The 60,948-nt window shown below is 48.0% G+C and overlaps 1 protein-coding gene across 1 annotated transcript; it reads right to left on the bottom strand.

The window, feature by feature from the left end:
* Nucleotides 1–29,800: 29,800 nt before the first annotated feature.
* On the bottom strand, nucleotides 29,801–37,713 carry PRDM13 (PR/SET domain 13). Its single transcript, XM_074988840.1, has 4 exons — nucleotides 37,573–37,713; nucleotides 35,484–35,615; nucleotides 35,235–35,355; nucleotides 29,801–31,248 (listed from the first exon to the last, which is right to left on the bottom strand). The coding sequence occupies exons 1-4, from the start codon at nucleotides 37,711–37,713 to the stop codon at nucleotides 29,801–29,803; spliced, it is 1,842 nt and encodes a 613-aa protein (XP_074844941.1).
* Between the last annotated feature and the right edge of the window lie 23,235 nt (nucleotides 37,714–60,948).

Here is a 60,948-nt window from a genome sequence, read left to right on the forward strand (position 1 = left end):
GAAGACCGTTCTTCTGGACTCCAAAATGCCGTGTAGAAGCGTGACCCCGGGGAAGCTTCTGGAAGGAAGTCCTTCTTCCAGAGGCCCTTTCTTCCCAAAAATTTTTGGGAAGAAGGGGCCTCCAGAAGAAGGACTTCCTTCTGGAAGACCCCCGCAGGGGCTGCGCTTCTAAATGGCATTTTGGAGTCCAGAAGAGCGGTCTTCCACACTCCAAATCATGTGACCGTATGCTAATGAGGCACAGGAAATTTGCATCCGCACCTTATTAGCATATTTCAGGCCGTGTATTACCATGCCACTTTCAAAGAAAGTGGCCTGTGTAGAGACGGCCATGGTGACAGGACCTTCCGAAAGGACCTCCCCCAGTTTTTGAAAGCCCTTTTTCCTAACACCAGATTGGAAGAAGGGTTTTTGAAAACTGGGGGGTCCTTTCAGAAGGTCCTGTCTCCATGGGCGGCACGCGATTCAAAAAGCCGCACTTTCAATCACTGTGGCTGCCATTATGCTAATGAGGCACTGCATATTCATTGCAGCGCCTCATTAACATATTTTGAACACACTCATTAACATGCCCCTTTCAAAAGGAAGGGGCACATGTAAACCCAGCCCATGTTGTTTCCCTACCAAAACATGAAGATCGTATCAGACACAACATTCCATGATTTCCACAATGTTCTTATAAATCAGCTAAAATCCTTCTAGTTTGGAAAAGAAGTGCATGCTTCAGTGGGCTAGAGCACTGTCCCCCCACCCCAGAAATCTAAATCAGCCTCATCCAAAGTAATTGTAAAAGGAAAAAAAGAGGGGATTGAGATTAGCAGCTATGAAAGGATCTCCATGAAATGAATAAAGGTCTTTGATCAATTCATAGAGTTAAAACATCACAATGACACAACACATCTGGCTCTACTTAGCAAAGACAGTTGGTAACATCTCTTGAAAGAGCCTGAGACACATAGGCCATGTCTACACTAGCCAAAAACTTCGAAATTGCCATGCAAATGGCCATTTTGAAGTTTACTAATGAAATGCTGAAATACATATTCAGCTCCTCATTAGCATGTGGGCGGCCACGGCACTTTGAAATTGATGCGGCTCACTGCTGCGGGGCTCGTCCAGACGGGGCTGCTTTTCGAAAGGACCTGGCTTCTTCGAAGACCCCTTATTCCCATTTGCTCATAGGAATAAGGGGACTTTGAAGTAGGCGGGGTCCTTTCGAAAAGGAGCCCCGTCTGGATGAGCAGCGCGGTGGCAAGCCACGTCAATTTCGAAGTGCCGCGGCCGCCCACATGATAATGAGGCAGTGAAAACATATTTCAGTGCTTTATTAGTAAACTTCGAAATGGCCATTTGCATGGCCATTTTGAAGTTTTTGGCTAGTGTAGACGTAGCCTCTGAGTCTGAATCCAGTACAATGTGATTGCTGCAACATAGTCTTCTAAAGCATCACTGTTTCTTAACAATAAAGGGCTAGACACATACGGTTTACAGTGAATTTTGTAATAAAGTTAATGCATGTTTAAGTAGCTTGGTGATTTTGCTCTTACAGGTTCAGTTACCCCAAATATTTGATTGCACATCATTTATTGAGGTAATAAATATGATTCTTTTGGAAGAGGACAAAATCCTATTTAACCAAAGTCTACTTTTTTTAAAAAATTCTATGTTATTATTGTTAGGGAAAATTGCCAATCCTGTAAAAGTGGCTGATCACTTAGTGGCTTATTTTCTCACAATTCAGTAACTGAATAAAATATGCTACCATTATAAAGCCAACAGAGATTCTTAAACAGAGCTAAATTATGACTGGTAAAGATTTATTATTTGTTTCCTATTGTAGTATCTGATATACCAGGACAGCTTACTCTTAAAATTCTCCGGAACTGTATCTGAAAAATAATGATTTTTGTTTTAAATGCTGGTTTGTGAGAGGCAAAGTTTAATGAAAAAGCAGTCCATTAGTGGTTAAGCAGGTCATCCATTGCTAGTAACTGAGCATTTCTATACTCCATTTACCACTGAATACATGGGATGCCCATTTTACTCTAATAAATCAGATCACTACATTCCCATTGTCCAGCTTTTCTTACAAGATCCACCTCAGCCCTACAAGAAATTGTTCAGATAATAATTGGCAGATGGGGAATTGATTGAAAACAATATTCACAGCAAAGGAGAACTGAACATCTGAAAGTACCTATGTATTATTCATTGTCCTTACTACTCTGGTTGTCCAGTACATTCACTCTTCCTTAAATTTTGTCCTTTTTTTTTCCTTTTTTCAGGCTGTGGTTCAGGACAAGGTCTGTGTCACCTTATCTGTTTGGAAAATACCGAAAACACATTGAGCAAATGAATAAATGCATACATAAAACTGTAAATAAAACGTGCAAAGAACTGCATTAAAAATGTTAAGGGTGCAAAGTCATGCCCTCAAAATGCCAGAATTAAGTTTATCTATATACCTTAATTTACCCACCTTTGTAGCAACTCATCATAAGTTTGACTACCACAACAGCAGAAGTCTACAGCTAAGTGAAGAATAGCAGATATAGTGCATCCAAACTAATACAGCTACCCCTCTGAGATTTAGTGCCTTAACCACAGAAGATTATCCTTGTTCGTGTTGGCCTCATTCACAGACCATCCTGTGCAGTAAATGAAGCAGAGATACTGCATACAATAAGGCATAATGTATTTAAAGGTTATCCTAACGCATGGACAGGAGGAGGTTGAATTAAGTTTACACAGGATGAGTTAAAACTAGAAACAGCAATCCTCTCCTGGCTCCTTGTTCAATACTCTGCCTGGCCAAAGGCGTGCTGCTACTGTGTCCTACCTGGAGTTCAAGTTCTATGGAGTTTGGAGCATGATCACTGCAGCTGGAATGTCCAGAGACTTTATCAAAAAGTCTCCATAGACTCCTACTACGTGTGTTCAAATGGAGATTTTCCTGGCTTATCTGAAGACAAACCTAAGAGCTTCATGCAAACAGCAAAAGGAACTACCAACCCCCAAGACTACCTCCATCGCAAGTTTTTAGTTTCTGATCCAAAGTATGGAAGGACTAAAATTCTTCTCAAATGTAAAAATTTTTAAAAAACTGTAAAAAAAGTAAAAAAATTAAATTAGCAAAATTACCTGTTTTCCTCTACCATCATTCTTACAAATGACTAAATTGGTTTTGCTAAAGACCCAACTCTGGAAAATTTCAGCCCAGACAGTGCTTAAATTGTGTACATCTAATTCTCTGCCAGGTTCCTTTCCAGACTGAGGGAGTCAAAAGTTCCCTTCTAACACAGTATCGTAAACCTGTAACACACAGCTTCATATTACTTTAGCATTGTCATATAATCTCTTGTGACATGAAGGGATCCGTACCCATTGATGCCAGTAGCTATTCTTATATCTGTTATTCAGGGTCATTATCTTTCAGGCTAATGGTGTGTCCACATGGCAATAAAAACCTGTTGCACAGCCATTGCTGGCTCAGGTCTACTGATTCAGTCTTGTGGGGCTTGCGCTGAGGGACTAAAAATTGCAGTGGAAGATGGTCAAGTGCAGGATGGAGTGCAGCCTCTGAAGTCCCTTCAGGAGGGAGAACCTCAGAGCCCAGAATCCAGCTGACTCCTAAATGCTTATATTGCAATTTTTAGTCTAAAAGTCCAAGTCCTGCAAATCAGGTCAACTGACTCAGGCTCCAAAACTCGTTGCCACTAGAATTTTATTGCAGTGTAGACAAACCTTTTGAGACTCTTGTCCGCTGTCTCTATATATCCAGACTATCGTCAAGTTTTGCTCCTTCTTCCTCCACTCATATATAAAGCCAAACCATTTTTTCTCCCCACACGCTAAAACCTTTGTGCATGCTGAGATGGGTGTTTACCCCCACACTTTCCTGGAAAGGTTAATACAGGCACAGAAAGGGTCTAATTAATGCAATAACCCACAGCTCAGGCCAATCTGTAGGCTAAGTAATCCCTAGCCTCAGTGAGGGGATCCAGCAGAGAAGGAATGAGCTGGGTTAGGGAAAGAAAGAAGGGGAAATGGCAGCAGAAGGGGGCTGCTGACAAAGTTTGCAGTCACTTCCAGGAGAAGGGAGGTGCATTTGATTGGGCAAAACCAGAGTGGGAGAGAGAGATAGGACAAAGCTCAGAGAAAGGCAGTAAGGTCTAGATGGAAGTAAATGTGACTGCTGGCTAGAAGGTCACAGAATTCCAGTGGGTGGGTGTAAGAAGTGGGCCCAGACTCTCCCATTAGCAACTGAGGGAGTGGCACTATGAGGCAGTGAATGGGAATACAGCCTAGGACTGCTGGTGAAGAAGAAATTTGATACCCAGGAAGGGGGCAATGCACATAGAGATCTGGTTGGGTGGCTGAGTCATGAAGAGACAACAGCATCTTATGGAATGGGGGGGGGCACTGACCCACAAAGAGAGAGAGGCAGAAGATGGAGTGCAGCCATGGGAAGGTACATCACCTCATGATCTATTCCTCCCAACAACCAGAAAGAATTGCCATCCTAGTGGTGTGGGGGCACCTAGAACCTCATTTGCCATAGTCATCTCCTCTATAATGTCACCATTCCTAGCACATCTCCCACCAGTCCAGCCAAAACGCATCTGCATTTCTTCGCCTGTCAGTGCTCTGACATATTTGCATCAGAAAGATGACATCAAACTGTAGAATTCAGGCAGAAGGTGCAAACTTTATCTTTCCGTTCAAAGGACAAAAAAGAAATCATTCTTATTATACCTTATCTTGTAGCATTGAGACAATCGTATAAGCCACCTGAGCCCATGAGAGAGCAGAAATATATATTTTTTTTCTTTCAGAATTCCTTGTGTGGTCACAAAAAGAACAGTCCCTACAGCAGGAAATTGCCAATAAAGCCAAATATAATGGGAAAAATATAATGTGTTCTTGTTTATATGTTTTCTATTGTATTATTCTTAATAGATCTTACAGAAGTTGCAGGTAATTAAAAATTTCCATTTACTGCTAAAAGACATTTTTAATGATCAAGGACCACTTTTTTTAATATTGGCAGGTTTCCACTGGCTTGCCCAGAATTCTTGTTTCTATGGACTGGGTTTGACAGACTAAGAATACACCCAGCTGGTTTTCAAACTCATATGTTCAATAGTCTGGAGAAGGGCTGTGAGACATGTCATAAAAACAGCTGCCTCTATCTCCCCAACCAGCCAGAAATAAGCTGAAGAGAACAAAACCTTGAATGAAAACACCTCGACTTTTCATGCAAGGACAAAAGGTGGTCATTATGCATACCAGGAAGGTTCTTTTATAGTTAGTAATTACATATAAATTGGAGAGTTACAATCAAAAAAATCATTTCTCTCTTCATTGCTTAAAATGTGATTTCTGCAGCCATTATATAATTACTGGTATTTTTCAGTAACATTATTAAAAGCAAATGAGTTACTGTGTCTGAAATTATCATAAAGATGAAAATACCGAAAATTCCTTATTAGAACTAGTTGTTCAATGTGAAACAAGAAGGGGAAATTCATTATTTCTTGAAAACTGAGAACTGAACTTTTTTCAATGGCAAAAAAAGATCAATCTCTGTCTTTTTACTTCTAAAAAAAGAAATTAGTCCTATTCTCTCCAACACGTTTATTTCAAGCTCTCCCTTTTCTTCAGGTTCCCTCCCACCTCTGCTGAAAACTTCCGCTGATGCCTGACTTCTAGCAGTGTGCAACCAGCACAGGAATAAAATCCTGAAATAACAGGAACAATTGCCAGCTACTGCTGTTGCTCTTTCCCAGAACTTGACATCATCAGCACATCACTAAGATAAATGTAATGTTTTCCTGGCAGCTAGTAAAGTCTGAATCTGAATTTGCAACACTGACATATTGATAGATCCGACACTATATATGACTCTCACAAGGAAAGATGGGAAGGGAAAAAAATCCTTTTCTTTAAAACGATGATTGAAGATTCCCTGTGAAACAAACATCTAGAATGCAGAGCTAAAGGGACCTTCACAGCCTCCTCTCCTTCCATGTGTTTGACTATAATTCATCCTGAGGACACAGGGACATTGCTGGTTCAGGGAGGTTACCCCTCTGTCTAGCAACTTGTGTGAATCTGGTGCATTATCTTTATGCTGTCCCATGCACTGAGTGGAAGTTGGGGGGAGATTCCTCACCTTTGGTGGGGCCTAGAGGTACTAATTGCCAGCAGATCTCGCCCCAGTACTGGAAAATCCTACTTTCTCATCTTCTTCTCAGCTCCACTTAGTGTGGAATATCACTACCCCATCACAGCCAGCTGGGCCAAGACAGTAGGTAAGTATAATCAGAAATAAAAGAAGCTTTAATAACCAGTCTCCACTCAGCTCTGCTCTCCATAAAAATGTCATATCAATCTACCTTGTTCCTTATTACCCATTCATCTAATGAGCCTCTTCTCCACTGATTAAGAGCTCTTACCTCCAGAAGATGATTGTAGACATATCCCTAACCCCACCTTTGAAATCAACAACACACAGCCCCCCACTCACTCAGACCTTCTTCCTTCCCCTCCACCAAACATCCAAATGTGTATAAGCCACAACCTCCCTCCTGCTGGCACAGGGATCTACTCCTCCTGCCCCACTTCTTTGCACTGCCTTGCCCTTTTGCCCACAGTATTGCCCAGCATAGGGGAAAGTGATGTGTTTCAGAGATGTATGGGGGGCGCCACTGTCAGAGAAGGGTTTCCTCTTGAAGGTGAGCAGAGGATTTCACGCTTTTGCTTCTGATGCCTGATGAAACTTGCCCTCTAGCTCAGGGGCGGGCAATCATTTCTGTTGTGGTGGAGCCAGTCCAAGATTTTGGTACGTGGTCAAGGGCCGCACTTCTCTACGGAGAGGGAGTGCGGTCTGGGATGGAGGTTGGGTGCAGACGGGGGCTTTGGGTAGGGAACTGAGGTGTAGGATAGGGTGTGTGATCTGAGGGTGTTTTGGTGAAGAAGGGGGTTGTGATCTGGGGCAGGACTCTGGGGTGCAGGGCCCAGGAGAGGGCATGGGTGCAGGAAGGATTCTGACAGGGTAGGATGTAGGAATGGGTGCAGAGTGTGACAGGGAGTTCTGACCTGAGGCAGTGGGGAAGGAGGGTGCAGAGGGTTTGGGTGGTGACCCGAGGCAGGTGATTGGGGTGCAGGTTTCAGGAAGCAGTAAGGGTGCAGAAGAGATCTGGTCTAGGGGAGAGGTGTAGGAATGGTTGCAGGCTCTAGAAGGCAGTTGGGGTATGGTGCCAGAGGTAGGCTTTGGTTGAGAGGTGCTTATCTAATCAGCTCCTGTCCAGCAGCACTCTCAGGCAGGCTTCCTTGCCTGCCAGCAGCTCCAGCCCACTGGCTGCTCCATGTAGTTCTCCACACTGAGGGGGTGGCTTTCTGTGCTTACACCGCCTTTAGCAAAATCTCTCAGCTCCCATTAGCCAATTTCCAGCCAACAGGAGCTGAAAGATTTTGTGATGACATATGTAGCACAAGAAACTCTGCCCCCTCTGCATCCTGATGGCCACAGAGTCCCAGGCCATAGCTTGCCAAACTCTGCTCTAGGTTTTTATCTGACTACCCAACTTCAAGTGCTGTAGTCCTGCAATAGCCACCTTATGTTGTCTGAAGGGACTGAAAATGCTGCCAAATGCTGAGGATGAAGCCAGGGGACTTGGCTGAACCTGTGGTGAAAGTAGGAGGACCGGGAGCTAAGTTGATGCATACCTTCTCACTGAGCTATGACTGTCTAGTCCACTAAAAAGCGAGTGCTGCCTCAGGACTCATATGCTTTTTCCCTGCCTTTGGGAACACAGGCCTTGCAGGAGTGTCTCCTGAACAACAGGAAATAGCCTGGCAACATGGCTCAGTTTTTGCCAGCTGCCCCAGAGCTAGAGGTGGGTTTGGGAAAGAGCAGCTGGAGCTAGCCACTGGCGCATACAATACTTTGCTGTCCCCGGTGTCGCATTTTCAACGAGAGTTCCGGAAATAGATATGCAAAGATTTATTCCACTTTCTTCTCCCCCCCTGAATAGAGCCAAACATGTAGGATCCTCATTGGCTTCAGGACACCTGAGCCTGTCAGTTATTCTCACCTCAAACCCCTCTTCTTTGCTGTCCCCCGGCCCTGCCCACAGTTTCTGACATTATGACTCTACAGGATCCATGCTACCAGGGACTGCCCCTGGACTCAGTAACCACAAAAGTCGCTGCGTGAAAGATAATGGAGCACCACATAAACTGCAGCAATTAAAAAAGAAGATGGAAGTGAATCCCATGATTCATTTCCCAGCCTGCCCATTCTCAGACTCAGCCTGTGTCCTTCCAGCACAGATTCTAGCCCCACAAAATATCCTTAATGGGATCCACAATGCTGCCAAGATGGAGGAGGAACAAGAGCCTGTGTGTTAGTTTTAACTGCTCTATCAGGCTTGGGTTATAAAGTGAGTGCATCTCAGTCACCTACAGCACTTCAGAAATATTCAAATACTATTGTGTTATGACCATGAAAACTGCTGGTAACTGTTTAGTTAACTAAATCCCTTAATTTACTCAAATTAAATGGAAGCGTAGTTGTCCTTTTAAATATTCTCCACTGTTTGTCTGTGGTGAGAAGTGCGTTTTGCCCTGTCCACTTTCACTCTTTGGGTCTGAATCAAAAACATCACCACACAAAAAATCCTGGAATCTCGACCGAAGCAAAAAACATACTGGGGATGTTATAAACATTTGCTGATCCAAAAGATGTGTTTATAATCGCCTCTGGATCTCAGAGTCCTTCAAGAGGACACTTTCCTTTGTGTTCACATCAAACACAAAATCCATTTGCAAGTGAATATCATTTCCTCTTTATTTGATTGCAGAGCCCACCTTATTTGCATGTCTTTGTTTTCCTGTTGGAGTGCTTACCAGTCTTCTACAGCTGGTAGGGGCTATACTCAGTACCTGCTATTTGCCATAAGACACTTGATGCAACTAGTTACAGCCTTGAACAAGATTCCCAGAGACAGTTTTTCATAAGTAGTACTTAAGTAAATGAAATTCACAGGGAAAATAATACTTGAAAACTGAAGGAAGGCATGGTAGGAAATCATTTATTTAAAACAAAAAATCTGTGTGTTAATGGGAGCTATAGGCTCATAGTCAAGCTAAAAGTTAGGTGCCATCTGTTTTTCAGCAGAATAAAACCAAGACTCATGTCCTGATCACATCCACATCTGAAGTGATCCCCTCTATATATTTTCTCCTTCCTCCTATAGAAGTGGGCATGTTGAGATACCATTTACAGCATCTACAAGCTCTGTAATAGTTATCCAGGGGCAAGAAGGAGGGTCAAGGAGTTGGCAGACTCGAATGAGGATTCAGGATGCTCTTTACACCACATCAATATTCAGCAGAGACCAGACAGAAAAAGTCCTCTAACTTTCCAGCCAAGTTTCTCGTAGTGTGATTCCAACAGAGCTGCCTTGCACGAATCCAGGAGCAGAGACACAGAGCCAATCTAGACACAGGTCCAAATTACCCACTTGGCATCTAGAAAAGCCCAGATCCCATCCACAGTTACATATGGCTCAGACCTCTAAGAAAGGCACAATGCTCAGTCTCCAAAACTTGACAGCAGTCAGGTCAAAAGTTTGCAGTTCAGGCCCATTTGTGCTCCAAACATTTCCTTTTCCAGCCTTTATGCATAGTCAGAAAAAATCTCCCCTCTCTTTCCCATCTCACAGGCCTTGTCTTCACTACAAGAAAAAAAAAACACTTTTTTATTTGCTATCCTGAGATAAACACCGAGTGAGAACAAGGCAGTGTGTAATTTTCACAAGTTAGCATAGAATCACAATCAACTCTTGAGCCATGTCTACGATACAGTAGACTGGATTAGTACAACAGCACAAATCTATCAGTTAGTGCAGCTCTTGTACACACATGTATTTGTTTACTTGCATCAGCGTGAAGGCCAACATTACTCATGCTGATTTAAAACCAGATCAGCTAGAGCAGCATGCAAAAGACTGAACAGGCTGGTGTACTCTCGTACGCCACACGTATGACAACTTTGAAGAACAGCGACATGTACACCTCATTGATGCTCATGAGAGGAAGAAAGCAACAGCAGCAGCTGCACCAACAGAGCCAGGACAATTCCATTGCTCCCACTGAGAACGCCCATGCCATTCAGAGCTTGGACTCCTCAGCCACATGCGAGTCCACAACCGATGAGCCTGTGCAAGCTCAAGACATCATCATCAGACATGATGGATTACTTACTACTTGCATCAGTATAGCACATATTCACCAGAAGTGTTTGTGTAGCGCACCATGGGTAGGTTCCCCATATGCAACTCACTATCATCCGTGCCATAACATTTGAATGGCTGAGGCCGGTCATGTAACTTTCTCCATACCATAATCTATCGACATTCTTTATATTTTTAAAAAATCCCACCAACCTGCCTAACACTTTTCATCGTCTGTCATCTCTGATAGAGGTGCAGAGCCCACACAGCTGTGCATGGCTGTCAGAAAGAACTACAAGCCGAGGAGGAATGATTCTCCAGTGTTTTCAAAGCCAGTAGAAGAGCCACAGCAAAAACCTGGGTGGTTTTGTGGAGGACAGATTACTATGGGACATAGCAATAAATAGTTCAAGGTTGTTGGCATTTGCAGACAAGCTGTGTTTGGTGAAGAGTCACTTCTGGGGCTGAGAAACAAGCACGGATTTGTAGGATCACATTGTAATGCAGGTTTGTCATTACAAGCAGTGGCTGATGGCCTTTTGGAAGCAAAAGTCCATACTCCTGGATCTCTGTGCTGATCACTTCCCAGCTCTCCAAGGTGGGGACTCCAGAATGGAACTCGCATTCCAAAAGATGCAAGCAGGAACATGCTTTCCGAACCAGCTGATTACCACTGGTGAAATGATGACAGTAATCCTGAAGGATCCAACCGAGCTCTTTTCCCCTAGCTCTGTGCTGGCCCCCTCAACAGTACTAAGGAAAAATTCAGCTACCATCTCAGAAGGTACAAAATGGCAGGTGAATGTGTTTTTGGCAGATTGAAAAGGTTCTGGCATTGTTTACGAGGGATATTAGAAATTTGTGAGAAAAGTTAACTTTGAAGTTAAACACTACATGGAAGTAGCCAGCAGAGAGTCTACACACATTTTCCCTTACTTCAAAGTTAACTTCGAAGTAGGGAGCCCAACTTCAAAGTCCTTCCTCCATTCCCAGGAATGGAGTAGTGCCCTACTTCAAAGTTTAACTTCGAAGTAGGGTGTGTGTAGATGCTTTACTTCGAAGCTGTTTACTTCAAAGTAAGCAACTTCAAGGCTATTTTTGTAGTGTAAACACAGCCAGAGAGTAACACACTACTCTTTGTACTCCTATCCCCTTAGAGTATATGCAACAAGCCTCAAGTGGCACATGACCAGGATGCATCACCAAATTTGGTTTCCTGGCTGGATCCCTAGTTTCCCCAGCCTAGGCCGTGGACTATCAGGGAGGGCAATGTGAACACCACTCCATGACCCCATTTTCTCAAGTATTCTGCTGCATTTGTAACAAATCCAGAGCCATATCACCTTGTGATGTCATGGTGACAGAATTCAGATGCTCCTGCTTCACAAGCCCAAACCCCCAACAATGGAACTGAAAGAATAGCCCTTATGTATTACTGTAAATTCTTTCATATCTGCCGGCCCTGAGACCGGGAAGTTGCCAGATATTCAAATATTCTGGATAATAGAGAGGTATGCCTAGCAATGCATAACAGTAAAGAAAGATAAAGATTAGATAGTACTTTATTTGCCAACAACAGTAGTACTGTACACACTGTAAACTTATACTGTATTTGCTGTATTTATTTGTATTTGCTTTCCCTTTATTGTACTTATGGAAAATGTAACTAAAATTTACTTATGGTTAAAATGCCTGTTATTTGAGAGTTCCAGATGATAGAATGCCAGATATGAAAGAGTTTACTGTAGCAATATGGGGCATACTCAGAAATATATGCCTAAGCTTGCTCTACCAATGAAAGATCATTTTACCTATATTAGCTAGTTCCTTATAATATCAACTCTTCTACAGTCCAATACGACTTCATACCTAGGACATAAAACATGCATGTATTATTGGTCTGGGGTACTTCTCTCACTTCTGTTTTTATAGCAGAATAATTCTATTGATTTCAAAGTAGAACTCCTCAGCGCCAGAGGAGAATCAGGCCCCATAAGTCTTTTTCATCAACGATTTGCATCTTACAACATAAAACAGGATTCACACAGAAGAAAAACGCTACCGAAATAAAATGGTCCACTGAACTTTGGTTCTTCCCCGGAGGAGAGGGTGAGAGAACACATATTAGATGTTACTTATGTCGCTTTGCCCTTGGTTATAATGGTGGTAAGGTATAAGAATCTGAATAAAGCAGAAAAGGGAAGCAGGAAAAGGAGGAGAGTGAGAGAACAGAAGACAGGCTGGCCAGAGCAAAGAAACAAAGTGGAAGACATGAAAAGAAATGAGACAATTTGTTGTTGGCCTTGAAGAGAAAAAAGATGAACTTGAATTTCTGTGGAAGGCTAAAATAACACAGGTTTCTCTGTAACCATTTGTTTGGATGGAATAATATGTAATTGCCTTCGTATAAAGTGAATTTAGGTGACATTTTCATTGTCTTGTTGACAGGATGATTTAGGTGGTCTAAACCTTGGGAGTATTTTCATATTGTTTTCTAGAAAATGGAGTCATTGAACAGTTATGCTGTTACAGTGACTGAAGCCTCGCTTCTGAGCAATTCAATCAAGAAACACCTGGAAAGGCTGAAAGTGACTGTGCCTTGTGATTAAATATTCTTCAGCTGCTTTACAAAATGGTTCTCTTTTATCATTTGAAAAACCTATCCCAACCTCTCTACAGTAGAAACTTGCTAATTTTTACTACATTAAGCCACAATAATAATAATTTTCTCTCCCACAGACACAAAAATTGTATCAACCAGTAGCCTTGATCAACTGTCTTCTGAGAAAGAGTCTGCTGAGTTGAAAACTCTGAGGATAACCTTGCCAACATTTTCTAGACTTTTTCCCAGTGGAATGTCTAATAAACAGATGAACCCAGAATCCTTGTTATGTTTCCTCAGCACAGAGATAACCATGGAATGGCACTGTTTTCTGTACTAACAGTGCCATTTTTTCTGCAGGACTTGGGCAAGGAGGAAGAATCGCATCAATTCTGACCTCTTCCTGATCCTAACCCCTCACAGATCTCGCTACAGAATCCACCTTTGTTGATCCTGATGAAAACTGAGAGTCAAGATCTGCAATCAAGCAACAGATGAACCTACTTTTCAAACCACTGCAGCTGGGATTTTAAAATGAGCCCAAGGGAATTTCATCATTTCATTTAGTTTAAGGCCACAAGGGACCATTAGATCATTAGTCTGGCCTTCTGTGTGACATAGGAAATCAGACTTCACCCAGACAGTCTCCACTAAGTCAACAATTTCAGCTAGAGCAAAGCATATTAGTCCTCAGAAAACCAAACAGTTGTATACTATGAGCAGAGTTAGGGCTGGACACGCAACTCCCATTGTATATCAATAGGAGTTGAGCATCTGACTCCTTTGGGCTCCAGAGCCTACAACTCCAATAGTCAGAGCACAAATGTATCAGAGGCGTCGGCAGCCGAGTTAGTCTGTTTCTTCAAAAACAACAAGTAGTCCTGTGGCACCTTATAGACTAACAGATATTTTGCAGCATAATTTTTCATGGGCAAAGACCCGCTTCGTCAGATGCCTGTATGCAAACACTAGAGATCTCTAAAGTCTAACTTCTTTTTATTCTCCTGTGAAAACAAGACAGTGATAGGACAATCTTAGAGAATTGGGTATGAAAATGTGGAGAATCTCTGTACAAATTATAAAATCTGGTTGATGATGTGAAGTTGTTCCTATGAAAACTACCATGTCATGGGGCATCCCTGCATCTACTTCTGTCCACCATTGCTGACCAGCCTGGAACCATATGTGATGGAATGTCTGCCCACAGAAGGCACAGTAGGTTAAATTAGTCTAATTAGCCTCATAGACTAGACCTGGGTGGAGATGTAGGCTTGAATGACAAGCACTGATTGATGGTGAATCCCAGCTGGGCAGAGGCAGGGTGAACTTGTATAAAACCAGCAAGCTGAAGCCAGAAGGGGGCTTCAGAGGAAATAGTCTGCAGTCAATCTATGGGGAAAGTGACAGGGGAGCTACAAAGTCTGACAGGAACTCAAAGAGGGAAGCGGAAAGAAGTCCATAGAAATAGCAGTAGGGTCTGGGAGCAAACAGACCTGAGCTGCTAGACATAGGCCCCTGGACTGGAACCCAGAATAGTGGGAAAGCCCAGGTCCCCCTACCAGTGACTGGAGTAGTAGCATAAGATCTGGCATCAGAGCAGAAGTCTGTCTGGAATGACATGCCGACAGCTGTTCTATGTCGCCATGTTATAACATCACCCCCTCCCCAAAGTGGACAACTATGGCCACTGTCTGGGAGATCACGCCACAAAGAAGTTCCCCTGAGTCACAAAGAGGGAGTTCGGCATGTCCTGGAGAGCAAGGAGGGACACACTTTAAGCAATCGTCGAAGGGGGAGCATCTGATCTGATTGTAGCTGATCCCCAAATGTGGCCAGGAGGAGGCATCCAATAGTGAGTAAATCCTATGACTGCATGTCTCTCCCAGACTAACTAAAATGGAGGACAGTTAACCTTAACAACTCTACTCTGATATGGTAATGGGGCAGGCTGGAACTGGAAGAAGCTACATGCTCCACTTTGTCTGTCAGAAGCTGAGGTTTGAAAAAGAGAAACAAACCTGTAGCAGGACAAAAAAAACAGATGGTGGTGGGACATCTGAATGCAAACTCACAGACCTATAATCAGCAGGGCTGACAGCCACCATGAGCCCCAGAAGGGGAGTGACCAAGGGCAGAAGGGGCATGCCCTAGGACAATCAGCCCTTAGCACCATCCAGACCATGGCTCGAGGTCCTCCCTTCCTCCATCACAGCCAGGTAGAGCAGCAGAGCAGTGCTGCCACAGCACTTCAAAGGGACCCAGTGCTCTGGCCATAGCACTGCCAAAGTAGTGGCAACAGCCGGAGCTCTGGGTCCCTTTGAAACACCAGGTCCCAGGGCAATTGCCCCCTTCGTTCTCCTACCTGCCTTCAGTGGTCCTACCCACAAAGGAAGTTTTGGGTCAATACAAGCCAACCAAAGAAGGAGGCTCCATGACTCAGAAGACAAGCAATGTGCGACAACAGAAGGACCCTGGATGACCTGGATGGAATTTGACCCCAGCACAAAAACTGTTCTGCAGCAGCAAGGATACAAAGACAAGGTTTATTATACCCAATGGCTACACCTACACAGGCAGCTTCTGTTGATAGAACTTGCCGAGCATCCACACAGCTAAAGCACTCTGTCGAGAGCTACTTGACAAAATTCAGCTGTTCAGTCGGCAGCATTATACCTCTCCCTTTTCAGGTATAATGCCCCTGTTAACAGTGTTTTATCAACAGAATGCCCATGTAAACAGTTCTGCTGACAGAATAGGTCCTCCATGGCAGCCAGCAGCTGGAGCCAGGAGACTCCCTCTCCACAGCCAGTGGGGCTCTATGGTTACTGCTTCCAGGCACACACAAAGCAACAGGGCTCCAAGAAGCCCCATGTGGGAAGCTGGGGGCATAGCCACATGCTGGCAGCGTATGCTCAGTCCCACACCCCAGGAGTTACTCCCCAGACAGTACAAACATGGCACATGCTGCCCAGGACCGCCCTGGCCCCTCCCAGGAAACCTGCGAGCCATCCCAGAAGTCCACTCGTGGGAGCTGCAAGTGTGCAGCATCGAGGTCCAGCACCAAGGTCTGGGACCTGCTGACTCTCTGGGCTGATGAGCCACTCATCCTGTACCCCAGTGCCAAGTGCCAGAATATCCCTGGGTATGGCCACATAGCAGGAGCCTTTTTGCAGTGTGTCCCCCAGCACACACCCTTCAACAGGTACATGAAAAAATCAAGGAGTTATGCCAGGGCTACATGTGGGAAAGGCACTGATCAGGAGCAGGGGTGCTCTCCTGCCCACCACTACAATGTCCTGCATCAGACGCTGGGCAATGATGGGATGCCAGGCTGGGAGATGGTGGACACCAGCAAGGAGGTCTCCACCAGCAAGGCCATCACCTCAGACCCAGGTTCATCTCCACAGCCACAGAACAACCTGCCCTCTGACCCTGATTCCAGCCAGGGCATGCTGACCATCACCTTGTCCTCCAGCACCACAGCATCATCATGGGCATCACCAGGCCTGTTCCCAGCACCCCCCATAGGGAGCATGCACCCATTCGGGGGAGAAGATACAGGGCATCCCAAGGACCCTGATGGGACAGAGCCACCAGAAACCCACAACCCAGGCTTGGCACCTGTGCCATATACCTACCAAGGTGTCCAACCTGCACCCGGCAGGTGGCCCCTGCACATGGCTGCCAGGCAACTCACAGCCCTACTACAAGCTGCCCAACCCCTAGGTCCTTGGGGGAGGCAGCCACCTGCCCCTGTCATGCCTGGGAACACACCAGCCACCCAGGCAAAGGGTCCACCCCACACATCCCACCTCAGGGAGCAGCTCCCCGCTATCAGGCACGGCTGCAGGGGACAGCCAGCACCCACCCCTTTGGGCAGTGCTACATGCTGCATGCGTGTGGGGGGAGACCTCAGCTGCACCCAACACACCCACTGCCCACAGGTGGAGACTGCTTCATGGCCATCCCCCTCCCCTCCAGGGCACCAGCCCATGGGGCTGGCCCGACAGGGGGCTGTAGTTAGGCCAGTGCCCATGACGCCACAGTGTCCCCATCCAGCATGGCCCTCATTTTTGTCACAGATAAGGGACTGTCAACAAGGAGGGTTTGGTCAATAGAACCCATCTACACAGCTAGTTTTGTGGTTACAGAAGGCTCTGCCAGGACAGCAATCACGTGAGATTATACAAATGAGACAGGTGATTTGTCGATTAGCACCTCATTTGCATTGTTGAGTGCCCTCATTTGCATGATCCTGCCAGCAGCAGCACACCATGTAGATGTGGCCAATGTGTATTTCTGGTACATTTAAGTAAAGAGCAATGGTGCTCTAAAATACTGTTCAAAGTCTGCGTGCCAGCAGTATGTGTTGTATCTGTTGCATTCCCCTGAAGAGTTAACGTGTAAACCCTGAGCACCTGACAGCTGTAGTTCAGAGAGCAGGCTGGTCTAAAATATGTGGAAGTTGGAGGGGTCACCAGTGATAACTGACGCGAGGCAGTTGGACTGCAAGGTCTCCACTGTCAGGACTGGGTGCTAGATGAATGGTTTGCTCCCGGAGAGTGCACTTTGGGACCCCAAATCAGGGCAGTTCCTGGATTCATTACAGATTCTGGAGATTTAAAGCACATTGGGCCCAGTGAGGTGGATTCAGTGTAGCCATCTAGATCTGTGACACCATATATTAAATGGCCTAAGCTACGTCAGACAATCATACATGGCTGGACTTCTGAATTCTTTGGAAGGAGTCAATCGAGGATGCAGAAAAAATACCAAAAAAGGATTCATGCAATGTAAAAATGTACCAGAATAGAGGAGTTTTTAAAGACTACTTTGCTATTTAGTGTATATATGTTGAACATGCCATCTATCAGATCACATTCTTTAGCTCATAAATAGAACAAAATTGAGATGTATTCACAACCTAGCACCATCGGCTGCATAAAACTGGAAGGCATTTTAAAGGTAAAATAAAAAAGCTCTGATCATTCCTTTTTCACATATTGTGACTCTTAATCAGTAAGACTCATTTCTATTTTAAAAAATCAGTGTTTAAACTTTCAAATTACTTAAATTTTAAAACATCACTTTTAACTGAGCTACCTTTAAAGCAACCACTATTTCATGAAATCCTGCAATTTAAGGACTATAATCTATTGTCTGCATTTACTACCATTTTAAAAAAATAAGGGATGGGACAAATTAAAGCACTTGAAATTGTGATAAATCAAACATTTATTTATGGAAGAGTTACATAGTTTCAGAGTTATTGTTTAATGTTTATTAATTCTGCTAATACAGATGTTACTAACCTATTCAAAATACGTTTGCCTGATCCATTCTGTATTTGTGGAGAAATTTTATTTTGCTAATGACATCTTCAACCTACATGTAACCTCCCAGCAGAAGATCCATTTTTCCATAAACTTGGGCAGAAATGTGAAGGATTATTATTATTTCCAACATTCTTCACTCAGCAAGGAAAGACAGGTACATTTTTCTTTTATTCATAAAATATCATGTCCATTAAAATAAAGTTTGTTTTGTTGTTCTAAACATCATCTGTGCCTTGGAAATTTAGAACTACTTCAATATGTATCTTCAAGTCAGCAGCATTGCTAAGGGTACCCTCATGGCCCCACCCGTATGCCAACATTTTTATGGCTAACTTAGAATAATGCTTCCTCAGTTCTCGTTCCGGAGTGACCCTCCTTTACTTGCATTACACCTATAACATCTTCATCATCTGGACCCAGTGAATAAGGCCTTTGAACAATTCTACCAGGATTTCAGCGATCCATCCTACCATCAACCTCAGCCTGGACCAGCCCACACAAGAGATTGATTTCCTGGACACTACCATGCAAACAAATGATGGTCACATAAACACCATCCTATAACTGAAATCCACTGACCACTATATTTACCTGCTCACCTCCAGATTTCATTGTGAACACATCACGTGATCCATTGTCTATGGGCAATCCTTACAATACAACTGAACTTGCTCCAACCCATCACACAGAGGCCTACAGGATCTCTAGCAAGCATTTTTAAAACTACAGTACCCATCTGGGGAAGTGAAGAAACAGAGTGACAGAGCCAGGTGAGTACCCAGAAGTCACCTACTATAGGACAGACTCAACAAGAAAAGCAAAAAAATGCCACTGCTCTGATTACCTACAGCACTCAGCTAAAACCTCTCCAGAATATCATCAAGGTTCTACAACCTAGCTTAGTGGTGATCCCTGACTCTCATAAACCTTGGGAGGCAGGCCAGTCCTTGGTTACAGAAAGTTACAACAACAACTATGAGAAAGTATTTGTCATTGTTTCTTCTGACTGTAAAAACATTGTTAAAACAAGCTGAAAATTAGTTAATGTTGGTTTCTGATCCTCCTTATGTCCAAATGGCTTTGATTTCCAGCAAGATGGCTGCCTCTGGCATGATGCTAAGAAGTGCCAATTTCAATTTTATTTTTTACGTAATTGAAATGCATTCATATTGCGACTGGGGGGATGGGGGTGCTGAGCAAGGCTAGTATAATTTACCCAAAGAGCTGTTGGTTGGAAGGAAGTTATTGTTATGAGCCATATACTTCCCTCAGTCCAAAAGCCAACTCCAAACATTGTCACATCAAAGACTGGGTGTGACCTTAAGAGTCCTCTGGATTGATCAACACTGCCTGTTCTTTCTTTTTTTTTTTTTTTTGGTCAGTTGTTACATATTGATGGAGACTCTCAACAGAGTAAGAGGCTGAAAGAGGCATAATTTCCTATTGTGGGCTAAATCCCAAAGGTGGCAGTAGGTCAAGCTTTTAGGTGGGGTTCTATAATTCTCTCTAGCTGTTCATTAAGGACATTTCTGAAAGCGCTCTTTAGCTCTTTGCTGTGGCTACTGGGATGCTCACTGACATGCAAATCCTGTTTCTGAACACCTGCTCTTTGTTTTTTTCTCCAAGCTTTTAACTAGGGTGCAGCACTGGAAAGCAGTAAGATGGAAACTCAACGAAAGTAAATTATATTCTGAACTAAGATAAAAGATTTTTAACTGATCACAGTTACTGGGTGGGGCATTACAAAAAGTGTCCTAAAGGCAAAGCTGCACTATGATGCCAATTTTTTCATCCAGAGTAGTGTGGTGAACCATCTGAATCACAAGCAGGGTTTCACACTCAAATATGTATTAAAAGTGCAAATTATTAATATTTTTAGAATAAACTCCCCAAAAGTTATATTTTTCTAAGATACTTGTTTATACATTTGCACTCGGATGACTTCAGTGCTATTACCTGAAAGATTATTATTTACTTCTTAACATACTCCAAGACACTCAGATTCATTGGCTTTGCTTTTTTACAAATCTCTGTTATTTTGTTTTCATAGAACAAATCAGGCTTCAAATTAATGTGTATCACCTGATACTACCCAGAAGCAACTAGTATAAAGGACCACATAAAAATAAATCCGAGCCTTTGTAATACCCTTTCAAAGCGGGCATATAAATGCAGCAGATCGAAAATGCTAATGAAGCACTGATATGAATATTCAGTGCCTCATTTGCATAATGGCGGACACTCACTGCATCAAAAATGCTCCTCTTGAAAGGCAAAATAGCCATGTACATGGGGTTCCTTAGAAAGGAAGCCCCACTTTCCAAAGTACCCTTCTTCCTGAAAAAAACTTAGGAAGAAGAGTGCTTTCGAAAGCAGGGTTTCTTTCTGAAGGAATGCCTTCTACACAGCTATTTTGCATTTTGAAAGCAGCACTTCCAATGCAGTGAGTAGACACCATTATGCAAATGAGGCACTGAATAGTCATATCAGTGCTTCATCAGCATTGTTGAGCCACTGCAGTTACATGCCCCTTCCAAAAGGGAGGGGAAGTGTAGATGCAGCCTTTAGGCGGGGACTAACTTTGGATCAGGATAATATGTTATAAAGCTAATCACTGAAATGTTACAATAAATCAAAACTGCCTTAAAGATTGTTCAAAACATTCCATTACAACCTACATATTTCAAAATATTGGCTTTAACATAGCATAGCTATATACCTCCACAATCCACTAATGCATTTCCTTTGCTATGTCTTTCAATTGCTAAGGATTTTCTTACTCCCGTTTTTTGTACAACACACATTTATAAAACTCATCATGCTATTGGGAACCATTTCTTCTTGGGTTGACTTTGCATATACCTGAAAGCATCTCATTGCTCCTAGATTTTTATATGCTATAGTCCAGTGAACTCAAGCAAGCCTGAACTGACCTTGACATGTTCCTGTTTAACCTAAGGTGATAATTCAGGAAGCAACTGATCAGCATCAAGTTTAAAATCATTCTTTTTACTGGTTTTAAGGGAAAAACAAGAAAATCACAAAGAATCCTTGAGCTTCAGCATTTACTAGCCTAAAGCCAACTGCTGTTGGATTCTTTCTTGTCCGTATCTTCTGTCACAAAAGAAATTTGAACCCAAGGTTTTGTGACCAATTCATCAGACTCTTTTTTTTTGTTTTGCTTAATATAAAGTTTGTCAATACAGTGACTTTATTTTCAAACATCCTTTCAAGTAAGTTGACTTCTGCTAAAAATATATCAACATTTGGCTATAATCAGTATAATTTCCCTCGCCACCCGCCCCGTCCATTCAGAGACCTTTGTGAATCTAGGATGTAAATTGTGTTACCTTGCCACTTTGCAGCACTTGACAAACAGCTGTTTAAAGACACCCACATATGTTCATACTTGTAACTGTTTTCAAGACTCTTCTAAGCATTTTGCTAATAATTGCTGTGATATTTTTGCACATTCAGTGAATTTTAAAGTACAAATTTAAAACAAAAAGTTTTCATCTTTAACACAAAAACATGCCTCTGTATCTTTTACATGGGTGAGGACAGCCAAATCCCTGTCCCAAAGATGACCAAATTTTGCCTAGCTGTGCACTTCATTAGCAACTGGCCCCAAAGCCACACATTAATAGCATTAAATAGAAAAATTTACTTTTATCCAATAATGATCTTACCGTTTCATCTTAAGATTTCAACATACTTGTTGGGTAAGCATCATTGTTGTCGGTAGTGAGGTGCAGGTGTTCAGCAGCTTTGAAAATCAGATCACTTATTTTGCTATCTAAAGTTAGGAGCCCCAGTAACTTGCTCAACATGAAGCAGGAAGTCTATAGCAACAGAACTGTAAACTACCCATTGCATATGTGGCTTCTCCCTATGCAGGTGTAACATATAGACACTGCAGGACAACTTGCAGTGTTATATAATGGGGCTCGAGGAGCATAGTTCCACACTGAAGAGTGGCCCCAGATCTCATCCTGCGATTGTATGGGACTGCATCTGATCATGGGGATATATTTCCCCAGCACTAACCAATCTTCTACAATGTACCAAACAGTCCACACAGACCTTTTGAGCTGTTGCTTAAATAAGGTCAATATTAGAACTAGTCAAAAATACCCATCAGAACTATTGCTGGATGGAACACTGGAGTTTTCCCAAAATATTTTTTTCAAAGTATTTGTGACTGAAAATCCAATGTTTTCAACAGAAAACTCAAAAATTTCCAGGGGAAAATAAAGTTTCAGACCACTTCAAATCACTGCACAAGAGACATCTCAGTACATAAAACAAAGAGCTTCTGCCCTGATTTCTAATAAGTCGGTAAATAGAGGACACTTTGGTTATAAGCTAAAAAGACTATAATTCTTGTTTCACTCTTCACTATTCTCTGTTCATTCCCCCTGCTCTGCCCCACCCCAAAAACATATTTAGTCCTTGCCACAGAAAAGGAAATGTGAAAACTTGGTCATCTATACGACCTAGTGTTTTAGTAGACAAGCATCTCACTGAACCACATCTTTAAGGAATAATTCTTCTCTCAGGCTATGTCTACACATACTGGGAATGTCAACAGCTGTTATGCAATTTTAGGTATGCCGATTGCATACCTAAAATTGATTTTGCAGCTGTCGACATTGGTCCCTGTCCTTACCGCAGAATGCCAATGAGAGCGCAATTCCAGCTAACATTCCTTCATCCTTGTGGCTCTCAAGGAGTTCCTGGTCGATATTGACAGTGGAATGCGGTGTTTTGTGCATGCGCAAAATGGCACCCTGGAAGATCGAACCTAAGCATTCAATCTTGTGCAGCTGGTGTACACCTAGCCTTAGTCTCAATGTTTCTACTGTCCCTAAATACATGGGAAGTAACTACTTTCCATTTATACCATGCCTTTCATCTAAATAGCTCAGAGCTCTTTGTAAGCGTGATTCAGTATTATTTTTCTCTACGTTATAGATAGGGAAACCTAGCCAAGTATTTACTGCACACCAAAGAAAACAAGTGTCAGATATGAAAATAAAACACAGCTTTCCTGATTTCTTGCCAACTGCTGTCCCCACTGGGCCATTCTTCTGCTTTTCCACTGTATGAATGAAAGCTGTACAAACACAGGCAGGGAAAGATTTGAAAAAGACAGTTTGTGTCTGGATCACTAGCAACTGCTCAAGCAGTAAATCATGGAATCTAAACAGAATCTGTCTCATCTGGAGCCCAGATTTGTTCCCAGTGACATCAATGAGAAATTTAGAAGAGGTTTCGGTGAGAGCAGGAACCAATGACAGCTTAACATATAACATAAGAGTTGAAATTCACCCCGCACAACCACTTAAGAGTACAAGGTCTCTGTCCTGCACTCATGTCCACGTCAGTGTAGCTACAGGCTTTGAGCATTTCTCTAAGTCATTTACACTTTGCTTCCTAAGGTGTTTGCACCTTTGTGCCAGGGTTCTGAAGACTGGTCCACACTACAGACTTTGGTTGATGTAGGGCAGCTTAGGTCAACCTAACTTTGCTTCTGAACTGTAACATTGCTCCCTAGACACTCCACCACCACCAGAGGCACAGAGCTTGGGTTAATGTAGTTAGGGGGAGGCAGTTCTGTGCAGACTCTTCATCACTTACATTGCCTGCTGGCTGATAGTCTTGCCACCCACCCCCACAGTGCTTACAGCTGAAGCCCCACATACACCCCAAGGTGTCAGTCCGAGGACAGGCAGGGGATTCCAGCTGTGAGCCCAGCATAGGGCTTACATCCCTGGGTATGAAAGCTCCAGCTGCGAGCCCCACCTGAGGCTAACAACACAGGCTGTCAGCCCCCTGAACTCCCTCCCTTATGTTGCTGCAAGGGTTCCTAGTGAAGACATGCACCACCAGCAGTTATTACACAACTTAAATTGACTATTTTGTAGGACAGGCCTGAGAACAGAACATTGCCCTTTCCAGACCACAAGGCTCTAGATGAGCTCTGCCTGAAGAAAGATTGCAGATTCTTCTAAGTGAGGAGAGACAGAGTGCCAGTGATTTCATGCCCCTTCCTTCCTGACGACCATCCAATTGCAACTTCCTCTGCGGGGACTCAGCCAATAGAATTTTACACCACACTTGTCATACTCTGAAGATGCTCCACTGCCTAGGTGCCAGCCCCAGCCACCTGGCAGGTTGCACTAGCCAACTCAGATCCCAGGTGATGCCACTGGGGCTTTTAAAGGGGCTTGGCTTCTTCTGTGGACAGGCTCCTGGGTGTGCTCAAAGTACAGAGACAGCCTTGCACTGCCTCCTTTGTAACTGGACTTGTTCACAAAATATATTGCAGTCTATGCTTCCAGCCCTGCCTTTCCTGAGAGTGGCAGGGAGAACATTCCCTTCTCCCAGATACCACACACACCTTCTCATCAGAAGGCTTGGGAACAAACCAGTATCCCTTCTCCTGGTTGCCAGTGTTTGTAATTTGCATCACACTCCAAAGCTGGCTTCTCAGAAACTGCATTTCAAGCCAGGTACTTTTGTACAGGATCCACCCTGCTGCATGATAGGCACGCATTGGAAGACACATCAGCTCAGTCCTTTTCTCGCAAATACAGCTGTCTTCGAAATCGTAGCAGAAGCTACAGAGCCAGGTGATGCACCTGTTATGATATCAAGTCAAAAGCACACAAATGGAATGTCTGTGAACTACATTAGAACCTCTCATTCCAGCCAGGCACTACCACAGCCTGCCTGGGATCTCACCTTTTCTTTGCCACCTGGTCCAGAGGAGATCTCGGAAATGCCCATGGCACATGCCTTCACCCTGGGATAAGCTGGCATTGCTCAGTGTGGGAAGTCTAAAGCCATCTGGAAGCAACTTTCCAGAGGGAGGGAACAAGACAGCAGACTTGTGGGAGGCCAATGAACTGAGGCTCACATCTGGGAAGCATAGTCCTCATTTCAAACCCTTTCAAGAGAAATCTAATAGCATTGTTTTAGCTAAATGACCATTAACAATTAATGCTCATCCTTTCTGCCCTTCTGCTAATCACAGACCAGTTAGCGAAAGACCCTTGTGACTTTGCTGGTCTTGCTGATTCTGTCCCAGAAGTTAAAAATATGCTGTAAGGTGATCTACTTTTGGTTAAGGGTTATTTACCTGCAATCTAAAGGTCCATTCCAACTAGATACCTCCTTTTTCAGCGAATAGTGCAACCCCAGAATACCCGAACAAACACCATGTGATGTGAGGGTCCCTGCATGGCAGTTATTCTATTTCACCCAAAAAACAATAAGAAGCCCTGTGGCATTTTATAAACTGACAGATTTTTTGGAGCACAAACGTTGATGGGCAAAGACCCACTTCATCAAGTGCTGCATTTTTGCCCATGAACGCTTATGCCCCAAAAAATTGGTGTGTCTATAGGGTGCCACAGGACTTCCCATTGTTTTGGCGAATACAGACTAACACAGCTATGCCTCTATTTCACCTGAGTTTTCCATCATTTGACTTAGCTATTTTATGAGTATGGAAGAGAAAAAAAGACATCTTGATCTTTAGAGAACTAAGGGGGTCCCTTTTTGGTTGTTTGGGTGTTGTCCTCTTAATTGAAAGATTGCTCTCTGATTTAAAATCTACTATTGTACAGCTCCTTAATCTACAGTGGTGACTCTCCCACAGAGACTTAAAGGAATTGTAAGCAACACATTACAATCTGGTATTTTGCTTTTAGTTAGTTGGTTTTGTTTGCCTTTATGTGCAGACTTTACTGATAGAAGTGCTTTAAATACTCCACAGATTAGAGTTCCCTTATTACGCCCTTCTTCACTCCAGAGGAGGTGCACTCCCTATAAGGATGGCAAGTCCCCACATACCAGGCTGCTGGGAGATTTTAAGAATCATTCCTTTCAGTGCGGGCTGAGGAGAGCCGGGTGGCACAATGTCCTTTCGAATGCCTTGGGCAGCGCAAGTACCTCGTGCATGGCTATCATACCTGCTCTGTTGTGGGAGTTATGGCCTCCCGGAAAGGGCAGTGAAGTAGTTGCCATGATCCTGTCGCTCGCCTGTGGGATTGCAATGAGAGATTTCCTGCTCTTGAAAAGGATATAAGCACCTGCTTCAATAGTGCCCGATTTATAGCCTGCTCCCACTGAGGTGAGTGGCAGAAGTCCCATCACCATCAGGACAACATCCTTTACTTTAATGGGAGCCGGATGGAAAGGGAGGCCAGGGCTTCACTGATCAGACAGCAGGTGCTGTTCTGCAAAATTTCCTAGCCCTGATCGATATTCGGGTTAGATATACACAGCATACACCGATGATAGTCTCAAGGCAATGCTTTGTGCAATTACTCTGGAATATCAAATTACACCATATTGCCCCTTGTACTGAAATAGGGCTTGATTCTGCAACCTGCTAAGCAATACTCGCCCCTGCCTATTGAGATTGATAGGACTACATGAGAATCTAAAGATAATTTGCCTGTGTAAGGGCCCCAAATATACTCTAAAGCCCCCTCCTTCTTTTCCATGAGACTGAAAAAGAAAGAACATATGAAAATCAATGGAGAGGTGGAGATGCAAAAAGAATAGAAGACTGCGTCCTATTTCTCTATTCTCCCAAGGTTGGTGGAAGAAAAAAGGGAGAAATATGAGTGGGATTAGGTGATGTTTCTCATTACAGGCCATATAGTTAACACCTTAAACTGAACCGGTGAGCAGTTACTCTGACAAGGTGTCTGGCTGATTTCAATAGAATTGCTTATGTGACTGACTGCACCCATGGGAAGAGAAGGGGAACAGAGCACTGTGGCCCTACATGAGTGCGTTTCTTGGGCAGGTAGGAATGTTCACCATTGTTTTGCAGAGATTTTTTTGGCTATGGTTACACTAATGAGTTTTGTGGACCAAACCCTGGTTTCATCAACAAAACTAGCACAACGTCCATACACAAAATGCATTTTGTTGACAGCTTGTTGACAAAACTGAACACTTTTACCGGTAGCATTCTGCCTCTCAGCTATGAAGCATAATGCTGCTGTTGACAGATTCTGTGGACAAAATAAGCTGTGTGGGGGAGCTTCTGAGGGGCGCTTCTCTCAACAGAGCATCCACAACAATGGGCAGCCCTGTCTGCTGTGTTTCCAGGTGCTTATTTTGTCAAGAGAGCAGACAGTGAGTCCAACAGAGCTGAGCACACTCCTGATTGGCTTTTGTGCATGACCCCGCTCTGTCGACAGTTTTGTTGGGAAATCTGTTCTGACGGTGACATCTGCCAACAAAGTGCTGTAGTATACCCATAGCCTCTAAATCCAATGTATTTTGTTTCTTGGCACAAAAGAGTAGAAAAATATCATTTCTATTATAGCCTATGTGAAACAGAAATCAACAATGATCATAAATGTGACTGCTTGAAGATATGGGATATTTTTTTCCCTAACATCTGAAAGCAATTTAAATTGAGAGGGTGGGAATCTCTGCATTTGGCCTTGTTCAGAAAGTGTTTTAAAGAAATCTTGGCCATCAAGAAAAATCCAGCTGATCTTCTGTCATGGTTTAAACATTAAAATACACTCTTTAGGTTTCAAAATACTCTCTAGTGGCAAAACATTCCGAGTCGAATTCATTTAGGACTTGATCTAAAGCCCTTTTGAAGATAACTGACAGGCTCCTTGTGACTTCAATGAACTTTGAATCAGTCCTTTGATTACTATTAGATAGTTAAAAATGGTATTTTCAAGAAGCAAAACTTATCAAAGGCATATAAGAGAACTACTAAAAACAGAGTAGTTTGTCAGCAACTTTATTTTTTTAAAAAAATCGCATGACAAACCAGAACCAAGATACTGTGTCCACTGTACATCATTCATTATAAAACAAACATACACCACATTTGTAGTCTACCAAACAAAGAGTGTATTTTCTTTAAAATGATATCATGCGTGCTTTTAGATTCATGCTTTCAATATTTATTTTACATTTGCTATTCAAATATTTTTCTGATATAAATAATTGCAACTGGATCAAATTGTGTACCTGTTCTCTTCCTATATGACCCTAATAGGTACTGCAATGCTTTTTTGTTTGTTTGTTCTTTTTAGACAAGAGTAAGCACAGCTGAAGTGTAAACAATGTGTACAGAGGCCAGATACGTCTGCAGAATTGTGACTACTGTCCATACTTAGAACAAGTGGCAGAAAAAATACATAGAAAAGAATTGTTTCCAAAAGGCACAATTTCCTCCACACAAAGGAACAAAACAAAATAGATGGCGGCTTAACCACTGGCACCTGGGGCTTGTCTAAACTTGCGGGTTTTCTGTGGAAAAACCCATTTTAAACAAAAAAAAACAACCTTGTGTCCACATTGCAAAGCTTGCTATTCTGAAATAACAAGGAATTTAGCTTATGTTTGTACTGCAGCTGCTATTTCAGGGGACAAAGGTATCCTGAAATAGCAGTGCTGTGGCTTTTCACAGCACTACTCCAATTCATACGAGGAGTAACGGAACATTTGGAATAGCCCCTTATTCCAAAATTTCATACTGTCATTCAGAATAAGGTATTTCAAAATAATTTACGCAATTTGCATAGTGCAGATTGCATAAAGGATTTCAAAACAAGTGTGCAGTGTAGACGTAGCCTTAGCTCCAAATAGTAAACTCCACCAGAATGAACAACTGTTGCAGATCCCAGTCTCAATTTTGAAATTGACTCAGTGGCTATGCCTACACTGGAGCGATTGGTTGACAGAACTTACTGTCGGAAGAGATCTTCCAACAAAACTTCTGTCCACAGATTGTGCCCACACACGAAAGCAGATTGCTCTGTTAATCCACACTTTCAACGGTGATCAGCTGTACTGCCTGGCTGCTCGTTTGACAGAATGGCTAACTGGAAGCACAGCAGACAGGGCTACCTGGTGTCCCAGAAGCCATCTGTTGACAGAAGACCCCCCCCCAGAGCATCCACACTGGCTTTCTGTCGACAGATTCCATTGAGAAAGGCATTCTGCCTCCCGGGGGGACGGCAGAACAGTGCCAACAGAAGTGCAGTGTTCTGCTGATTTACTGTCAACAGAAGGCATTTGTAACACAGACACTATGAGTTTTGGTGACAAAACACCAGCTTTGTCCACATATTTCTCCAGGGTAGACATAGCTCCTGAGTATTAAGCAGAGGTAATTATGATTTGATCGGCTCTTAGGCAGGCACCCCATCAGTGCTCCTATTTCAAAACTGAGCTCTGTGGTGTGAACGCCCAACTTCCAAATGCTCTTGCAATGTGAGCGCTCCGCTAAGAACTAACCTATTTCGCCCTTAGCAGGTCCAAAGGAGCCATTTCTGAAACCCCTGCCGTGGGGAGTGGTGCTTGGTGCGTGGGAACTGGTGCTGACTGACGCTCACCCCGAGGGCTGGGGCTTTGGCAGGTCCGGGGGGTGGCGCCTTACAAGGGCACCGAAGGGAGTGTGAGTGGCTGGCTAAAAACAAGCATCTTCCCCTCCCACCCCCCTCGCAGGAGCGTGTCCCCGACCCCCCCCCCCCCCCGACCCCTGTGATTTCCCCGGGAGGGCAGAGCCCGCTGCAGCGCTTGGAAGCCCCTGGACGCCGGAGCGGGGCGGTGCTGGGCCCGTGAGCTCATTGGTCGGCGCTCCTGCCCCGCTCCTGGTCGCTCGGGTCGTCCGTGAAGCAAACGTCCACGTCGCTCTCGTTGTCAGTCTTTGGCTCCGGCTCCTGGGGCGGGAAGCCGGGCTCGCGTTTGTCCTCCGCCGCCTTGGGGAGGCTCTGGCCCGGGTGCCGGGACTTGACGTGGCGCTCCAGGTCCCGGCGCCGCACCAGCACCTTGCCGCAGTACTCACAGCGGTAGGGGGTGTTGCCCTCCGCGTGCAGGCGGATGTGCTTGTTGAGGTTGCTGGGGTCGCCGAAGGGTCGCAGGCAGACCTTGCACTTGAGCGGCTTGTAGCCCGTGTGCGTCCGCATGTGGATCTTCAGGCCGTACTTGCGCGAGTAGAGCTTGCCGCAGTACAGGCACAGGTGGCCCGGCTTGGCCTTGGCCCCGGCCCCGGGCTGGCCGCCGCCGCCGCCGCCGGGCTGCAGGCTCTCCAGGCGGCCGCGGCTCTTCTCGGCCGCCAGCTCGGAGAGCTGCTGCGTGTGCGCCGCCAACTCGCGGTCCAGGCCGGCCAGGGAGCCCAGCTCGGCCGGGTGCAGCGCGGCCGACGGCCCGTTGAAGTAGGCCACGGAGTCCGGGTACTTGAGCAGGTTGCCGAAGTGCAGCTTGAGCGGGTAGCAGGGGGCGCTGTAGAGCAGCTCGCCGCCGTACAGCGTGACCGGCAGCAGCGGCAGGCCGCACTCCGCGGGGTAGGCCGCCTTCAGCCCCTCGGCGGGCGGCAGCGAGAAGCGCTCCACCTGCAGCCCGGCGGGCAGCGGCGCGTAGCGGCCGGCCGGCAGCGCCCGCTCCACGTGCTTGAAGGCCGAGGTCTCCTCGAAGTGCGAGAGCACGGGGAAGGCCCGCAGGCCGCCGGCGCAGGGCAGCGCGCCCGGGGGCACCTGGCCCTTGGGCTGCGGCCCGCCCTTGCCGCCCGCCGGCGCCTTGCCGAAAGCCAGCCCGCCGCCTTTGCCCTCTTCCGCCTTGGCCAGGCCGGCCGGCCGGAAGGCCGATCGGCCCCCCGGGTAGAAGCTGAGCCCGTTGCTCCCCGCCGAGCTGCCCACCAGGCCGAGGAAGGGCCCGTGGCTCCTGGCCGAGCCCAGGCTCATGTCCAGGGCGCGCTCCTGCTCATCCTTCCCCGCCGGCCTGCGGCCCGGGCCCAGCTTGCCCAGGGGCGGGGAGGTGGCGGATTCCCGCTTGATGCCTTCCCGGGCGCCGCCGGGGGGCTGCAGCAGGCCGGGGGGCCTCAGCGGAGCCGCGCCGGGCAGCTCGCCCGCCGCCTTCGGAGACAGGCCGAAGAGGTCCGAGGAGCGGCAGTGCTCGTGGTGGGGCAGGAAGCCGCGGCCGTTGTTGAGGCCGCAGTGGAAGTGGACGTGGGCTTTGAGGCTGTTGGGGTATCTGAAGGTCCGCCAGCAGTACCAGCAGATGTAGCGCTCCTCCCCTGGGGAAACAAGCGGATCCCGCCGTTAGACACCCGGCAGCTGGAGACTGGCCCCGCTGCCTTCCGCCTCAATGCGCCCGTGCCCCCTGCATCAGCCTGTCCACGCACCGCCTTCAAAGCATCGGGGCAGCGGCGTGGGCCTGGCCACTGCTTTTGCTCCCCCGCCTCCCCACCGGCCCAGCAAAGGCCTGATCCATCAGCCATTGGCGCCAATGGGGGCTCTGGCTGACTGCAGTGGTTTGGCTCCGCTCGCCTCAGCCCCCTCTGGCGCCCCCTGGAAGGACTGGAGGGCCACGGCTGCCTGGTGTGTGTTTGCGGGTGGGTCCCACTAAAGCCCCTCGGCTTAGGAGCTGAGCTGGCCTGGCCTGGTAGGACTCGCTGGGCGGTGGTGGGCGAAACTTTTGGCCCGAGCTAACCCGGGCTTGGGGAAAGGGGAGCAGCTGGTGCCTTAAATCGTCCGTCGCGGTCCCATCTGTTGACGTTCTCAGACTAGGTAGCGTATGCCGATGAGCTGACTCAAGTGAACAAAGGCCAATCTAATGATCGTGAGCTCCTCGTTAGCCGGCGAGACAACCTATGTGTATAGGCCATATGTAATCATTCCTTTTCAGGGGACAATGCCCTTTGTGCCCCATCCCTCAACATTTTGGCTTCCCTCAAGCGGAACAAACCGAAATGGCCGTGTTTGTATTATGACTTCATGTTTCTTTAACCTTAGACTTTTCTTTCTCTTTTTGCTTTATAGTGACCTCCCTTCTGAGGACTAGAATAAGTCATGGCCTGTTTTATCAGCCCGGGCATGGAAATATATCCTCTGCAGGAGTTTTTCTTCTGCCTTTTTTTAATATGGAATGGTCCCTCCAACACGTACAAATTAGACATTTCAAACAAGTGAAAGCTCACAATAGCAGCCATGGAGGCTGTACCTTACCGGCCAGCCCTGACTTTAGAGAACACGCTCCAAAGGCAAAGTTGTGGAACTGAGCAAGTAAAACAGTATCGCTTTCCAAGATTGCTGGAAGCCTATTAAAATATGGGCGAAGCGTCTTTGCAAACATTAAGAGGTGCAAAATCAAGCAGAAAGCAGAGTAAATAAACATCAGAGGCTCCTGCTTCGGCTTTTTTAAAAGTCTTCGAAACAGTTCCGACGTGTGTTACAATGACACATTAACTTGCAGCCTAGCCCAGAAGTGAGGGCAAAAGCAGCGTGTAGAGTGGTTGGCTTGTTAGTGAATAAATTCACTTGGGTTTAGCACACTAAACAGGCTTTTAATTTGACATTCTAACTCGGGAACGAGCCTGTGGCTGCTGGCGCATTCAGCATCACTCAGGATGAAATAAAAGTCTTTCCACCCCATTCCTCTTCGGAACACTTTCATGCGCAGCGAATAAGGAAAGCTCAGAACAAAACGCGGGTTGGGTGTTTTCTCTCCTGTTCAGTGTTACGTCGTGTCTGTCATGCATAACTCTGGCTGGTTTGCGGGGAGTGAATGGTCTTTTCATGGGTCTATGCTGGAATCTTAAATCGGGCGTGGTGTGTTTTTTCGCACTGCTGGGCGGAGTTGCGGGAGGGGGAGCGGAGGAAGGCGGCGTGTGTCTGATTCTGTCCAGGCCTTAATTGCTCAATTGCAGTGTGTCTGAACCATTTCAGTAATCCTGTTACTGAGCATTGAGAGACAGGTAAACTAGCTTTAAGAGAGGAAAAGGCCTGCCGTTCGAAACCCCCACTGGTCTTACAAGCCTAATGCGTTTGATTTAGAAGCTTCTGCTTTTTGATCCCTTTCAAAGAAGCTGCGTGGGGTTTTTATGTTCTTTACAAAGTAGTTGCGACACCTCCTCAGATTTGCTCCAAATGCAAACGTATCCTGAATATAAACAGGTTATTTCCCTCCCCCCACTCTTTCCGCTGTTCCAGAGAGCCTTGTTTATAACGTTACCTCAACTGAAAAGTAATTTAATCTAGTTACAATATTTGAGCGGCATTTTTTTAAAGGCCATCACCAAGTGCATAGCTGCTGGAAGTAGGGGTGCAAGAAGAACTGCCCTGGCTTGCAGTGATTCCCATCAGATCCAGGGTTTACTTTTCGGTTGAATGGCTCTTAACTCCCCCCCTGTAAAGGTTATTTTAGCTCCCCTGCAAAAACAGTAATAATTACAGGCACACTTTGTTTTGTGCCGTGTACCCTCAGACTGTACGGTTCAGTCTCAGACTTCACACTGGAAGCTGGGAGACAGCTGCTCTTCCGAATAAGAGTGATTGCATCATCCCTCTTATATTTACAAGTGATTACAAAGGGGGCAGGAACTAAACCTATGTACTTTCACAATGGACCAGCTCCTGTTGTCCTTCCTTTCTGAAAGAGCGGTGCTGTGCTGCCGTTGAAATTAATGAGGTGGCTTAACTACGGCAATATTCGGTGTGAGTTTGTTACAGCAGGGTACTTGGTCGCTTTTCGCTATCAACGCAGGTCAATGGAGCGGAGTCTTCTCCCGCTCGCTGATGCTACCACCACGGGCCAGATTCTGCGCCTTACGCCATGGGTGTGAATAAGAATTTAACCCAACGTTTGTTTCTCATCTCGCAGTACCAGCCATAGAATTGCTTTCCCTTAGTAGGGCGACATAAACTAGCGATGTCCTAAATCATAGCCAGGCCCGATCCTAAATTCCTTCCTGGGTGCTGTGCCCTCCAGGCATAAATAAGCTCCTAGGGATGATCCAACTGCTGCAGGGTCAACCCTCTCCTGGATCGGGCTTCTGATCGGAAGGAATCATGTAAATCCCTGTCCGCTGCTCATTTTGGGTCGGAACATCTATTCTATCAGCAGGCTCTCTCGGCAACCTGATCTGCGCAATAAAACTAAAGAGCGGCAGTGAATCTATTCACGCTCCTAGCAGGCTAAGTAAGTACACCATCACCAACAGCCGCTTGTCCAAATGAGCTTCAGTTCGTTGCCTACGTTTTCCCTAGTGCAAATTTATTCCAGTTTTGCAGAGATTTATGTGCAATAGTTAGTGCAGCTGCTGTTAAAATGCAATTCTACAGCAATTGAAACCCCATGTGTACTACAAAATGCCTGCACGTGGGAAGCAGCACAGGAAAATAAGCTAGCTATCAAATTCTTAGGAAACCATTTGGACAGAGAACTGAAACGTTTCTTATGTCACATTTCGAAACATGCATGTTCCCGTTTGCTGACACTACCGGGTAAGTGTAATACGTTTAAACTATCGTTCATGTTTACACTACAACTTCACCTAGAAGCAAATTACGGCTTAAAATAATTTGTCCAAGACTGATGCATGCCAACTGCTAATTTCCTAGTGCACATATGTGCACTGAATTTGACTTTCACGTTGTTTATGTAGTACCTCCTAATTTGCATAAATTGACCCTGATCCTTTTTTAAAGGGCTCTGAAGAATGGCTGGAAATTGTCCCATTTTTAACCGGAAAGTGGAATCTGAAGCTGTGTCCGAAGGGAAAAGGGGGGGGGGGGGAAATAATGTTTAAAAGCATAATTAAATAAATAACCCTATTTTTAAAATAGAGATTGGTTGTTTTGTAAACGACATTCAGATCCCATTTTTCCGACCAAACTTAGATAGTGTCGGTGTTAAAAAGAATCTAGTTATCTGAATCCAGATAGATGGTTAACTCGTGGGTTCCACTTATTTGAAAAGAAAAAAAGAAAGCTTTAAAAGTAAGCAGAAGGAAGAGAGGACTCGGAAGCAGTGGCTGAGTAGCAAGCGCTGTCACTGTGCGGGTATTGTTTTTAAAGGCTCTGTCTGCAGTGATACTTTAGTTGGGTTTCTAGCGGCATCTTTATATCGCAAAGTGGATGCTAATTATAACGTTGATCTGAAAAGAATAGCCTTGGCAACTGGGAAATCGGCGTGAAGCGCTCTGAGAAAGGGCACCTGGGAGTTGTATTGAAGGCTACGCAGTAACTACTGAAGGGAATAATGAAGTCCAAGGGGCTGTACCTTTCTCGTCGTGTGTCGGAGTAGCAGTGATTGGGATGTCAAACCACTGAGCCAAGGAGTTGGAATACCACACGGTCAGCTCCTCCCCCGGCTGGACATCTCTAAGCGCTCGGTAGTAAATCTGTTGGAAAGAGAAATGAAAAAAAAAAACACCTTCATCAGCGCCCGGTGATCGAGCCCAATGCTGACAGAGAACACTCAGCCTGAAGGCTGCGCAGGCTCGAGAGAGAGACACAGACAGAGAGATACCTGTCCTCCTGGGAGGTCTGCAATAGCTTCCAGTGTCTGTTCTTGTGTGTTTCTGGCAGCCCGGATTAACCCTATCCACTCCAGAGCCGAGCCCCCGGCTTCATCCACTAATTCCCCTCTCACCATCCGGACCTAGAACACAGGCATCAGCCACTGTCATTTCCACTCGTGGGCCAAGCGAGACAAAACACAACCACAAAGCCCTTACGTGAGCGAAGCCTGCAAGTGTTCTTACTAGCAACCCCTTCCCTCACCTTCCCCTCCAGGGGATCGCTGGCTCAGCGGCCAGTAGATGAAGGCCGGATAAGTCTTGAGGATAGCAGCGAAAGGAGAAAGAAGCGCCTCATTTATAAGCGCTAGACTCCGTCATCCTCAATGGTGTGGAGCAGCATCTTACTCCGCCACTACTCTGCCTTGCAGCTAGATGAGACGGTCCCCGGAGTACGCTGTGAAGACGGAGCGGCCTGGCTCTGACAGCAGGGGCTCTGCTTTACTGTAAGCACAAGTCTGTGTCAGCGCTGGGCTGCCTTTGCGCGAGCGCTTCTCCTTCAAATGCTGCAGCTGCGGTGAGTTTTAAAGTTAAGCGCGTTTGGAAACGCCCCGGCACCAGTTTCGTAACGACTGCGGTTTCGTGCCCTCAGCTTGCAGCGGAGCGGCTGTAACCCACGCGGCTTGTCAGAAATAAGCGGGGGAGAGGAGAGAGAATTAGGCTGAGCTCCAGAGTCCCTGTGGCCTCGTCCCTCATAAGCCGCTGGCCCATACAAAGGGAAAACGAAGGGCCGGCTCTGTGAATGACCATGTAATAAAAGTCACTCGAACAAAGAGAGCGACCAACGGAGCCAGATGAGAGATAAATTGGAGCGGGCTGGCAGAGCGTTTAAAAACCATTAAAGGGCATTAAAACTCCGAGCGGAAGTTGGGACCAACCTGCGCAGGGAGGGAGGGAAGGAAATAGAGAGGGGAGTTGCTTTCTGGCCGCTGCACTCGCTGGCCCCTGCACAGCCCCGGCCAGCTGGGACCACTCTCGAGCAGAATTTGCTGGGGTAACTGGTTCGCCTCCGGGCAACCGTGTTTGGTTGCAAGGGGAGATCATAAAACTTGGCGGGTCTGATTCCCGGGAGCCCGGCCCGTGTTCCGCGCACCCGGCGCAGGGAGTTCCAGCCTCGTTCGCTCCCATCCATCGCACGCGTGTCGGGTCCAGGGCGGTCGTGACACGCGTGGATTTGAGCCCTAAGCCACGGGCTTGTTCTCAGTGGCTGTGAAAGGGAAAGACCGCCCTTAACTCGGCGCCCGGGCTCTGTACCGGCAACCGGGGCTTGGACTGCGCCTGGAACACTTTTGCTAACCGGTCTTTTCATCTCTCCTCCGCCCGCATCCAACTGGGAAACGTACCAGTTACTACTGGCGCCCAGATTGCGATACAGGTCAAACGGAAGACGATTTAAAAAAAAACTACGGCTCAAAAGCAACCGCCGTGGTATCCAGCGTGGCTTTGGCTGACCTTGTCCCTGTGACCCCGGTGTCTTAACACCAAAGAAATAAATAGGTCAGTGACATCGAGGCAGACCCCGGGAGAACCCCCTTTCCCTTGCCAGGCCGGTGGCTATGGTTCACAAAGACCAAAGGTGAGAGCAAATCGCCAACAAGGCATCACAGCCTCTGAGAGCGGAGCCAGCCCCGCAGACCTGACAGCTGGCGACACTCCCGCGCACCTAACACGAGGAGCAAGCCTCTCTTGTCCGGGGGTCATCACGACAGGCTCCCTGCAAGCCCGGCCTCTGCAAAGTGCCCCTCTCCCATCCCTCTTCTCCTCGGCTTAATGAAGACCTCAAGGGCAGGGACAGGCCATCACCTTCCCGCTAACGAGACCAGCCTGCCGTAACGCCTGGCACGTTCAGTTCCCCAGCCTGGCACAAGGAATCTGGGGAGGCGCGTATCAGACGCTTCCCTTTTTTTCAGGGCGCTCTGGCTTGGGCTAAACCTAGGCAGGATGAGCCGAGGAGAAGGCAGCCTCTTCTCCTGAGCGCAGCTCCCCCTGCGGTAACGATCACACGAGGTCCAGCAGCGCAGGAGAGACCATAGGAAATACCTTTTTCTTAGGTCCTGGCTCCCTGCGGTCTGACAGGTACTTGCCCAGTTTGAAGATGCCCGGTACGGGACCCAGACGCAGTCCGGCTGGGACGCAACTTTCCGCAGTCACGCTGATGGCCGGAGCCCTGCTCGTTTGCATTGCTGCCCCTGGCGAGAAGCAGTCAGGGACCCAAAGCACTTCTCGGGGCTGGAGTGACAGAGACAGGCAGCGAGCAGGGTGAGCACAGGCGTATCTCCGCCCGCAGAGTGACGCGGCGGTGTGTGCACGCCGGCTTTTCAATTGCAACAGGAGGGGTACCCCGTGGCACGGGGATGCTCCAGGGCGCGGAGTTTGGTGAGAGAGTTTCGCTCTTCCAGCAGCTGCCGAGTTCCAGCCAAGAGGGTCACGTGGAGCCGTTCCCTAACCCTCCTGCATAATCAGGGACTTTGAATGGCTCGCAAACAATGGTCCAGGCGACCTTCCCATTCCTAAAAATCCAATTTGTCAAGGGCAAAGAAAAGGCGCTGGTGAATCAAAGGTCTGGAGGGACCATTAATCCTCAGCATGGGGTATTGTCCCCCAGACAGTTACGATATTTTAAGTGACAAATCCACTGTATAATTTCTCCATAAATTTTGCTTCCTTGTATTGTTCCTAGACAAACCAGTTTTGGAAAATAAGTGACTATTTTAAGTCTACTTGGCTGATTCTTTTGAGGTTTAATATACTTCAAAGATTTTTAATTCTCTTCCCTTGGCTTTATTGTAAAGGCGATTAAACAAAGAGATGGGGAATGTTTTGAGGGCTTGTTAACTTCTATTGATTCCTGGCGTGTGCCATACAGAAATTGGGCAGGTACTTGATGGGAAAACACCAGAAAATACCTACACTTTAAAAAAAAAACCGACCATATTACCATTTCAGTGAATTGGTTTCAAGCCAGTAACCTATTTATAACGGCTCTGCTCCTTAACGCTTACTGTCTTCTGGGATGAAAGGCACAAAATATGAACCATTGTTGCCCTTTTAAAACACAAAAGTGTTGCATGTGTGAACACCGTGGGAATTACTTAATTGGTATTTTTAGAGAAACTCAAGAGATGGAGTCAATATCAGACGTCGCAGAATTCTAGACAGGATAACATTCATACCTTTACAGGGTATGGAACAAAAGTGCTCGCACTGCGAATATTTTTCAAGGTCTCTCTCTCTCTCTCTCTCTCTCTCTCTCTCTCTCCATATAGATATAGATAAGGATAGAAAATCTTAACCTAGGACAATGTGCTTCATACACACGCCATAATTACAAATGATCTGCACTTTTTGTAAAATAAGTGAGTTTATTTTAATTACACAGGTATGAAACACTGGTCTGCAACTATCTTGCAGTTTACTAGAAAGCTCATAAAAGCACTGTGTAGTTCGGCAGGACCGGAGGAATAAGATTTTGGAACGGAATTTATCCTGCTCCACTAATCCAGATATTCACAAAAGACAAAAGAGTAAATATTTGCGCTTTTGGACTTTCCCCATTTCTGAATATGAAGCTTTCTGCGTAATACACGCGAGGTTGAGCTAAACAGGCTACATCTGAATGTTTCTTTCTTTTGCGAACAATGGCAGAAGAACATTTTCTCTATCATTTCCAACAGCAACTGCTCTCTTTATTTCCTGTAGTTTGACCAAACATCCAAAAACTAAGCCGTTCGCAAACAAGCTATTAAAAAGTTAGCATTTTAGTCTTTTAGGCACATCTCACGACAGGTGATAGGAAGCTGATTAAATGCTATTCAGGAGATTATCCAAGCATCAAAATTTGTAGCAGGTCGATCTCAACGTGTCATCAAAGGGTTTTGATCTTTTGTTTACAGCAGCCCTGGCCATAATAATAAACGCGACTGATGAGATGGCGCATCTTTCTCTGAAAGGGTGGCATGAAGCGGGGTAAGCGGAAATGCTCTTCGGACAGTACGGTGATTTTAAATGAGCCTCGTCATTGTTCAGTCCGAGTGATCTGGGTTAGGCTAACCTCAATATGTATGAAGACGGATACCGCAAGAGGCGGCTGCATGAGGCCAACTCTGGCAGGCCGTGTCTTCCAATTACTGCAAAACTTAAGATGACAGCTGATTATGCAGATAGTTCGTTTCCTGAGACCCAGCTTCTGGCCCCAGCAACCGCACATCCGTGGTTTACTGAACGTTCGGCAGGTGCCCACGTGTCGAAGACCTTTAAATGTGTCGGCATTTTCCTGAACGTTCGATAGTCCCTCGATTTAAACACCGCCGTGTCCACACTGCTGCAGACTCCAGTGTCGTGGCTGGGACGTGGAATTAAACCCTCTCTTGCCTGGTAGGTTTTGGAACACGCCTATGTCCACCGAGGCACGAACCAGCCTTGGCGTGAGGCCGCTCTGCATTTGTGGGGCTGATTGGAATGAGAGCAGGATCTGGCCCTGTTTCAATGGCTAATGAAGAAACCAGGCCTAAATTAAAGCCTGGAAGAATGTCTGCGGCAAAATGCCCGATTGTTCCCCGGCACTAAATCAATGAAGGTCATGGATACATATTCAATACTTCGATACATTTGCGCGCCGTGCGCTGGGCAAGCAGAAACCAGTGTTAACCGAGTCTCTGGAAACATTAATGACTATCGATCATGCCTCTCCATGGTGTAAATTGTAGGGACCGTTCTGAGAACAGGAGTTGGCTTGGACTGCAGCAGGGGTGAGACGAAAAAAAAAAACGGAGATGACCCCTTTGATCAGCGGCCTGAATGGGGGGAAGGATAAACAAGAAGTGGAGGGCAATAAATTTAAGCCATGAACATGTCCCTATAACCTCTGGCCTGGCGACTTTAGGATGACACCCAGTTTAAATTGCAAGAGCTGCGGAGATAGAGAGAGGGCTTTGAAGGAAGCTAAGGTACCCTACCGCTCCATTTCGGGCGCTGCTCCATCCCCTCCTTAATGAGTCGCAAAGCGTGAACGACACGCGAACAATTTTATCAATAGGACCATGTAAAGGCCGACTGTGAGGAAAGTTATTTATTAATATAGCCAATTGTGACTGGTTCCCATCCACCCAGAAAAGAAAAGCCCTGCTCTGGAAGCATTCACACCAGTTCTCCAATTTTTATTCTGTCCTGTGGCTCAAAGTTGAAGTTCCCCAAGTGAAATAAATTGTCCACAAAAGAGGAAAGGAACCACATTTTCTTTTATTTTTCCTTCCCTAAAAAGGAAGGGTGAAACCGATCTAATGTGCCCACTGGAGCAAGATGCAGTCTGAAAGGCCGGGTGTTAAAAGTAAAAGCAGCCTTTGGAGCAAATGGGATGGAAAATTAAATGAAATTAAATAGCTTGAACGACCGTATTGTCCCTTATTAAAAAGACACATTAATTACATGGTTTCAGCTTTATTCAAAGACAATGTTTAGACTCAATCAAAACGTTCCACTCTGGTTTTCCAGATACTTCAGCCGGGCTGCGCGAAGCTCCGTTACAGGGAAATAACTTTTGCCCAGAGATGGGGTGAAAGCTATTTCAGCAGGCGGCCCTTCTTTATGCCCACCGCTGAACTGCCGCTGCCCCTGCGGAACGCTCCGGCAGAGCGGTCTTTGTGCTCGAACAGGTTGCCCCATAATGAAGCATGAATGTTACGGAACAACAGTCATCCTATGCGGCACAGTTGCGGAGAGCAATGTCCCACCAGGGAGCTCCATTCAAACCATCACGCTGCTCCGGCACAGAGAAGGTTCAACATTACATTCAAAGCAGCGTGAATGCCTGTCTACAGGGCCGGCTTCATTATGGCGCAGGGAGACACAGTGGAGGCTTTAACAAAATCCTGCCCCTTCATTCAGGAGTTGATATTCTCGCCGTGAAAAGGAGGCAGCCAGCCCCCCGCCCCCCTTTGGACCCTTTGAGCTTCGCCCCTTCACGGGAGGGAAAGCGAGCGCCGAGCCCCGCACGGGGGGACGATCCGACGCCGCGTTTCACAACGCATCTGCGGTGCCACGGTCCCGGGCCGCCCTCCCCGGACGCACAGCAGCGCTCCCTGCTCCGGGCGGGCTGTTTTCCACCTGGAACGGCCTCTGTCCGGCTAAAGCAGAGCCGGCGAGCTTCAGCCACCGCTTCCCCGGCGCTGGAGAGCGCCCGCCCGGCTTTAAACGCAGCAGCGGAGCGGTTACCCGGTAGTTCCTCCCCAGCGGGGCGAGAGCGAAAGGCTGTGAACCAGCTGCGCTGCGCAAACGAGGTGCGGGTGGGCCGGCGCAGCAGCTTTGCGAGAGCAATCAAGGCTCGCTGGGAACCCCAGCAGCTGACGCGCTGCCCGGTCGGGCTCCGGGTTCCCAGGGGCCAGCGCCAAACGCCAGCGTCGGTTTTACCCCGAGTTTCAGCTGGAAGCAAGCGGCCACATCAGGTATTCAAAGTCCGTCCCAAGCTGCCTTTTAAGCGGATTCTCTCCCCCGCCCCTCCGGCTTCCCGCTTATCTCTCGGTTCTTTCGGTTGACATGGTACAAAGAAAAGTCAGTAAACTTGTTGCTGAATTGCAATGTTTCGGTGTACCTTATAAATTCATACCTTTTCTCCCTCCAGCGCCTTCCAATGAGCCCCGCTCTCAATTCGATTTTCCTTGCTGTTGGGCACATTTAGCGGCGACTCTATTTGTGAGGTTCATTTCTAGGCAAATGTATTCAAGAGCTGATTGGGATGAATAGGACCGTGTGTCAGCCGCCCCTAATTGGGATTAAAGCACTTAGCAGCATATGCAGAGAGTGACAGAAATTCTCAGGTTTCATTGTGCTCAGACTTCCACCCGCTCGGACATTCCTCCTGGAAAGGAGATTTATAAAGATTTCGGAGTGAAACTGAGGGAAGAAAAGAGCCGCCGAAAAGGCCCGGGCTCATGTCTCTCGGTGGGACTGCCAGCCCAGGCAATGGTCCCGACAGCCCCTGAGAAAAGCTGATGAGAAGGAAACCTGCAATGACATGATTGGGCTCTGATGGAGGGGCGATCGGCGCAGTTTAATGGAGAGACGCCGGCGTTGTTTGGTGTTCAGGGCAAACAACAAGAAACCAAACCAAACCAAACCAAACCACCCGCCTGCTCTCTCGCTCTCGTCGGAAGAGGCTCGTTTGTTCACTCCTACCATTAATATAAACATCCGCTGCATCCAACGCAGCAGCCCCTTGAACGCCCGTAGCGGGTGCTTTTTACAGCAGCAAGCAAGCGAGGTGAAAAACCCAGGGAGCGGGTCACGGGGGTTGAAATGGTGGCAGGAAAAAGGACTGCAAAGAGGAGGTCTTTTGAACGTGCAACGGGAAATGCCTTAGCAACGGGGAAGGGCGAATCACGGGCCTGAGCCGGTGCCTGTTTTGGTGACCGGGAGGCTTCCACTGATTTCAGTGGCTTTGGATCAGGCCCTGTCGATAAAGCTTGCGTTTGCCGCTAAAGCCACTGGAAGGCTGAAAAGCGAGAGATGAGATCCTAGGCGTGGTGCTCTCCCATTGGCCCCACAAGTGAGGAGGGAGGGCAGAGCAGCCAGCCAGCTCCTGTGGTAGGAGATGCCGTGTCCACTGGGGACCATGCAGATAGATGTCAAGTCAGACTGTTTACTTCTTCCTCCTCTGGCGGTGATTTTCTGCCACACCCTGGTGGCCACACTCAAGCTGCCTCCTGGCAAGAGAACCCACTGCGGAGTGAGCGGTGATCCAAGAGAGGAAGGAAGGAGAAAGGCCCTGGGGTATCTGCAATAATGTATGCAGCGTCCCTACATCTCGCAATGACATCCCATTCAGTTCTTCTGTGGGATGGTTTCTTTGGGATGGTTTATGGTGAGCATGGCAGATGCCCCTCCCTTTCTTACCCCACCTCTCATGGACTCATAGACTCCTAGGGCTGGAAAAGATCTCAGGAGGTCACCGAGTCCAGCCCCCTGCCCAAGCTGGACCAAACTCAATAGGGATGGAGATTCCACCACCTCCCTAGATAACCCCTTCCAGTGCTCCCACACCCACCTAGTTGTGGGAGCACCAGCACCTGGTGGCCGGGCCTCACTCGCAAGGCAGAATGACCATACACTCCATCCTGGAACTTGATCATATAATGGCAGGGTGGCCTGAAACCAGGCCAGGAAAGAGACATCAGAAAGTTGACAAGTAGTTGGAGAGTCCCAAAGAAAAACATCCTGACAAGTAGATAGAAAGTCCCCAAAGAGAACATCTGGGACAAGTAGCTGGAAGCCCCCCAAAGAGAACATCCTGGTTGTGCGATATCAGAAGGTCCTGGGAGGAGGTTTGGAAATTTACCAGGGACAGAGGAAATCTTATAACATGTTCTGACAGGCCGGGAGAAGAGAAAGTCCAAACTGGGTAACAAACACTTTAATTGGCCAGGTATTGTACACCCAAGTAAGAAACAGTATAAAAGGTGATTTAGCAGGGACAAGGGGGTGGGCTCCTGGACACAAGGCGGAGGCTAGCAACTTCCAGTCCAGACAGCAGACCCCGGCCTGATCACCTGGATGTCACCGCCACGAAAGGTCCCAACCAAGCCGTATCTCTGACTTGAAGGGCCGCTGTAACGTAGTTGTTGGTAAGATGTGGGAGCACTGGATGTTATTGGTAAGTCACATGTAATTATATACAGCTATATGTAACCTACTGTTTAGCCTATGCTAAATAAATAAATATATTTAAGACAAGTGTTTAGTTGTAGTTACGAATAGATGAATCAGTCATTATCGGCAAATACCACTAGCTGGACTAGCTGGGGCTGTATAGAGAATTATTGGGACTTAGAACAGCCACAGGGCATTGTGGTGTTCACAATCGAAGTGTTATTGTTCCTGGTACTCATAATACTGTGGAAACCCAGGGTGTAAAGTAGATACACTGTGTCACATATTCCTGCTATACTATATAAGGCTGCTGTAGAGGTGGGGTGGTCGGTCCGGGCCGTCCACCCCACCCCCCGCTGTATCAGCCCCCACGCGCACCCACGGGACCCGAAATAGGTCGGCACATGGTCAGTAGTGAAACAGTTTTTCCTAATACCCAACCTAGACCGCCCCCGTTGTAACTTCAGACCATTGCTCCTTGTTCTGCCGCCCGTCAGCACTGACAGCAGTCCCTCTCCATCCTCTTTAGAGCCCACCCCATTGCTCCTCCTCTTTCACCCCCTCCTGTTTTGGGAGGTGCAACAACTGACTTTCCCGTTCAACTCTTTCCAAAGCTGCGAAGTCCATCACTTGAAGAAGAAGAAGAAGAAGAAGAAGAAGAAGAAGAAGAAGAAGAAGAAGAAGAAGAAGTAGAAAAGGCCCCTGAACCCGAAACGTACAGGGTGGATGAGGTTTCAAATCAGTGGGGTGAAAATACCGGACAGCAGCAAAGGCTGCTCACTGGCACAGACCCTTGACTGGGAAATTTTGGGTTGTCATTTGATTGCTTGACCCTCCCCGTCGACCGGTGGCTTAGCCCGAAGAGGCCACCCCACAGCTTTGGTAAACCCTTTGGGAGCTAAATCCTGGTCAATAATGTACTCGGGCTTCAAGAATCTGGGACAGGATAGGCCCCCTCCTGCATCCCTTCATCAGTCAAGACTCCCACTGAGGCAGCTGAAAGCTTTGGCCCCATAAGGGCAGCGTGATGGGATCACGGGTTTTTCTCGGTCCTGTTCATCTGCAAACCAGGGAATGTACTTGCAATTCATATTCTACTGCTGATTTAAAGCTCTAAGACTAAATAATGAGCCATTGGTCAGTCGTCCTGGTTTTCCTTTGCTCCCGTTGAAACCAATAGGCGTTATGCCTTCGACTCGAGGATGAGCAGGATCAGAGATTTTACATGTGATGAGGTATAAAGGGAGCTTCAGTTTCAGCGTCACTCGAGGAACGTATCTCTCCTGGGGCGGGGGGGGACACACAGAAGAATGTGTCTTGTCTCTCTTTAATCTGTCTGGGGATCCCTATGTTGCAGACCAGCAGACTCTGAGTGGCATGTGGAGCACAGACTTTTTCAACTACCCGTGCTCCGTTAGGTTACCCCTGGGCTTCATCTTAGACGCTCAGCCGGGTGCTGTGCGGTGGCGCACATGGAAGGGAGGTGCGGGATGGCACTGCGGGCTGAGCCAGGGCACGGAATTCGCCCTTCCACACCTCCCAACGCCGGGGCTGATGAGCTGGAGAGAGGGTAATCCTGCCACTGCTTTCCCTCCGGGGGCTGCCAGAGCGGCCCCTTCTGAGGTCAGAGGCCGTCTCAAGGGAGGCATTCCGGGACCCTGAACACTGTGTATGGCGTTGCAGCCGCAGGGCCAAAGCGTGTACAACTGGCTGTGAATGGTCCACGTGTCTCCCTTCTGGGTTCCCCATCCCACCGCTCCTTTGCACTTGGTCTCAGGTTGGCCCGAGGGACCTGGTTGCACCGCCCTGCAGATCGCTGAGAGCTTCGCTCTTCGCTGGGGCGCTACGGTGTTAGTTCCCGAGGTGGATTTGCTCGCTCGCTCAGGACGTGGGTCTTGGAGCACCAGCGGTTCTTGGCCTGGAGGGGAGAGGTCCTAGCGGGGCGGCGGGACACCGTCCTCGTCCTCTCGCCCCCCACCCCGCTTCGGATGCTGCTAGCACAAAGGGCCGAATTCTCTCCCACTGCAGCGCGGGCAGCGGAGCCCTAGGGATGACCCCGAGCATCCCGGACTGCCCCACGCGTGTGCCTCCTTGGTCAGTCTCTGCAGCCCGCGGCGGGACCGGAAGGCCGTTCTCCCGGGCCCAGCGCTGCTGCAGAGGTGGGTGTGCTCCGGAGGGAAACGCACAGCCAGGAGGAGGACGCGGCTTAAGCAGAAGCTGGGCAGCGAGGGGACGCGGAAGCCAGCAGGGCTCTAATTATTATGTGCTTGTGCGCAACCAAACTGGATGGTGGCGAGTAATTTCTACAGCTGCGGACGGTGATGTACTAATACTAGTTATCGATGATTATTCAGACAAACGGACGGCACCCTTAAATCCATAGTTAGGTGCCTGAAGTCCCACCGTATCGCAACCATGTGCCAGTGAACTCCGAGAAATAGTACAACTAAAACCCACGCCGCGCCTAGCTAGCTGTATCCCCAGAGAGAGCTGCCATTGGGTTGTCTGAGAGCGCAAAGGAACCAGCTAAAAGGGCTTCGTTTTTAGGAGTCCTAATGGAAAGTAACAGAGAGGTAGTTGAGTTAGTCTGTGTCTTCAAAACCAGCAAGCGCTCCCGTGGCGCCCGATAGACTAGCGGGTATTTGCAGCATAAGCTTTCGTGGGGCAAAGAGGCGCTTCCTCATCTGATTGTTGAAGATGCCGACTGAGAGGGCAGCTGCCTCTCTGATTACAAAAGCAGCTTCTCCGCTCTTGATGTTCACACCTCCACATTAGCTGCTGCTAATGGGCCGCAGCCGCCCTGGCTGAACTGACTTGATGTCTCCTCTCTTGATGTTCGCAACTCCGCATGAACCGTCGATGATGGGACCCACCCACCCTGAGTGAATGGACCTTGTCAGCTCTGGCCCTCCCTTTACTGAGACCCCTTATTTCAATCCTCCTTTGAAACCACCCCACCCATGCATCTGACGAGGCGGGTCCTTCCCCAGGGAAGCTTATGCTCCAATATAACTGTTAGTCTGTAAGGGGCCACAGGACTTCTGGCTGTAACGGAAAATGAGATACACACCTACAGCCAATTCTTCTGAGGCAGAACTCTCATTGTCTTGAAAGACAGCTTGGCAGGACTTTCTGATACTGTATCATCGGAGCGGGTTGGGGGGGAGCCTCCTCGTGGTGGAAAAGTATTACAAAGCCTCATACACGTATTTAATACACCCAAGCCAGTTATCCCAAACCAGCAGCGTGTTTACAAAACCCTGCGGCAGGCAGCCCCAGTCCCAGGAAGAAAAGCCTTTCTAAAAGAAGGCAGCTTTGATTGAAAGAACCTTCCCTCACGCCCTCCCCCTCGCCGTTGTCTAACCGAGATTCGGTGATTTTGGGAATATTTGGCCAGCTCGGCTTTTGCCAGTAATTGCAATAATCTCCCTCCAGTGTGATTCCCTTTTCATTTTCTTCATGGCTCGGCTACAAGTTATGCGGCATGTTTATGGATCTAAAATAACAAGCAGTCCCGTGGCACCTTATGGACTAACAGAGATTTCGGAGCATAAGCTTTCGTGGGCAAAGACCCGCTTACGCTCCCAAATATCTGTTGGTCTGTACGGTGCCACAGGACTTGTTGGTTTTGGAGATACAGACTAACTCGGCTACCTCTCTGATTTATTGCTCTAATGTTTATTGAATGTTCATTGCACGAAGGCGCATTGATCCAAAAGAATATAACATATTGGAAATCTTTGGATATTGCTATTTGGATCAATAAGCGTTAGATCAGGGCATCTCTTCAGACGACTGACTGGTTTGAGCTGTGTCTGGCTGGCTGGCTGGCTCTCTCTCTCATGCTACATAAGCATAGCTTTACACCCCGACGCGCTAGCAGGATCCTTCGTGCAAATGATGGGGCGCACTTGCTGAACGAGCCTGCTAAGCCGAGCAATGACCTGATTCTAAGTGAGCCTTAGGACACGCGCTCGTCTGCCTACGAACCCGGCTTGCTACTGTTGCACATGATGAACTCCGCTCCGAATCACGGCTCCGTGTTCTATTCGGATCGGAGCGAGAATTAAAGGGAAATCACATGTAAACAGCTGTACCCGTCGGAGGAGCCGGAACGCCCCGCCGTGCTCTCCGGTAGCCCTGCCTGTCCTGCAGTCAGTTGACTCTCGTGTTCATCCGTCCCGATCCACACTCCCTCGCTCTTTCTGCCTTGGGTTAACGCCACACACTGCCCCGCAGGGTCAGACTTCGCGTCCAAGCGGGCTCCACGCAACCTCCTGTTGGGAACCACCCGGGCTCCTGCAAGCAGGAGGTCAACGGTAGGCAAAGTCCGCCGGAGCCCTTCCTTTCAGCGGAGACTGGACTAACTACCATGACGTTTAGCTGCTCGCGATGGGACCTTAAAACGCAGCCCCTGACTCTCCCGTGCGGACATTCAGGGACTGCAGGATACTGTTCGCACGAGGGAGGGTTTTCCCAGCGGCATTGGCCAGCATTTCTGGGAGCTGCCTGAAAACCCGACATCAATCAGGCACAATGGGACTGGGCGCTGCACGGACCCCTTGCTCCTGAAGAAACCAGGCAGCAGCAGCCTGATGTCCTCAGCCAGAGCCAGAACTCCGGCCTAAATTCCACCTGACCTGTGGTTACGTTGTGTGTGGGCTCCAGCCCCCTGAGGTCTGCGCTGTAGAAAGCTGTCCGGCCAGTCGTGGGTTTCGGTATCCTCAGGGTAAATCAGATTTTAAAAAAAGCCAGGCTCAAACAAGCCCCATTCACCCCTAGTGCCGCCTTAGGACGCATTTGTCCCTTGAGCCATAACTGTAATACCCCTGGGAGATCTGGCACCTTTTCACCATGTTGGCCCATAGAGTGGGCAACCTCTGTTGGCATCCTGCAGGGTCAGCAGGTGACTCAGGGGTTCAGTACCCGCTGTATTTGCCTTATTTCAAAAGTGGCCCGGCAGAGGAATTCCCAGCAGCGGAGTGTGCTAGCTTACAGCTACCTGGCAGTCCTGCTCAGTCAGATGGCATCCTTGCTGTTGTGTGGGAGCAGTAGATAAGCCTCTTCCACTCCTCCAACTTGCACATAGGCCATTGACGACTATTTGCCAGAGTCCCCTGTCCTGGGTGATCTTTTCCAGTTCTGAGCAGGGGTATCCCCTCTTCTTAGTGTCTGCCTTCAGGTCTCCAGCCAGGTGTTTCTTGGGCACCCTCTCTTCCTTTTTCCTGGTGGCTTCCAAGACAAGGCTTGCCTTGTGAGGCTGGTGGTTGATTTTCTGAGGGTACATCCAATCCATCACCATCTTCTCTTCCTGATTTCTTCTTCGGCAGGAAGTTGGTAAGTCAGTTGCCACAGGCAACTTTTAGTCCCCTGGAACTAACACGGATGGTAGCTAGTAGCAAGGACAGTACTATTTTATTTTTCAGTCTTCAGGAGTGAGAGAGAAATTGATACTGGGGTTTTCTAAGTGGCTTCCATTGCCGTCTCAGCTAGTAGGGCTACGTCTACATGAGAAACCTCTCTAGCATGGCCACTTTGGAGGTTTTTGTAAGTGTAGACATAGCCTGAAAGAGCAATCTGCTCTGTCGACAGAGAGCAGCCAGACTGCCTGGCCCTCTCTTGACCAAAAGGCTGACAGAAAGCTCTGCAAACAGGGCTGCCAGGTGAACTGGAAGCCCTATCTGTAGTCAAAAGGGCCCCAGAGCACCTACACGTCTGTTTTATCAACAGAACACTGTCAAGAGAGGCATTATACCTGAATGGGGAGGCTGTGTCTACACTAGAGTTTTGTCAACAAAACTCAGGGGACATCTGCACACAAAAGGCGTTTTGTCGACAGTCTCAACAAAACAGAGTGCTTTCCCCAACAGTGTTCTCTCTCTCCACATTGAGGAATGATGCTTCTGATGATACAGTACTGTCTACAAAAGTACTGAGTATACACCCTAGGCCCCTCTGTTAACAGAGGGATGTTGTCCATGGTGCTGGCCAGCTGGAGCCAGGATGAACCTCTCCCCTAGAAATAGGGATCTATAATCTGTTTCTACAGTGGCCTTTAAAAGCACCAGGAGTGCAGGGAGCCCCGTTCCAGGATTTAGGCAGTGTGGAAGCTGCCCAGCCTCCAAGTTGTCTGCAGCCACACCCCAGCAACCAAAAGCAGCAGCCGAGTGATGGCCCAGGTGCCTAGAGACCCCTCTGGATCCTCCAGGAGCCCCACTGTAGGATCCACCCTGGGCCAAAACAAAAGCAGGCACCCTCGTGGTCCAGGGCAGAACTGAAGGACCTGCTGGCTGTATGGGGATATGAAGACACTGTAACCAGGTGGCACAACGCACCAGGCTATGACCATGTCACCAAAGCCCTGGCAGAATGTGGCCACCCTGCCCGCACTTTGGAACGAATGCAGGCAAAGGTCAAAGAGCTCCACAAGGGCTATATGGGGACTTAGGACATGAAGCAGCAGTCAGGGCAGCTACAGCAATGTGCCCCCTTTATGAGGAGCTCCACTGTCTTCTAGGGGATAACGATGGCTCCCCCTGAGAGAGCAACCTGGACACAGGTAGGTGAACCCCCACCCCAAAGGGAGCAGGAGCCAGACCTGGAGTCCCAGCAGGTGCCCACTGCCCAGGGACATGCCGAAGACTCAAGTGAGGGGCACTGGTAATAGCCCTGGAGTCTGGCCTCTCCAGCAAGGCAACCTCCAAGTCATGCCCAGACCTGTTTGGGGGATCAGGTGAGTACCACATGGGAACAGACCTTGGGCATGGTGGGCAGGAGGCCACACCATGGAGGGGTATAGGTCAGCTGCAGGGGCAGTGCCCTCACCAGTGGACCAGGCCCCGGGCCACATGTGGGGGGGAAGGGCCGCTGCGTGCCCTGCTCACCCACTACCTAAGCTGGGACCCCTCAGCAGTCATACACCCTCTGGGGCCACCACTCACGGTGGGCAATGGGGCATGCCCTTGGGGGCTGTGGGGGGGGGAGGGACTCACCATGTTCCCCTTTCTCCTTACAGCCACACCATTGGAGGAACATGCCAGTCCATTTCTCAGGCTGCCAGGCTCACCCAGCTCTGGAGTATCCCCCAAGAGGCTGCCCACACCACCAGCCTGAGGGCAGCCACGCGGCCACAGGGCCCCTGTAGTGGGGGAGGAGGAGGCCTTGTGGGTATAATTGGCTGCCACACAGTGGTAAAATGACCTGCTGGAGTGGTGGTTGTGGGGAGAAGAGGCCTGGTGGTCATACGAGTGGGAGAGGGATGCATGGGAGTGGGAATGGAGGGCACACGGCTGGGCAGAGCTCATGGGCCACCTGGCCACACTGACTGACAGCCAACAGGCCTGCGCAGCCCGGGCACGCACAGCCACCCCCTCTGCCCTTCCCCTCAGCCTCCACCATCCCTGCTGGTCCCGCCCTCCCGCCCCCCCCCCCACCTCCCCTGCCGCACCAACCCTTCCCAGGCAGTCCTCAATTTGGAGGGGTGGATAATGTCTTCCATCAGCCCTCGGCCCCTCCCATGCCTTCCCTCCATCCCACCAGGCCCCCCAACCCTCCAATCCCCCCTATCAACCCCAAGCCCACTGACTGCCCCTACCTCCATACCTCCCCATCTCCTGGCCCCTTTCCACCCCCAACATAGTCCACAAACCTGGGGCAGAAGGGGATCATGCAGATGCCATGGATCCTGGCCCCCTACCCCCTCTGAGGGCTAATGCCCCTCCCATATGTATATAGTTCCCTTGTTAGAAGTTTCCACTATGTTTGTGTTCTAGGTGTTTATTTTCTGTTACGAGTGGGTGAGAGGTTCTGTGCACTAAACATTCTTTTCTGTAACACCCTCATATCCCTCTTCATTAGCAGGGGACTGAGGGATAGGGGGGTGGGTGAGGCTGTGGTGGGAAAGGGATGGATCTTGGGGCCTGGGAACCCAGAAGGGGGTGTCCTGGGGAGGGTCATTGGGGGCCGTGGGCAAAGTTCTCCTGGAGAGCCTCCCCATCCATGACCCATCACTGTGGACCTGGTAGTTGGGTGCTGCTCCCAATTCTTTGTACAGAGGGGCAGTGTTGGCCAGCCAGCCCTGGAGAAAGCCCGCATTCTTGCTCTCCACTATCTTGTCGAGAGCACAGCAAGTGCCCACAGTCTGTGAAGTGTTCTGCTCCCCCATATCCGGCCATGTGAGAAAGCATCTAAAGTGTTCCTTCCAGCAACCAAAGGCACTCTTCACCAGCAGCTGGGCCTCGTTGAGGCAGCCATTGAATAGTTCTGTGACTGGAAGGGCGCATGAACCGGGGCAGAAGTGGGTGTGCAGCATCCACAACAATGAGGATCTGTCAACAGATCGGGTCTATACATAAAAGCAGCTCAAGAGAGCAATCCACTCTATTGACAGAAAGCAGACAGACTGCCCAGCCTCTCTATCAACAGAGCAACCAACCGGAAGCTCAGCAAAAAGGGCTGCCGGGTGGACTGGAAGCCCTGCCTGTCGAGAGAGGGCCCCGGGAACATATACATGGCTTCTTTCATCCACAGAAACTGTCGACAAAGGCATTATTCCTCATTACCGAGAGGCAGAACACTGTCCCTGGCTGGGTCTACACATGCCCCTTCCTTTTGAAAGGGGCATGTTAATGAGCAGGTTCAAAATATGCTAATGAGGCGCTGCAATGAATATGCAGCACCTCATTAGCATAATAGTGGCCATGGCAATTCGAAAGTGTGGCTTTCGAATCGTGCATTGCCCGTAGAGACGGGGACCTTCCGAAAGGACCCCCTTTTTTCGAAAGCTCCTTCTTTCTAACACCAGATAGGAAGAAGGGGCTTTTGAAAACTGAGGGGTCCTTTCAGAAGGTCCCCATATCCACAGGTGGTGCACAATTCAAAAGCCACACTTTTGAATCACCGAGGCTGCATCATGCTAATGAGGCACTGCATATTCATGGCAGCGCCTCATTAGCATCTTTTGAACCCCCTCATTAACATGCCGCTTCTGCAATGAAGGGGCTCCTGTAGACCCAGCCTGTCAGAAGAAGTGTTGAGTTTTGTCCACAGATTGTCGACAAAATACATTTTGTGTGTAGACACTGTGAGATTTGTCAACAAACACGCTAGTGTAGATGTAGCCACTGTGTTACAGGTTGCCTCTTTTCCTCTTATTGCTTAGTGCTGCCCTGATAGAGCTTTATGCAGTCATGAGTGACTGACACAAATATAGTTAGTAATCAGGTATGAGAACCTAGTCTGAGAAACATTGTATAATGTCAACAAAACACTTTTTGTAGTGTGGCTGTTCCACCAGTTTAGTCAACCAAACTCACTAGTGTAGCCGTAGCCACAGTGAAAGGAGCTGCTTCTTTTTGACACAGTGCATGCTAAACTGAAGCTTTTACGTGTGTTCAAAAGCATGATTCAAAGGCACAGTGGGGTGCAGATTAAGTCAACTGCATTGTTCCACAAACCTACCAGTGCAACCCGCACACCTTCTCAGAACGACATACTGTCCCATCTAGTGGCAGCCGGCCCACTTTCAGAGAGCATACTTAGGCTTTTAGCTCATGCAGTAGAGACTCAAGTACTAAACCCCAGAGACTGCAGGTTGGATTTCTCCCAGAGATTGCAGGTCTGTCGGCATTATATCAGGAAACAGTTGTGAACCTTTTTGTGTCCTTTGAAACATTTGCTTTATAATGTCCTCCTACTCCTTGGAATACATTTTACAGAGGCAGACAAAACAATCCTTTATGTCAATGGCCATGGATACACATGAGTTTTGCTGACAAAAGCTCAGGGCTATGCCTACAGTCATGTCTACACTACAGACTTTTGTTGACAAAACTGGGCTTTTGTTGACAAAACTCAGGGAGCATCCACACACAAAAGGATTTTGTTGACAGAGTCTCCACAAAACAGAACATGTCCCCCAACAATGTTATCCCTCTCCGCGTTGAGGAACAACATTTCTGTTGACAAAGTTCTGTCAACAAAACAACCATGTGGATGCTCTGGGGGCCTTTTGTCAGCAGACAGGGCTTCAGGTTCACCAGGCAGCCCCGTTTGCAGACCTTCTGATCAGCTGATCTATCTAGAGAGAGCCGGGCAGTCTGGCTGCTCTCTGTAGACAGAGCTGATTTACAATTTTGATCTGCTTTTATGTGTTGATGCAAACTGTCGACAGAAGTTTTTGCCAGTAGGGCCTCATCTACACTTAGGAAAAGCTTCGAAATGGCCAAGCTAATGGCTAAAGGGAAGGATACTAATGAATATTCAGTACCTCATTCTCTTGTTGCTGCATTTTGTGTGTCTCATCTACACGGGAGCCCTTTTCCAAAGGACTCTGCAAACATAAAAATCCCCTTATTCCTATCCGCTGATTTCGATGCTTGCAGGGTCCTTTGAAAGGACCCCCATGTAGACAAGCTGCAAGTGAGCGAAACGGGGCACTTTCGAAGTGCCACGGCTGGCAGCATGCTAATGAGGCACTGAATATTCATTTCAGTGCCTCATTAGTATTCTTCAATTTGGCCATTAGCATGGCCATTTCGAAGTTTTTCCTGTGTAGAGGTAGCCTAGGCCTCTTCCCACAGTGACTTCTGTTGACAGATGGCTGTAGTGTAACCATAGCCTTTACGTTTTTCCTGTATAAAGACTGGATCCTGGGACCCTTCTAGTACGTATATTTTCATTGATTCTCTATGATCAGACTACGTCCCTGAAAAGAGTGGAGCGCTTGACATTTTCAAGTGTTGTCATGGATAATAAAATTGTAGAACGATACATACAGCTGAAATACATAACCAAGCAGACAATGTTCTGTCAAACTCACAGAACTCCTTTTTCGTGTTTAGCTTGATCCTTTATACACAGTGTAAATTTTTCCCTGATAATTTATGAGGGGTTGTCATGTCTTGTAGAGTAAATATTTTATTTTCTGAGTAATCGTAGCTATAATACAAAACACTTAATTTTCTGAAGAACCTTCACCCTGAAGAGCAGTGTAGTACAAAAATATTATTACTGAATATTCAGTAATAGGGATCACAATAAAATAATAGCCCACCTGAATCATGTAGAGTGCTTTCATTCAGACACAGCATCTTACAAAGCAAGTAGAATAAAGCCCGTTTTACAAACAGCGAGACAGAGGTAAGCTGCTGGGACATGACTTGCCCAAGTGGCCAGAAGCAGAGCCTGGGGCATGTAACCCACATTTCCTGGTCCTGATCCATTAATGGCCTTACCATGAATATATCTGTATTTAAATGCTGTGCTGGGAACAGGCTGCATATGATTTCACCACTTAGCTTCCCACTGAATTCTGCACGAGAGAGTGAGAGAGAGAGAGAGAGAGAGAGAGAGAGCGAGAGAGAGAGCGCTGCTGGAAGAAGGATTTCTTTCTGTAGCAGCACCAGAGAACAAGACAGGGCTGGCTGGCTAGCTGGTAATGAGCTAGCTAAATGGGGAGCGAAAGAGGTTTTGCCAGCAGGACGAAGAAAGGGCTGGCTTTTTAATGAGAACGTGCAGCGCTGTAAAGGATTTCGTCGTTTTCTGCTGTGCCAGCCGTGGCTATCAGCAAGGACAAACGCAAGTTTTGCAAAAACCCAGCCATCACAAACTGTTCATTACACTCTGGTAACCATTGCCTCGTGGTGAAGCGGTCGGGGGGCGGGGAAGAAGCCGCTGTTCTCGAATCTGCAGAGCTTTAATTAATGAAATTGACAAACTGATTTTCTGGTTTCTCCTCTGGTTGTGACTAGACTTCTTTTAAATAAGGGAGAAATACTCGAGACAGGAAACCAAACTAAGGCTTAAGCCCCTGTGGGTGAGTCTGTTTCCGAATCTCCTCGTAAAGCACACGAGGTGGAAGTACAATGCCTTTTCCCTTCACTCTGGTCATAGTTTTCCAAAGGGAAAAAAATCTCCTGAGGGCAACCGTCTGGAACTCCACTGCTCATGGGTGTCACCTGGCAGGAGTCATGTTTTGTAACTTGCTTTGTGTTCGGATAAGTATGGTTGTCCCTTATTCATCTTTGTGCTGTTTACGGCATCCTAAATGAAAATATTTTAAATTCTCAGCTGAAGAGCTGTCTTCTCCCCATCCAGCGTCACCTCTGAATCTCAGTATTCAAATGGGTACTGGGAACAGAGGAAAGCCTTTATCTCAAACTTTCGGTCTCTCTTTCCCACACACATCCGTGTTATCTCTTCCACGTGCTCTGGGAATAGCCTACCTAGAAAGAGGGAGCCTTTTGCTACTGGGATGCTTCTGCCCCGGAATCTTTTAAACAGACCTCTGGCCTTCAAGTCAAGTTTCCAGTCGAATAGTGGTATGCAGAATGACTCCATGCCAGCCAGCTCTCGCGTTAAGACGGTGCTTGATAAGCCTCAGTTTCAGAGCAAGGCAGGGCCAGCACGGCCGGTTCATTGATACTTACTCGCATGAAGAATTACCAACATTATACCGTATTTCCCAGGGCATTTGGCCACGTCTTGCCAGTGAAATGGAGAGGGGAGTCAAGCTGACCGCGCAACGCACCTAGCTTAACTCAGTTTAGGAAAGGTTGCCAAGAGCTGCTACTCACTGGGGAAGTACCAATGGCCTCGGTGGAGTATCCCAGGTGTGGAAACTGTAGAGCGCTTTCATTCAGACATAGCATCTTACAAAGCAAGTAGAATAATCCCCATTTTACAAATGGCGAGACAGAGGTAAGATGCTGGGAAACTGTTGAGAATTCAGGTTTGCAGGACTGGGTCCAGTAAAATCTGTGTCTGCCTTCAAAATGGGCAATGTGCGCAAATAGGGGCTTTGCGTTGTACCACTGAAGGCTCAGACCACTGTGACACACACACACACACACACACATTCAGCCAGTGCTTTTAAAGACCCGAGCTCCCGCTTGCGGACCATGACTTGCGTGCACCCAGGCTTTGGCTTCATAGAACCCAGTCCCTGGCCCGCCGTAGGTCCTGGAACGCCCTACATCTCAAGGGGTTCTCAGGGTCCTGACCTCGCACCTGGGGTGGAGCCATACGCAGTGCCCGGATGTCCCTGGCTTTCACTTTGCCTGGCGGAGAGCGCCCGATATTCATTACGTGCAGAGAATGATAAAACCATCTGTCCCAGCCAGAGCGTATCCGCACGTTCCTCGCCACACACCCGAAGCGGCCATCGCGCGCCGGCGGTCACACCCAGCCTTGCTCTCCGTGGCCCTCGTTTCACATAAGCGTCAAGGTTAGAGGCGCTCCCGTAGGAAGAGCCCCACGGCGCTGCGGGAGCCAGCCCACGCGCGGTTGGGGCAGGCTGCTCTCAATGCCGTCGCTGTGATTCCAAGCGTCCGCGCCGCCCTGCAGACTCAGGCGGGTGTACCGCATATCTACGGTACCCGCGCGCACCGCCAGCGCGCGTAAGAGCTGCCCCCCTGCTCAGACCAATGGGCCCTCCAGCTCAGCATCCCGCCGGCTCTCCAGCAGCCCATGAGCAGGGCCTGCTGCGCGCGGGATCGGGCAATCTGAGTCACCCCTCCCCGCTCTTGCGGGCCCAAGATCTGGCTGGGTTAGGGGCCCCTGGAGCCTGGAGTTGCCTCGGGCCCATGTTGAGCAACAGCCGTGGCAGGCGCTGTGGGGAAGTGCGGCCCTAGGGAGCAGGCTCTGCAGACCAAGAGCTCGCCTCAAGGGACCGGCTCCATGTGCCTCTTTACCCCCCGTGCTTCCTTTTTTCAGGTCAGGACTCAAAGCTTCCGCCCTGGGACACAAGGATCTGTCTCTGGACCCCACGTGGAGCTCACGGCACAAAAGGAGAGGCGGGAAGGCGAAGAGTCCAAAATCCAGCACATTATCAAATTCCGGGCTCTGGCACCTCGCCAGGAAACAACACGTCCCTAGTTCTGCGGGGGGGGGGGGGGGGGGGCGGGGACGCAGCAGGGTAAGGGCCATTTTCCTCTCTAAGTCTCTTGGCGCGAAATCAATAGCCCCCCAAAGGGAAACAGGGTTTGCTGCCCTGCCCTGCAGCTTTTCCCGCCAGGAGGCGGCAGGCCGCCTTTGCAAGGAAGGGATGCAACCGTGCGATCCGTCTGGAGAGGTCTCTTCGGGCTCGCGCAGCAATAACTGCGCGATAAGATGTCTGGGCGGCGAGCGGATCCTGGTACCTAGATGTGAGCTTCTGGCTTAGAGCCGAATCATTTGTAATAGAGGGGAACGAAATTTATGCCTGGAAAGTCAACCCTTCTGTTGCCATTTTTCTCTTCGAGCGTGATCTATATAAGATCTATTTAACGTAACAGGTTTCCCGCTTTTCTCTTCATATGTTTTCAGTAGCGTTACTGTCTGGCAACTTCTCATAAGGTCACACTTTATCCCATGACGCTGCTTGGACAAAAGGGTTACCAGTAAACGTGAAAGGGATGCAAAATGTTCCAACAGCTGGCAGGTCCTTTAAAGGCCAGCCCGCACCTTTGTGAAGTAACGCACAATGCCCGGCTTTAGCAAATCATTAAACAGAGCAGAAGAAAAGGGGACCAACTCAGGCAAAAAATACACCCTCGTAATTGTGTTTAATGTACAATAAAAGCGACACACCAGGTTTAGATCCCGGGCCTGGTCTGGAAACGCTGTTTGACTACGGGGGCGAAAGTTAGAAAGAGCGAAGCCTGGGAGGTTTGAGTCTCGTTTCTTTGCTCCCAAGCAAATTCTCCTTGGTTGTAGGCAGCAGCCGCAGCAGTAACCCTCAGCATCCTCCCTCGGGCGCCGTCCTGCAGTTCGGCTTTGACTGTCTCCCCTGCTGTAGGGGGAAATACGGGTCATGCATGAAAAAGGGTGGACAAGAAGAACGCAAATGCGGAGGTGCTAAGGGGGCGCAGGCGCGACCCAGGTTCTGCCCCTGCGTTAGAAGTGAGGCCGGGATAGCGGAAGGCAGGACTGAGAAATGCTTTTAAGCAGGCACAGGGCAAGCCTTAGCGGATTGCTCAGCGGGCACCGTTACATCAGTACTTTGCCCAGTCCTTACTTAGCCTCGTGAGAGAAAATATTATACTGACGTCGGTTGATGCCCCATAATTACACACGCCTGTAACTCATAAGGGCTCTTTTAGTTCCTTGGCATTTGGTCCTGGTTTTCCTCTCGGTCCCTCTCCCGGGCAAAGCACCTTTTCCCCTGACAAGCGGAGCTTTGCCGGAGATGGGCTCTAAAGCCCGGCCTTCGGCATCGCCTTCAGTGGCACGGCCCTGGCCCTGGCCTCTCATCCTGCCTGCCGGCCGGATCCCACACAGAAAGAGGCCGCCAGTCTCCCACTGAGAGTGACCGTGGAAGGACGGCGCCCCTGAAACCGGGAGAAAGCGCGGACGAGAGAAAGCGGATGGCGTGGGAAAGCGGGACACCAGCGCCCTAATTTGTCCGCAAAGCCCTTTCTCGCGCTCAGACGTTTCGCTCTGGGCACAGACGGGGGGCAGTTTTCTCTCCCTTGTCCGCTCCGCCTGCCGAGGCTGTGGGTGCTGCTGAAAAGAGCCACACACCTCTCTCGTCTGGTCCGACCCCGTTCAGCAAAAGCCGGTCGAAGGCGTTGATACGCCTGAGCTGTTACTGGGTACGGGATTCTTGCAAATTGCAGAAAAGACAAGCAAAGGCAAGGCAGGGAAGGGAAGGGTGTGCCAGGCCTCTGCTTCTCACATCCCTACGGGGAAGTCAGAGGACTTCGTACGTCTAGTGACTGCCTATGCCAAAAGATGGCTCCTAATAATTAAAATTCAGGATAGCTTTAGACTGGCCCAATTTACCTGGTGGTTTAATACAATATTGGCCAAGAGGACAAAAAAGCCTACGAGATGCAGTTTCCTTGTAATTCTTCAGCCACTTGGGTGTTTCTCTCTTTGGTTTCCTTGATCTGATTCCCTAGTGAGGCATTTCTGTTCTTAGGGGTCTCAGTTTCCTTATCCAGGGCCCGTCGGACCACAGAAATGAAATACCGAGTCAGCGATCTGTTCACGCCTGCCACGAAATCCTGGCCTCATTGAAGTCACGGGCAAAATTCCCGTACTGAAGGGAACCAGGTTCTGAGTCCTGGAACTTCCTCTTTTACCTCCATAAGTAGCCAAGGAACTAAGATGGTTTTGGACAAAAATGAGAAAAGTTTTCACCGCCACCACAGACTTCAGCCTGAGTAAAACTGCACCAGGCTGCAATAAAAACCTCTTCCAAACGGACCTCACCTGCAACTAAGTGAAGGCCAGTTTAACCCCTTTTTCCACATGAATTTTTTGTGCTGCACTGAGGCCTGCTTGTGTGTATGCCCCATACTCTGTGCGAGGACGGGGCACCCCCTCTGTGTACCAGACACAGGCCTACATAAGTGAACCTAAGCCACGAGAAGATTGAATGGGTTCCAGCTGGCACAAATTATGTGGGAATCAAAAATTGACTTAAAATTCCGTTGTGCAGTTCTGTCCGTTGCAAAGGCTTCGCTGGAAGGGGGCCTAAATAAAGAGCAAGAGTGGCTGAGGTCCAGAAATGAAAACCCTTTGAAACAGCAGATTGATTGACTAACGAAATGTGAGTTAGGGAGAAAATTTGGACTTTGTACCGGGATCCTCCCTGTCAAAGGGTTCCAGGCATCTGTAAGATACTGACTTGTAATAACACCTCAATATCTGACATTTACCTTAGTGTTTGTTCTTATGCTGGAAATTAAAGTGTGGACTTTGCTAGCAGGTGCTAGTTCACTGTTTTTTTCCACGGCTTAATAAATGTACCTGGAAAGGTATGCACTCCGGCTCCACCCCAAGAAGCTTTAA

The sequence above is a fragment of the Carettochelys insculpta genome, chromosome 3 (assembly GCF_033958435.1).
Source record: "Carettochelys insculpta isolate YL-2023 chromosome 3, ASM3395843v1, whole genome shotgun sequence".
NCBI lineage: Eukaryota > Metazoa > Chordata > Testudines > Carettochelyidae > Carettochelys > Carettochelys insculpta.

What these genes read in the sequence shown, in the direction of transcription:
- PRDM13 (XM_074988840.1), bottom strand. Translation starts at nt 37,713, where the DNA reads ATGCAAACGAGCAGGGCTCCGGCCATCAGCGTGACTGCGGAAAGTTGC. An exon ending in AGCCAGGACCTAAGAAAAAG is followed by an intron (nt 35,616 to 37,572) that starts GTATTTCCTATG and finishes CCTGTGTTCTAG; the next exon opens with GTCCGGATGGTGAGAGGGGA. An exon ending in CAGACCTCCCAGGAGGACAG is followed by an intron (nt 35,356 to 35,483) that starts GTATCTCTCTGT and finishes TCTTTCCAACAG; the next exon opens with ATTTACTACCGAGCGCTTAG.